The 60,948-nt window shown below is 43.8% G+C and overlaps 1 protein-coding gene across 1 annotated transcript; it reads left to right on the plus strand.

Annotated features, from left to right (window-relative positions):
• The first annotated feature begins 30,897 nt into the window (after positions 1-30,897).
• Positions 30,898-58,902, plus strand: DPY19L4 (dpy-19 like 4). The gene is made up of 20 exons (XM_072151441.1): positions 30,898-31,067; positions 32,158-32,267; positions 34,524-34,637; positions 37,203-37,327; positions 38,448-38,538; positions 39,977-40,098; positions 42,414-42,559; positions 42,962-43,085; positions 43,260-43,394; positions 46,513-46,644; positions 48,565-48,663; positions 49,733-49,806; positions 49,892-50,050; positions 50,133-50,252; positions 50,413-50,533; positions 52,407-52,463; positions 53,089-53,171; positions 54,643-54,775; positions 56,469-56,627; positions 58,371-58,902. Exons 1-20 carry the CDS (start codon positions 30,913-30,915, stop codon positions 58,533-58,535), a joined length of 2,424 nt encoding a protein of 807 aa, XP_072007542.1. The 5' UTR covers positions 30,898-30,912; the 3' UTR covers positions 58,536-58,902.
• Positions 58,903-60,948: the final 2,046 nt, after the last annotated feature.

The following is a 60,948-nucleotide window of genomic DNA, read 5'->3' on the forward strand; positions in this document are numbered from 1 at the left end:
CAGTCGTGTACATAGGGAGGTTACATGAATAATGAATCACAACTAATAAAAATGAGAGAAGATCCTTATACATAATAGATGAAAAAAACGTCAAAATGATTTCAAAACATGGGTTAGAGAAGGAAAGTAAGTACAGAACAATGTCCAAGCGAAGAAGGAATGTTGTCACATTACATAATCCCCTTAGGAATAATTCGCACAAATGGATTCTTGGTCTTTGTTCTGCCTCTTTTAGCAGCACATGGACCCACAATAGTAAATGCCTTTAATTAAATATAATACCCCTTTAACATTTTTTTAAAAATAGATTTAAAAAACCCATATTTTTTAAATTGTTCCTGGAACAGTGTTTTTCTACAAAGTACTTGTTAGTTTTCTCTGTGGGACTGACAGTATTTATTAAAGGTCATCCTAGAATGGTAATCAATAGCCTATACTTAAAGGGATTGGCTACTTGTACCAAACTCTAGCAGGATAAGTGTAAGACTCTCATATTATAATTATCCTGTTAAAGTTTTCCCTGAGCAATGGGTCACATCTGCATGATCCTCCTGCTCGACCAGCAGGACATGGGACCTCCGAGGAAGTCCAGAGTCCTGCTACCTGGGGGTCAACTGACCCATGGCTCACAACACTCTTTAACAGGGTAAGTGATCCAATTAGAGTCTTATATTAACACTGTTAAAGTTTGCTTTAAGAGGCCAGCCCCTTTTAGAGAGGTCACTAATCATAGATGGGTTGGGGTCAAACACTTGACGGTCATCATTCCAAATAAACATCTACCAATAAATTCCTTGGGGCCATAGATAGTCTTTTACCCTTTTGTTGCAAACAATCTTTTGTATTTACTATTTACTTTGTAACCTAATGGCCCATGTACCCCTAGAATAGGCCAATCTCTTAAAGGGAACCTGTCATCAGCAATTGACCTTGTAAACCACTACCAGAATATGGTCAAGCAGTGTAACACCTAGTTTTCTAGTTTCTTTCATGGTCCAGTGTGGTGGCATCATCTAGAAAATCAACTTTGAAGTGAGCTGTAAATTGGTTGTATAAAGTCAAGGAAGAGGAGCGTATAACACTGAAGTCAAGGTGGGGAGCTCTGAACGCCTCCTGCTCTGTGATTGACATCATGCATCGGACTTCAGGTGATCTGGATGATGATATCTCTGGATGCAGGATCATCAATTATAGTGAAGGGGGATCTGTGAGGAAGAGAGAGCTTGACTTCCGTGTTAAGATCTCCGCCTCCTTGACTTTACACAACCAAAATACATCTCATTTCAAAGTAGATTTTGTGGATGATTCGACCACACAGGGTCATGAAAGAAACACGGAAGGGCTGCTTGACAACATTTTAGAAAGAAGGAAGCCATGGATAACAAATATAAGAAGATGATCACAGTCATGGCGCCTGGATCATTAGTGATTTATTAGATCAATTTCTGCTGACAGGTTCCCTTTAAACATTCTGAAGATTTCCTCTCCTTCGTCAGTTTTTTTAAATACATACATTTCACCCACTTTCAAATGGAGCCCTAAGCAGCTGCCTACTTTGCTTATCCCACACCTTAGCCTTGCTATGATCCTACATTAATGGATCCAGTATCCAGAATATACATTTTCTTACCTTCATTGAATTATAATCTCACTATATTCAAATGATGACTATGTACCAGAGGCCAGCTACAGTCATTAAAGGGCGCCCTCGTCCGAGAATCCTGTCGTCTGTGCATGCGCTGTGGCTCCGGTTTCGGGCCTGCTGTTCTGCGCATGCGCAGATGGCAGGACTCTCGGACGAGGGCGCCCAGCTACAAGGAGCTGCGCGCCAAAGATTTTTGGTAGGAGGAACAAAGAGGCTACTGGGGCGTGGAGTAGCCGCGCCGTTTAGCCTCGGCTCCGGCTATTCCACGCCCAGTAGCCGCTTAAGAAAATGTACATATTTGAGTAATAAAAGTTAGCAAAAGATACAGGGGACGTCAGGATTAGCCCTTAAAAGGGCTATCCTCACGGCCTATAAATATACTTACCGCCCTATCTACCTTTATAGGTATAAAAGAAAAAAAGTCCAATGATAAGCACAATTAAAGAAAAAAAACCCTGATAAGGGGGGGGGGTTGCAAAGACTCAAAAGTCTGGGTACATGACTTACATGCATATATCAACCGAAAAAAATGAGGCAGCACTCCAAATTCAAAAGTGAAAATAGGAAGGGTTTAATCCAAAACCCGCGACGTTCGGTATGTCTACATAATGACATCATAATAAGAAATATCCAAAAAATGTGCAAGTACATCATCAAGTATAATCATCAAGATTAAAGGGCCAATCTACTGAATGTCGCCTTCTCAACTGTCTTTACCCAGGAAAATCCCCTGGTGGAAGACACAATGAGGAATAATGTAAATTCTTTTTATAATGTCAACAGTTTAACCCAGGAAGAGGTACGGCGCCGCCTCGCAAACACTAAGATAGATAAATCACCTGGGCCAGATGGCATACACCCCCGGGTTCTGCATGAATGATGTACCATGATAGACAGACCATTATTTTTAATATTTGAAGATTAACTGAGGACTTGTTATGTTCCACAGGACTGGCGCATAGCAAATGTGGTACCAATATACAAAAAAGGATCAAATAGCGATCCTGGAAACTACAGACCCGTGAGTCTAACTGCTGTGGTGGGGAAAATATTTGAGGGGACTTTTCAAAGGCATTTGACACCGTGCCACACAAAAGGTTGGTATATAAAATGAGACTGCTGGGAATAGGAGAAAATCTGTGTATTTGGGTAAGTAATTGGCTTAGTGATAGAAAACAGAGGGTGGTCATTAATGGCACATTCTCAGATTGGGTTGACGTTACCAGTGGAGTGCCACAGGGGTCAGTATTGGGGCCACTTCTTTTTAATATTTTTATTAATGACCTTGTAGTGGGTTTACACAGTCAAGTTTCAATATTTGCAGATGATACTAAGCTGTGTAAAGTAATAAATACTGAGGTCGATAGTTTAGCATTACAGAGGGATTTGTGGAAGCTTGAGGAATGGGCAGAGAAATGGTTGATGAGGTTTAATGTAGATAAATGTAAAGTTATGCACTTGGGCCATGGAAACAAAAAGTATAATTATGTTCTAAACGGTCAATTACTTAGTAAAACTGGAGCTGAAAAGGACTTGGGGGTATTGGTGGATGGTAAACTTAATTTTAGTGACCAGAGCCAGGTGGCTGCTGCCAAAGCAAATAAAATTATGGGATGTATCAAGAGAGGAATAGATTCTCATGATAAAGACATAGTTTTGCCCTTATACAAATCCCTGGTCAGACCACACATGGAATATTGTGTACAGTTTTGGGCACCAGTGTATAAAAAGGTTTTAGTAGAGCTGGAACGGGTGCAGAGGAGAGCAACCAGGATTATTAGGGGAATGGGGGGATTAGAATACACTGACAGATTACAAAATTTGGGATTATTCAGTTTAGAAAAAAGACGACTGAGGGGAGACCTCATTAAAATGTACAAATACCTGAACGGACAGTACAAGGATCTCTCCAAAGATCTTTTTATACCTCGGCCTGTGACCAGAACAAGGGGGTATCCTCTACGCCTAGAGGAGAGGCGATTCTACCATCAACATAGACAAAGGTTCTTTACTGTAAGAGCAGTGAGACTGTGGAACGCTCTGCCGCAGGAGGTTGTTATGGCGGACTCTATGTACATGTTCAAGAGAGGCCTGGATGACTTTCTGGAGAGAAAAAAAATATCACGGGTTATGGGGATAAAACATTTATTTAATTCTTAAAGGTTGGACTTGATGGACTTGCGTCTTTTTCCAGCCTTAAATAATATGATACTATGAAGATTACAATAGTGATATAGTAAAGTGCAAGTGTGTATATTATAATATGTATATATAATACATAAATATAATGGATCTGATCACATGGTTGAACTGTGTACTATTGTAATCTTAAAGATTATACTTGTACTTTTTTTGTATATTTCTTATTATGATGTCATTATGTAGACACTCCCACTAAAGGGTATATAAGATTGTTCACTTGTATGCACACACATTGCTTGAGAAAGGTGGTAAAACACCGAAACGTCGCTGGTTTTGGATTAAACCCTTCCTATTTTCACTTTTGAATTCGGAGTGTTGCCTCATTTTTTTTCGGTTGATACCTTTATAGGTAGATATTTGGTGGTAGGTTCCATTTAACTAGCCGCTGACAAACACTGCATAATATAATAGTGACTATGAGAACCTTTGTAACACATCATAGGAAAGTGCTTCCTTATCCTGTTACTTTCCCCCTCTCATGATATTACAATGTTCACTCTCAAATCTCTATGGGTGTTTTCACATTGGCTTGTAGTTTCACTGATCCGTTGTCCGAGGATAAAACATGTCCTATTTTTTTCAAAATAGGATCAAAGAAGGCAAAAGTCGTGCTAGTCTCCATGCGACACAAATTAGGGGGTGTTCCGGCACTCAGTCGGACCATGCACCAGATTTAACATACATAGGGGGTCATTTACTAAGGGCCCGATTCGCGTTTTCCCGACGTGTTACCCGAATATTTCCGATTTGCGCCGATTGTACCTGAATTGCCCCGGGATTTTGGCGCACGCGATCGGATTGTGGCGCATCGGCGCTGGCATGCATGCAATGGAAATCGGGGGGCGTGGCCGAACGAAAACCCAACGGATTCGGAAAAACCGCCGCATTTAAGACAAAAAATGTGTCGCGAAAATTACACTTACCTTCACCAGGTATAGGCCGGTGAATTTCAGGGCATTCCAGCGCGGCTCCGGGGAACTTCAGCGCAGCAGCGCCACCTGGTGGACGGCGGAGGAACTACCTTAGTGAATCCCGGCCGGACCCGAATCCACCGCAGAGAACGCGCCGCTGGATCGCGAACGGACCAGGTAAGTAAATCTGCCCCACAGTCTGTCAAAAGCCCTATGTTAAAGGTGCACCACAAAAAAAAAGTTGGTGAACTCTGTCGGGCCAGTGCGGGGAAGTGACAGATTCGTCATTTCTGGCGCACATTCTTAATTAATCTATCACACCAGGCATTATACATGAGCAAAGCACTTTTAGTGCAGTTTCCTTCATTTTTAGTAAATGTGCCCCAGAGAGGTGTCAGATTACATAGAAACACAGGGGGATATTTATCAGGACCTCTGCGCACTGCCAGTGGCGCAGAGGCACTGAAATAATCGCAAATTCTAGCTTATTACTAGCTTTTGCGATTATTTTCCCCAATCCGCCACCTTCACGCCAGTGGGGCGTGAACGGGGGCGCGGCCGGACGGGAGTGGGCCGGTGCAGGGCGTGACTGTCCCCGCGCCTGCGCAGTCGCTGCTGACGGCGACTTTTCATACGTGAAAAGTCGCCGTCTGCGCTTTTTTCTACGCCAGGCAGTGCCAGGATACATGCTGCGCTGCTGGCAGCCCGATACATCAAGAGGCAGAAGCGAGGCGATCATACGCTGGCGCACGAGCGCCAGCATATGATAATTATCCCCCATTGTGAGGAGTCAGCAAGGGCAAATTAATACTGCCATGTGCCCTGTGCTGTATGAATATTATTGCCCCTACAAATCCAGAATTCACATCCTACATCTGGTACTAGAATCAAGCTTCTTGGGGAATAAAGGATGCGTCCCTTCTGCCTGCTTTCAGGACCTTAGGAAAACCATAAAAGGTCCAGAAATGTGTATATGTGTATTGAGAGCAAGAACAGATGTATGAGGAATTTATGGGTGAAGGTCCTTCGGAGTATAACATTTGGAGGGTGTCTTGGGTGGTCCAGGTCAGTTTAGTGTCAGATTCTATAGAAGCGCAGTTTGGTGTCAAATTACATAGAACCAGATTATTTAGAAGCGTAGTGTGGTGTCAGATTATTTAGAAGCGTAGTGTGGTTTACAAACCCGCCAGTGTTATGTAAGATTACATAGCAGCTAAATCAAGTCTGCAGTTTATGGAAAACTGATATTATCTAAAGAACTTGCAGAGAGGAAAACTGCTAGGAAATGATAAATATAGTATAGTCCTATTATACTCAAGATTTATGCTTTTTTAGAAAGGGTAGATAAGCATTAAAGCACTTTGATCTTGACCCTAACAAGAGCCTCGACATCATGTTATAAAATCCAGCGAATCATGTCCTGCTGTGGTGACTCAGTTCTCTTTGTAGCTCAGTGTATCAGTATAAATAAAGGGTAATATAACAATGCCATGTCATGTGCCGGAGTGTGCAATGCCCTGTGACTCACTGGGATAGAACAATATCTGGAAGAGGACGACCTGGTGCAAATGTCATTGTGATTGATATCAGTTTTGCCATCCATATAAAGACCACATATACCAGCAATGGTGAAGAGCGCCCATGACCTAGTTACCAACTTTAACTAGGAACAATGTAGCATGAGTCAGGTAATATGTGATCCCCGAAAGCTACATGCCGGGAACGCTGGCTGCCTGGCAGCGCACTGAACCTGTTTGCAAACAGTAGGAACAAAGACAGGCGCAAGCATGTTAATCCGGGATTATGGGTTTAACTCATACAAGCTCAGAATATATCTTTAATGTACAGTATACAAAGTAACTTCTTGGACTCTTAACTGCTTATAGGAAATTTACCATCAAAATCCATCATGATAAACCAGGGACACTTACCCATAGGTCCAGGCGCCATGACTGTGGTTATCTTCTTATATTTGTTATCCATGGCCTCCTTCCTTCTAAAATCTCATCTTATCATTATGCTGATGATCCAGAAGGGCTGGACTAGAAAAGGTGACGTCTGCATCAAATCACTGGCCTCATGGGCAAGAATAATTACATCACTGCTGCTACATCACTATTGTACACGTGACTGATGAGGCCAGTGACTGGCCCTTCGGATATGTGGGCATCACTTCTGAAACAGAGCACAGTGGGGCACATTTACTTACCCGGTCCTGTCGCGATCCCCGATCCGGACTGTCCGACGAGTATGTAGTCCAGCGCGATTCACCAAGATCATGCGCCCGATATCCTGCTTTTGTGTCGCTTCCCCGCTGAGGCCCGCTGGAGTTCACCTTCTTCTTCCCGGTGTATGTAAGTGCATTGTCTTGCGACACACCTTGAATTTTAAATGCCATGCTCAGTCCAAATCAGCCAGGTTGCCTGACGGCCACGCCCCGCGATTTGTGTTGCATGAAAGTCGATGAAAATCTGATTGCGTGTGCCAAAAACCCCTGTTAAATGCGCCGCAAATTGGAAATAGTCGGGAAACCTGAAGCAAATGAGGTCCGTGGACCCTTAGTAAATGTGCCCCAGTGGGTACATAGGTCTCCCCTGGTTTTGTGGTTAGTCCATAAATCCCTTTTAATACATAACGGTATTTGCATTATTATCAGGACAGGGGTTTATTTGCTAGGAAATGTAGAAATTTGTGGTCTGGACAGGTCAACAGGAAATCTGACTTCCTCGTCTTTTATTTGATAGTCGTGAATTCACTGCATTGTCATTGCCAAATAAAGTGCATGTAAGCAAAAGCACACGAGATATGAGATAATTATTTCCCGTAGGTTTACACAATCTCCGGGTGTGGTAGGGCAGTTCAGGAGAATTTCGGAACATTTTTTGACATCGCTTAAGATGAGATTGAGGTGAGGCAATATTTGTTGATATTGTTAAGCTCGGCAATTATGGAGTCATGGGAAACGCACACAAACCTAAAGACACATGTCCACATACACTTCATGGCACACAGCGGATCCGGCAATGACTCAAAAGCTTAACTCGCCCCGTTCCACATCCGTGCTAATAGCTGAACACCTGGAATAAGGATACACAGACTGGGGGAGATTTATCATAAGTCTCTTAGAGCAGAACTGTTTTAGTTGCTCATGTCAACCAATCAGAGCTCAGCTTTCATTTTCCAACAGCTGTTTAGAAAATTAAAGCTGAACTGTGATTGGTTGCCATGGGCAACTAGAACAGTTTTACCTCAGAAACCTGTGTTCCCACTGTGTTCATGGGAATCTATTCTCCCACTGTAGAGCAAAAATGTAGAAAAAAACAGCTTTATGCCTCATTCACACAGCCGTTGGGGGACGTAAATATGCCCTATGGATATACGTCCCCCAGAGGCCGGCAATGGGCTCACTGAGCCGTAATGGAGAGGTATGGTACTGTTCCATAGCCGGAGTAAGATAGGACATGTCCTATCTTTCCCCGGAATACGGTGCTGTGCCCCATGTTTCTCTATGGAGAGGGGCGGGGTTGAGCGGTGCTCATCCCCTCCTCCTCCTCCGTGCGCCGATATATATGCCCACCGTGTTACAGTATGGTGGGCACACGTTAGTGTGAAATTAGCCTTAGAGTATATTTACACAATGGGACACATTTACTAAGGACCGTGCGCCAGTTTTCTGTCGGACTTTGCACGTTCCTTTATGTGCAAACTGCTTGGACAGGTATTTACAGAGTGTCCGTGCCACATTTGTGTTGAAAAATTAAGTATCAGGCCCTATATTCCGAGCGGAACAAAGAAATATTGGAAAGCCACACTTTCAAGGACTTTGATACAGAATTCATGCCAGAAAAATAGAGTCAAATTAAAATTAAACTGATGGTAGATGTGCCCCAATAAGAAGTTCCAGAGGAATAATGTTCCTCGGGACTTCTTTTATTATAATATTAATTATCTGGATAACGTTGGGGCGCTCCGGCTATGTCACCAGAGCACCTCGTATTTTAAATGATTCACTCTCTCCGTTCAGCTAGCAGGGCAGGACTTCTAGTTGAACTTCTTATTAGGACACATCTTCCATCAATAAAACTGATGGTACATGTCCTTTAAAGGGGTTTTACAATAATTTTCAGAGGTTGGGGCAGGGGTGGCAAAGAAACAAAATACAAAAATGCAGTTATTCTGCTCCATCTCCAATTCTCCTGCCGCTTCAGTACTTACAGTTTTCAGCCCTGCGTCTGGCTGGAAATTTTTTGGATGGGTCACAAAACCCAATTGGGAAATTAACTTGCCCCACTTCCTTTGTTGTCCCCTTGTTCGAGCAGGCCTAACGATTCCCCTGACTCCTTGGAACTTCTGGCCTTATTAGAACCACATTGAAAGGGGAATTGGGTGCTGGAGCAAGGTTAGTGGGCTTTCATTTTTGTTGTTCCACCTGTACCAGCCCCCACTGGGTTTTCCAGAATATCTAGACAGCCCCTTTAACCCCACCAAAATCAAGCATGAGAAACCATTGGCATCAGGCAAAGGAAGAGGGGAAGTGATAAGGAAACAGTATAAAACCCTATAAAGCTAAAGCACAGATGAGCTCTGGTATCACTGCTCAAAGCACTTCTGGCTCATAAACTTAATTTTTAAAGTGTATTTTGGAAGGAAGGAGGCCATGGATAACAAATATAAGAAGATTACTGGGGCACATTTACTCACCCGGTCCTGTAGCAATCCCCGAGGTGCGTTGTTTGACGAAGATGAAGTCTGGCGTGATTCACTAAGATCGTGCGCCCGATATCCTGCATGTGTCGCTTCCCCGCTCAGGTCCGCCGGAGTTCACCTTCTTCTTCCCGGTGTATGTCAGTGCATGCCTTGTGAGACAATTTTAATTTTAAATCCCGCGCTAAGTCCGAATCAGTCGGGTGTCGGCCACCCCCCCGATTAGTCTCGCATGAAAGTCGGTGCCAAAATCCAATTGCGTGCGCCAAAAACCCCTGTTAAACGCGGCGCAAATTGAAAATAGTCGGGAAACCCGACGGAAATGCGGTTCGCGGACCCTTAGTAAATGTGCCCCACTGTGATGGATTTTTATGGTAGATTTCCTTTAATGCAGAAATTAGTTAAAGGGATTGAGTTTCCCAAATAGTTTAAAAAATAGGATAACTAACTTTGATTATTCTTCGACAGGTGATCCAGCGCTGCTCCTGTAGTGCTTCCGGTCTTTGCCATGGGTTGGGCAACATGAGAACACAACAGCCGCTCTGATATTTAGGGTTCAGACCACTCGGCTTCCAACCATTGCAAGGACATGAAGAGGAAAGTCTCCTAAAGTCTCCTCAAACCGCACGCCATTCACATATACAGGACTCCTGAGAAAACCAAAAAATGGCTGTATTATACACTCACCAGCCACTTTATTAGGTACACCTGTCCAACTGCTCGTTAACACTTAATTTCTAATCAGCCAATCACATGGCGGCAACTCAGTGCATTTAGGCATGTAGACATGGTCAAGACAATCTCCTGCAGTTCAAACCGAGCATCAGTATGGGGAAGAAAGGTGATTTGAGTGCCTTTGAACGTGGCATGGTTGTTGGTGCCAGAAGGACTGGTCTGAGTATTTCAGAAACTGCTGATCTACTGGGATTTTCACGCACAACCATCTCTAGGGTTTACAGAGAATGGTCCGAAAAAGAAAAAACATCCAGTGAGCGGCGGTTCTGTGGGTGGAAATGCCTTGTTGATGCCAGAGGTCAGAGGAGAATGGGCAGACTGGTTCTAACTGATAGAAAGGCAACAGTAGAAGATTGGAAAAACGTTGCCTGGTCTGATGAGTCTCGATTTCTGCTGCGACATTCGGATGGTAGGGTCAGAGTTTGGCGTCAACAACATGAAAGCATGGATCCATCCTGCCTTGTATCAAAGGTTCAGGCTGGTGGTGGTGGTGTCATGGTGTGGGTAATATTTTCTTGGCACTCTTTGGGCCCCTTGGTACCAATTGAGCATCGTTACAACGCCACAGCCTACCTGAGTATTGTTGCTGACCATGTCCATCCCTTTATGAGCACAATGTACCCTGTAACATCTGATGGCTCCTTTCAGCAGAATAATGCGCCATGTCATAAAGCTGGAATCATCTCAGACTGGTTTCTTGAACATGACAATGAGGTCACTGTACTCAAATGGCCTCCACAGTCACCAGATCTCAATCCAATAGAGCATCTTTGGGATGTGGTGGAACGGGAGATTCGCATCATGGATGTGCAGCCGACAAATCTGCAGCAACTGTGTGATGCCATCATGTCAATATGGACCAAAATCTCTGAGGAATGCTTCCAGCGCCTTGTTGAATCTATGCCAAGAAGAATTGAGGCAGTTCTGAAGGCAAAAGGCGGTCCAACCCGTTACTAGCATGGTGTACCTAATAAAGTGGCCGGTGAGTGTATACAGTATGATGTATATGGCAATTGCAGTGTTTATGGCTGCATTTAACCCCTGGTGTCCTCTGAATGTCGATGCATAGCAAAACACGTAACCCCATCCCTCATCTCATGAAACTGTCTTCATATAATCACTCAGGATCGTCAATCCATATTCCCTGGCGAATGTCAGAAGTGGAATGTGCTGACAGCTGGTAAGTAAATATGAGGGATTTGATCTCGTCCCACATTTACGGAAATGTTTATACAACAATCAGGTTGCTGGATGGAGATGCGGCTGGCAAGTAAATATACACTTGGTGCATGCCATAAACATCTATTTAGGGTCATCATTTGGTACTACATTATAGGGGCATTAAAACAACAGTCACTGCTACAGCTTTCAAAAACAGCGCCCCCTACATCCACTGGCCAGGTGTCATATTGCAACTGTACCCTATTCATTTCATTTATGGGGCAGCAATACCAGACATAATCTAAGGAGGACAATTATCAGGGCTTCTGTGCCAGAACCGCCAGAAATTGGGACTATTTCATCCTTCAAGGGAGCGTGAGGTAGGGTACAGCTGGCAGCGGAGTGGGCCGATGTGGGGTATGTTAGCCTCGCACCTTCACCCCCACTACAATAAGGGTGATGGCACAAGTGGCGTTTTGAATGCGTTTTTGGTCCTTTTTTAAGCAGACCGTCAAAAAACTCATGGGTTTGAATTTAGATAATTGGTCAAACCTGTCAAAAACACATGCGTTTTTTGACGGACTGCTTAAAAAACGGGCCAAAAATGCAATCAAAACGCCACGTGTGACATCACCCTTAGAGATTGTTCAAGCTGAATGTCAATAGTTAATTGCGCAACTCTCCACCAGGTAGGCCGAAGCCTCTTGAGTGATTCCTGTCATACACTCGTACAGAAATGGCGGAGTATTATAATTGTCCCCCTAAGAGCAGATGTGGCGCTGTTATTGAAAAGAAGCAGCCATGTTTTTAGAACTCATCGACTCAGCGTTAGAATATAGGGAAGTTGAGGCTGTTGTTGACATACATGTCCTTCAGCACCGGAGAACCTTTCTTAATTGATGCACAAGTCAAAATGTAAACTTAGAGCTGCACCCAGAATACTATCAGGTCTTTGCTTGTCGTGACACACCCATATCTTTATGAATTTACCTCATGGTATAGTCTACGGGAACATTGTGTTACTAGGTCAGGGTGAGCAATAACACTGCTATTTCTTCACAGCGAGTAGTGGTGTCACTGAGGTATTAGCCTAAAATCTACTAATGTCATAATAGTTAATATAATAGAAAAGGAATGTTAAAATATCACATGGATCTGCTAAGTAGGACTTTCACTTTTAGGGCCTCTGACAATCCGGGGACACAGAAACAGAGGTCTCTTACCCTGCAACTATTGCCCAAACCTATTGGACATGTGTATTAAGGAGAAGGAAGAAATAGGAACTGGGAGAAGTCATGTGTACTGGGGTAGTGGTGGAGCTGCATTATTTTTGGTTACAGTTTTTTCCCTAATGCCGTGTTAATTGGCTGAACCTCCCCGTTTCATAGTGGTTCGGCAACAGATGGTGGAGGCATCTTATGGATAGAAAAGTTTTTCCCTTTGTCCTTCATAAAAGTTTATTCCTAGTTACAAACAGTTGTTAACTTAGTTAAACGAGCGTAAAGTTGTGACCTTTCCCCACTTGACTCACTATAAAGGATGCGCAAGTCTTTAGTTCGAGGTTTACAATGATATCTAATTGACCCCCATTTGTAAAGTTACATAGTCTGACGAGTTTTTGATGGGTCCTGAAGGCTTTTAAAGAAATGTTATGTATTAACTTGTTACAATGAGGAGGCGCAGATTGTGTTCATGTGTCTTTTTTGAACACGGTAGTGTGAACAATGCGTTTAGGCCTACTAAATTCTTTGGATTGGTTAGTACTACACCCGTCTCTTTCCTGGAGCTTGGCTCTGCTTTATCGATAGTCAAGCTGATTTAATTGACAGCTTCTCACACATTTGTTCTCAAACATATTTACATGTCTCTTTTGCTCTCTTTGTTGTCTGGATCTCAGAGTCTGGCCCAATCACTATTGTCCTGCCCATCATTGCTAGGATGCTGGCTATAGAAGTTTCTTAGTTAGCTCCAGGTAACCTGACTTCTGGCTCGTGTTCAGACTATTCTACTGTCTTGTGATTTTGTGCTTGCATTTGCCCTCGTTATTGTGACCAGGCTCTGGTGACTATTCTTATCTGTTTGTACTGTCTTGTCTTTGGCATAGGAAGGGATTTTCGACCAGTTGTAGCTTACCTCTAGAGCATGCAAGGCAATCAGATCAGGCCCACTTTCTTTGTCTACTTTCCTATAAATGGGATTTTGATAACTGGGATAACTGTAAGTGGGATTTTGATAACTTCCATACACCAACACCATATGATGCTGCAGATTTTCCACACAGAAAATGTACAAGTAATATGTACAGTGCGCAAGCAGCCTAAGGGCAGTTAGATATGTAGATGTGTCAAATCATACGTCTTTGATCATTTTTGGGTCAGATTTCAATCCAATTGGTATATAATAAACTTTTTTTGTAAACCTAGTGTCAACTTAGTTGTGTCAGATTTACACAGCTCGAAACACATGTGTGAACATTGTTACCAAACTCAGATGGAATCCTAGTGCAGTCCATGGGGTACATGTACTTACCCATCCGCGGAGTTCACGAAAGTGCATTGTCCGACTATAATGCACTTACCACATTTCACTAAGATCGTGCTCCCGATATCCTGCATGTGTCGCTTCCCCGCTCAGGTCCGCCGGAGTTCACCTTCTTCTTCCTGGTGCATGCAAGTGCATTGTCTAGCGCCACAATTTGAAAGATGAAGCCCGCACTCAGTCCAAATCCGGTGGACCGTCCGACGGCACGCCCCCGATTTCTGTCACATGAAAGCCAGCGCAGCTGCGCCACAATCCGATCATGTGCGACACATTCCCAGCGCAGACACCAGTTAAATACCTGTCCAAGCCGTGCAATCCCTGATAACAGCGAACAGTCCGACGAAAGTGCAATCCACAACCCTTAGTAAATGAGCCACCATATGTTTTAATGCACCCATTGACTAAATTGGGTAGTTTCCTGCAGTATTCGGACCAGGTGCTGGCTGCATTTTTCTCTGACGAGTACAAAGAACAATAGAGTATCAATAAGTGTGAGTTCTGTCCGAGTGCTGCCCGATGAAGAGTTGGACAGTACTTGGACAAGAAAATCGTTCACGGGTAAGAGACCTAGAGGATGTTGTGTGCCAGGAGTGTTGTGCGGCAGCCTATCCGGCTCTCCATATTAAGTCATACATGCTGCCATATCAGTCTGAGTATAATCAAGGAACATACTGTATCTATATTGTATAATCAGATAAAACTGGGACAACCCCACTACAACAAACAGACTTGTAACCTAGTTTTTCTGCCAATTTCGGCCATACTGCCGTCATAACAGCCTGGCACAATGAAATATTCCGGATTCCTTGCATACTGAACATTGCAAGGGATGTACCCATGGATCCATTCTCCGATGCATTATTCACACGAGTTCTCAATTAGCGGCTCTTCATTAATAATGCACGTGTTTATGTAACGCCAGTGTTACACCGCCTCCTGCTGATTTTCATTCATTCACCAGCTTATTGTTGACTCTTGTACACAATTGTATGTATCACTTATTCATCGTGGCCTGTTTACAGCGGGTGACCCGGTGCAGTGTTACTCACTGTGATCTATAATAAGCTCCGGTTTGTAAGGAAGACACGGCATGTTTTATGACTGTATACAAAGCTGTATAAACAGTATAGTCGTCATGTGAAAGCAAAGACTAGAGGTTTGCTTTCATGGGTAGGAGCTTCGTCATTCCAGGTCACTGAGTAATGATCTTTTGATAGCTTACACCTATGGCTCAAGAATGTTTGGATCATGAGATACAAGAGTCCAAGAAACAAGACACTTCCTTATAACTTAGTGCATCCCTTAGGAGTGTCTAATGGCTTGGACACCCACAGCGAGGTCTCCAGATCCCACATTTGGTGTTGGAGACACAATTACAGTACACTCCCTAGTTTAGGAATAAACCGCAAATATAAACACATTTAAGATCTGCTTTGCTGAAGCTTCTGCGAATTCTTCAAAACATTCTGTTCCAAATATTTGCCATCCAAACTGATGTTGCTCCAATTGTCCTGGAAATTGGTATATGATAATAATAATAATTCCTTTAATTATATAGCGCACACAGATTACGCAGCGCTGCACAGAGCTTGTCACATCAATCCCTGTCCCCATGGGGCTCACAATCTAATCAACCTACTTGTATGTTTTGGAGTGTGGGAGGAAACCGGAGGACATGGAGGAAACCCACACAAACACAGGGAGAACATACAAACTCTTTGCAGATGTTGACCCTGGAACTTGAACCCAGGTCCCCAGCGCTGCAAGGCTGTAATGCTGACCACTAAGCCACCGTGCACCCCTCTCGTCTTCTAAAACACAGATCTAGTCTTATAAAACACAGAAAGGTTCTATTCTATTTTGTTCATTTTTATGACTTTTTTTCATTGATTAATTTTTTTTCATCTTCCTTCACCTATAGCCCCTCCCCTCCCTAAATTTTGGGATGAATGAGAGCAGTATTCAGCTGCTATCCTGACAGCCCTGACGCCCGGAGGTGCGAGTCCTGAAGTATACAGTGACGTCTTTTGGTGTCTACAGTTTCTCCTGCTCCTGTAATAATTGTGGCAGCTGGACCTGGTCCACGGCAGAGGGAGGCAAGGGAGAAGGCCGAAGCAGTTTACTACAGCTTCTGCCTTCTCCTTTCTTCACTGCATAGCGGTTTATTGCAGGCTTTGTATTTGCATATTTCCTTCCTAGTATCCACGCCGGAGCATGCTTGGCCTTGTGTCATTGATTGTGTCATTAAAGATATCAATCCCGTATCTACGGTAGATACATCACATAGGACATTGATAGTGAATCTTTTAGAGATGGAGAACCCAAAAAAATAACCAAAATCCTCTTACTTATTGCAAAGAGACAACATGGTAATTTTAGCAGTTTATTTGTAACTGAACAGCCACAGCTTTCAGTCGTATTAGCGTCCCTAGGTTACCAACACAATTAAAAGTGTAGGGGAAATTTGGATGATCATTATACCATCCCTCACGGTTCCTCTTATCTGCTCCATAGCACAGGGACTTCTGGGATGAAAGTCCTATAGAAGTCAGTGGAGCAATGGATAGTGTTTTATGGGATTTCCAATCAGTGAATAGAATGGCCAGAACTCGGAATATGCACATCAGATAAGGGAATCTTATGATCCCCTGTTCTGTTGGCTGCGGGAGGTCCAACTTAAGAGACCTCTGCAATCTGCTGTTAAAATAATAAAACAGTACCCCATTAATGCCTACAAAAGTAAAAAATCCATATGGAGTTTAGTTTCTTCCCTCCCCTATATATGTGCATGGAGGGTTTTGCCAACTTGAACATATGTCGTTTCTGCAGAGTCGGATGTTATTTTATCTGTTGCTCAATAGTTAAAGGAAATCTACCGTTTATTTTTATGCGTTGTGAACCAAACATACATTGAGGATGCTGTAGTGACAATGATGCAGAAACATATTCTGTGTAATCCCATAACCGAGTTTTTTTGCTCAAAAAACAATTATAAAATTCAGGACCTCATGAAAGCGGGTTACAGCCTGGCTGCTGTACATAAAAGAGCTGCTTGAACTCTCCAGACAGGACTAATCAACCTGAGCTGGATGACACATACACAGCAGCTGGGGGATGGTGGAGCGATTGATTACTTTTGCCTGTCAGGGACAACACAGTAATGACATAGGGGCTCATTTAATAAGGGTCAGAACGCCGCACTTTCGTCGGGTTTCCTGAATATTTCCGATTTGCGCCGAATTGCCCCAGGATTTTGGCACACACAAATGGATTCATGCGACAGAAATCAGGGAGCGTGGCCGTCGGACAACCTGACAGATTCGGAAAAACTGGGAAATGTAAAAAGCGATGTGTGTCACAAGATCAGCACTTACATGCACCGGGAAGAAGCAGGTGAACACTGGCAGACCTCGGTGCAGAAGCGACACATGCTGGATATCGGGCGCACGATCTTAGTGAATGCCGGCAGACCCGAATCCTCGTCGTACAACGCGCCGCGGGATCGCGACTGGACCGGGTAAGTAAATGTGCCCCATATTCTCAGCTTATACTGGACAGGACAAGGCTAAAGCAGTGCATAATTAGGGTAAGAGGAGAAGCTCCGGGGCACCCACAGGAGCAACAGAGCCTCATTATCATAATTTTATAATTATTTTTTCAGCAAAACCACTGGGTTCAGGGATTAAACAAGATATGTTTCTGCATGAGTGTAGCTACAGCATTCTCAAGGTATTTTTGGTTCACAATGCATAAAAGCAAGGTAGATTTCCTTAAAGGTCAATCAGGTCCACTACAAAAACACTGGCTTTTGGGTTCAACTGTGATAGACGGACAGATCAGTCAATGTTTATGTGGAAAAATCGGTAAAATCCTACCCTGTTAATATGGTTGGTGTAGTGATCTACTGTGGATTCTGAATTAATACTGCAAACATTCCGCATGCAACTCTGCAACAATACTCTTATGTGCAATATTTCCCTCATATGTGGACATACCCTTAAAGATAAGTCTTAATGTGTTAACCCATTGATTTCCAGGTGTGGAGAATACACGGAAATAACATTAAAGGTGCACTATCACGTGTGCTGTACGAGCCGGCTACATGGGAGCGGCCGGATGAGATAACACCTGCAGATATGTACTGTAGATAGACTAAGCTGGAGGTATTGATCGCGAAGCTTTCTTGGAAATGCTGTAACAAGGAGGCAGTAAAAAACAGACTCAGTTGGCAAAACAATCGTGGAATGTTTTCCCTTATACAACAACGTACCTGGTGTTGTAGGTGATGGTTGGTTACTAGTACTATGTGTGTAGTAAACACGGCCATCTCTGCAGCGTACGTGCTGACCACGCTGACCTATCCCCATACTACAGGCAATTACTCACATACTTGGAATATTTTACTGTCAAAACAGATAATGCATTTGTTTCCTTTTACGGGAAATAATGTTTGTAGAAAATAACTTTTAAAACTCCCTAAAATAAAGAGAGAAAGCACCGATGATTATTCTGGAGCTTTTCTATGGCCTTGTTCATACAGTGCAGTTTGATTCTAAGGTTACCATCAGATCTCATTTTCCCCGCACTAAGACATATCCCACTGTATACTGATACAGTAGGATACATTGGGGCTCATTTACTAAGGGTCCGTGGTCCGGCAATACCCGCCGCAGTTAGAAAGGGTTTTTGGTGCGCGCAATTGGATTTTGGCGCATCGGCGGTGGCTTTCATGCAACACATAACGGGGGCGGGCCGTCGGACAATCTGACGGATTTGGACAATGCACGGGATTTAACAAAGCAATTTGTGTCGCAAGACATGCACTTACAAGCACCGGGAAGGAGAAGGTGAACTCCAACGAACCTCAGCGGGGAAGCGACAGATGCAGGAAATCGGGAGCACAAGCTTCGTGAATCGTGCCAAACTTCATCTTCGTCAGACCGTCCGGATCCGGGAATCGCGACAGGACCGGGTAAGTAAATTTGCCCCATTGTTGTGTATCTCCCCACTGAAAGCGAGAGGAGGAGCGAATGTCGGTGATTGGCTACTGTTGATATTCAGGGTGTTTCCCCTAGTGATGTCACAAAGGGAAACATCCACAGCCACAGTGTACACTCAGCAAAGGCTGGGGATGGATGCAATACTTTGTACCCGTCTTCCATAGGCCACTATGGCCTCCGCTGAGCATATATGTCTTTTGGCAGGAGGGGGTATATTGCTGTGTCTTTCCATTATGTGTTTTCCACAGAATATTAAATAAACTGGGCAGTCGAAAGCAAAAAGGATAACAGTAAATGTTTATGGGGGGGGGTCATTCCTTATTGACTTTCTGGATGATTTTTTCCCCCTTGCTGCACCTGTTGCACCTTATTTATGAAGTGTCGGCATCAGGGTCAGCTCCAGGTTTCCATAGGCCCCTGGGCGACAGACCCTCAGTAGGCCCCTTTGCAGGGAACTTGCGTGGCAGCAGTAACAATTCCGAAACTAAAACAGTTTCTGTTCCTTAAATTATTCCCTAGTTTATCATAACAAACAGTCCCCTCCTGGTTATTTTATATAAAACCCCATTCATCCCCTATGCATTCCTTATGTACAGCCTTATGTGCCCCCCCCCCTCCCTCCAGCGACTCTGGGCCCCGGCACTTGCCCAGGCACGCCCAGTGCTGGCGCCAGCCCTGGTCGGCACCACAGTATTTGTCCTTTTCCAACACTCAATCTTTTTCTTTTTTGGGGGTGCAAATTTACACTTTTCCTGCGCTTCTGGTTTTCTGAAACAGTTTTTGGCACAATTTTTGAAGCTTCAAAGCTGGTCTGTGGAGTTCTATTTCACCCGCCTAAATCTATACATATTATACTCATATATACAGGCACATTTCTATACCTAGATACCTAAATCTACAGTTCTTCACTCATACACAAACATTTATACACTCGCACATACATACACACATATATAGAGCATTTACACATCACATATATACACACAACATATATACACACATACAGTATATACACACATATCGAGCACACACATATATCACATATACACACACAGCATATATACATACATACAGTATATACACACCATTCACTATACACACACATTTATACACTCTTACACACATACGCACACATATAGAGCAAATATACATCACATATACACACACATACAGTGTATATACTCTAGACACCATATACACACACATAGCATATACACATACATGTACAGCATATATACATCACATATATGTTATATACATATTATGCTGTACAATGTATATAATAGTGCACATCCTCCATTCTTTCGGGTCAAATCAGATGACGGGGCCCCCTGACATCGTGGGCCCCATAGCGACTGCTGAGGCTACTACTACTGTAGTTACGCCCCTGTTTATGTTTAAGTATATGAGGTATATACTGTATACTATATGTGTATGTGTATACTTTATGAGTGTGCATACCATGTGTATATACTGTATGGGACAGTGTATAAATGTGTATATGAGTAGATAAATGTGTAAGTATGACTGTATACATGTATGTATATGTGTGAAAGTGTATACATGTGTGTAATTGTATAAGCTTGTGTGTGGGTACAGATATGTCTGTCTTCCGATCAGTTATCAGATGTACGGAACATCTACAATGTGTTCTTCAGTCTTCTTCTTTCATGTGTTCTTTCAGTGAAAAATGCTCGAGTCTCCCATTGACTTCAATCGGGTTCGTTATTCGAGACGAGCACTCGAGCATCGGGAAAAGTTCGTCTCGAATAATGAGCACCCGAGCATTTTAGTGCTCGCTCATCTCTAATCTTTATGTCTCTTTAACTTTGACAGTAAACAATGGCTTCATGATGACATTGGGGTCTATTATCTTCTGAGCCCCTCTGCGACTGCATCAGTTACACCAATGGATTGTCCGCTCATGGCTTCATCTCCCTTGTGGTGGTGGTGGTGCTGCCAGGACCCTTCTGCAGATGACAGCAGATCATGGTGTCCTCAGACTGATGGGACCTCTCACAGATCACGAGAATGTGGGTCCTATTCTCGCTAATTGATTGAAACGGTATCCTGTCTCTTCTTTCCCTGTCTATAGGAGTGTCGGAACTTGCTGAGCACAGCGCTCTGTTACCTCACTGTGAATCCAAGCGCTGTACTCAGCAAATTCTGACACTCCCATATAAGTTATTGAAGAGAAAGGATGCATACTTGAGCTGCCGCTTCATCAGGTACCCCTATTCTTGTGATCGGTGGGGGTCTGATTATGTGGATAGAGGATAACAGTATAGCTAGGTACAACCTCTTCCAGGCATCATGTGCGCAGTGCAGCCATGCAAACAGTTGTTGAGACTGTCTCAAATTTCTATCTGGAAAATGGAACATATCAAGTTGAGTTATGAAGCCTTTTGGGCAGGACTTAAAGGGGTTGGCCACTTTCAAATAATTGAAATAGTTTGTGTAATGAAAAGTTCGACATTTTTCCATTATACTTTATGTATCAATTCCTTATGGTTTTCTAGATCTCTGCTTGTTGTCATTCAACAGGAAACTTTATTGTTACTTCCTGTGGATAATAACCTCGTGACCACCTGGTCATGTGATGTCACACAGGTGCACAGCTAGTTATATCCCTGGTCATTTGATGTCACACAGGTGCACAGCTCATTATATCCCTGGTTATGTGATGTCACACAGGTGCACAGCTCATTATATCCCTGGTCATGTGATGTCACACAGGTGCACAGCTCGTTATATCCCTGGTCATGTGATGTCACACAGGTGCACAGCTCGTTATATATCCCTGGTCATGTGATGTCACACAGGTGCACAGCTCGTTATATCCTTGGTTATGTGATATCACACAGGTGCACAGCTCGTTATATCCCTGGTCATGTGATGTCACACAGGTGCATGGCTCGTTATATCCCTGGTCATGTGATGTCACACAGGTGCATGGCTCGTTATATCCCTGGTCATGTGATGTCACACAGGTGCACGGCTTGTTATATCCCTGGTTATGTGATGTCACACAGGTGCCCGGCTCGTTATATCCCTGGTCATGTGATGTCACACAGGTGCATGGCTCGTTATATCCCTGGTCATGTGATGTCACACAGGTGCACGGCTTGTTATATCCCTGGTCATGTGATGTCACACAGGTGCCCGGCTCGTTATATCCCTGGTCAGGTGATGTCACACAGGTGCACGGCTCGTTATATCCCTGGTCAGGTGATGTCACACAGGTGCACGGCTCGTTATATCCCTGGTCAGGTGATGTCACACAGGTGCACGGCTCGTTATATCCCTGGTCAGGTGATGTCACACAGGTGCACGGCTCGTTATATCACACTGCACTGATTACTACTGCTACATTACCTGTACAATCCTGATTGTTTTTGAAAAACAGTACTTTGCTGCCACCTGGTGGATAAGGCTTGAAAAGGATGGTACTGTATTTACATTCTAAAAAATTCTAACAAATTTAGTAAAGGACTGAGAAGGGATTTAGAAATCCTTATCTTTTATTTTTTCCATTTATAGAGCTGTATGGGGGCTTGATATATTCAGGTCAAACTGTACTTCTTAGTGGCACCATATTATATTCTGTGCAGTGTACGGGAAGCTATAAAAAATTTCCACATACAAGAACATTGCCAAAAAAAAGTTGTACCTCTTTGTGGCAGGCCTTTTTATAACTTTCACTGTAAAGTTAAAATATTACTTCCCTTTTATTCTTTGGATCAGTATCACTGAGATATCACATTTTTATTGTTTTGCTATGTCTTAATAATCTAAAAATCTAAAAACAGCATACTCTGACATCCACAATATGAGGAGGATGGAGGACAGGGGCCACAATATGAGGAGGATGGAGGACAGGGGCCACAATATGAGGAGGATGGAGGATCGAGGCCACAGTATAAGGAGGACAGGGGCCACAATATGAGGAGGATGGAGGACAGGGGCCACAATATGAGGAGGATGGAGGACAGGGGCCACAATATGAGGAGGATGGAGGATCGAGGCCACAATATGAAAAGGACAGGGGCCACAATATGAGGAGGATGGAGGACAAGCGCCACAGTATGAGGAGGATGGAGGACAGGGGCCACAGTATGAGGAGGATGGAGGACAGAAGGCCACAGTATGAAGAGGATGGAGGACAGGTACCGCAAAATGAAGAGGATGGAGGATAGGGGCCACATTATGAGGAGGATGGAGGACAGGGGCCACATTATGAGGAGGATGGAGAATAGGAGCCACAATATGAGGAGGATGGAGGACAGGGGCCACAATAGAAGGATGGAGGACAGGGGCCACAATTTGATAAGGATGGAGGACAGGGGCCACAATATGAGAAGGATGAAGGACAGGGGCTAGAATATGAGGAAGATGGAGGATAGGGGCCACAATATGAGGAGGATGGAGGACAGGGGCCACAATATGAGGAGGATGGAGGACAGGGGCCACAATAGAAGGATGGAGGACAGGGGCTACAATTTGATAAGGATGGAGGACAGGGGCCACAATATGAGAAGGATGAAGGACAGGGGCTAGAATATGAGGAAGATGGAGGATAGGGGCCACAATATGAGGAGGATGGAGGACAGGGGCCACAATATGAGGAGGATGGAGGACAGGGGTCACAATATGAGGAGGATGGAGGACAGGGGCCACAATATGAGGAGGATGGAGGACAGGGGCTAGAATATGAGGAAGATGGAGGATAGGGGCCACAATATGAGGAGGATGGAGGACAGGGGCCACAATATGAGGAGGATGGAGGACAGGGGTCACAATATGAGGAGGATGGAGGACAGGGGCCACAATATGAGGAGGATGGAGGACAGGGGCTAGAATATGAGGAAGATGGAGGATAGGGGCCACAATATGAGGAGGATGGAGGACAGGGGCTACAATTTGAGAAGGATGTAGGACAGGGGTCGCAAAATGAGGAAGATGGAGGGCAGGGGTCACAATATGAAGAGGAAGGAGGATCGGAGCCACAATATGAGCAGGATGGAGGACAGGGGCCACAATGTGAGGATGGAGGACAGGGGCCGCAATGTGAGGATGGAGGACAGGGGCCGCAATGTGAGGAGGAAAGGGGATGGGGGTAGAAATACACAAAGCTTGGGCATTAAGTTTGGGGATATATATGTTGCTGGGTTGCATTAGATGGTATTATATGGGTCCATAGGGGGGTTGGCCACAGAAAGAGGGCATTATACTATGTGGGGGCCATTATATTAGGGCATATTCACTTAGAGCAGTACAGTTTGCCTGTGTATAGTGCAGAGGGCGACAGATTCAGGATTTCTGGTGCACGTTCTTCATCAATCTGGCACCTCTCTGACAGAGTGCACCATTTTTTTGGCTCACATGACACACTTCTGTTGGACTTTGCATGTTAAATCTGACGCACGGAACACCCTTTGCAGTGCAGAATTTCGTGTTGCTTGAAGAATAGTGCAGCTGCCATACAATTGTGTCTCGGACACTTCTTAAATATCTGTGCACACAGTTTGCACTAGAAAGAACGGGCAAAATCCGTCAGAAAACTGCCCTTAGTAAATTTTCCCCACAGAGTCACAAGGGGCATGTTTTCACTTCTCCCAGCTCCCAGCTCCCTCATTCCCCCCTCCCTCAGGAAAGATGGAAGTGGGAAGGAGAGAGCTGAGAGACCTTGGAGAGGAAACATGCCCCTTGTAACCTGGTGAGTCTGCTGCCAAGGATCCCTCTAATTTTTAAAATTGATTTAATAAAGATATGAATGGGAAACTTCTGTTGGAAACTCTCATCAGGTTTAATGTTGGAAACCTGATGACAGGTTCTCTTTAAGATCAGGTGTCTGCTACATAATACAGCAGACATGTATTGTGAGCCCTCTTTAAATACCCTCAACAGCATTATGCCCTTCAAGTACGTCAGGGTATGTTTAGGGGTAAAGTCATGCTTCTAACCTAACTTCATAGTCCAACCACCCCCCCCCCCCCCACACACACACACACACAATATAATTACATCTACAATAATACAAATGAATAGTAAATATTGTTAATTAATATTAATTTTCAGTATCTATAGTCATCCAATATAAAGCACCCTCTCTGAATTATTTAAATTAAGTGTCCCCAAAAAAATGTAGAAAAGCTGTACCCACCTTAATCTGGGCACACCCTCATTAGATAACATGCAACACCCCATCATAAAATAATATATGATATAAAGCACCTCCCATTAAATTATCACACAGCAACCCGCCTCATTATGTTATATTGCAGCATAACTCCACCTCTTAATTAACATATAATACAGCAGATGACCAATCATTAATTAATATTTAATACATCAGCATTACCAGTTAATTCATTTATAGTGCAACTCATATATGGGGAGTATAGGGGTACAGAGAGGACAGACAGAGAGCCCTAAATTGAGCCTCCCAAAGCTGTAACCTACTTACCTACTTGCCTCATGTATCCTAGGACGATAGGGAACAACCATGAGGACAGTCCCTCCCTAAGCCACAGTGCAGACACAAAACAACTTAAAAAGAATAAACACAAAAAGCGAAGTCTGGGTTCCAGGTCACATGGAAGATAGCGTATACAGTACAGAACCAGAGTTCAAGAGGGATAGTTGAAGGTACAATAGCCAAGATCAGCTGTCCATAATACCAGTAACCCTTTGCTGGACAGGGCTGAACTAGAGGGGGTTGGTTGTGGCTGAATATACAAAAACCTAAACCACACGGAAAACACAGACAGAAATTATCACCTTCTAAGCCGCATTCCATGGACAGATGACGATGCCAGCGCGGATATTACACCTCCTTAATTCATATATAATAAAAATTGTACAAATAAATTGTAGCCCCCACACTGTATATAGTGACCATAACACTTTATAATGACCCCCATTGTTGGCTACCCTGTATAGTACCCCCATATAACAGCTTTTGTTATACAGTACCCAGTGAATGGTGTAGTCGAAGGAGTGTAATCCGTGTGGAGCAGGTGTGGGCACCTCTGCTTGCTCCAATTTGTATGAGAATTAATATAATAGGGAGAGTTCAGCACATGATTTCTTCTCTGGGCTCCTGTACGGTGATCTCATAGTGACAGAGCAGTGTGATGATGTCATCATTGCGCTGCCTGCGCCAACCACTAAAATGGAGAATCAGCAAGCAGGAAGAGGACGCCGCAAATGCAGTTTCGTACAAGGCCCGCTAATGAATTGCAATTTATACATTGCCCACAATAGAGTTGGCATATATACATTGGGGCAGATTTACTTACCCGGTCCCGTTGCGATCCCGCGGTGCGTTGTCCGACGTGGATTTGGGTCCAGCGCGATTCACTAAGATCGTGCGTCCGAGTTCCTTCCTGTGTCGCTGCTGCGCCGAGGTCCGTTGGAGTTCACCTGCTTCTTCCTGGTGCATGTGAGTGCTTGATCTTGCGACACAAAACCTTTTTTAAAATCCGTGGTTTGTCCCAATCCGTCGGGTTGTCCGACGGCCACGTCCCCCGATTTCTGTCGCGTGCAAGCCTGTGCCGATGCACCAAAATCCGAAACGGAAATATTCGGGAAACCCGACGAAAGTGCGGCGTTCGGACCCTTAGTAAATGAGCCCCATTGCCTCCAATCGAAATATATCCATAAAACATGTCAGAATGTACTAACGCAACGTGCATACACACGTACCACAGCTTGCCGCAGCATCACAATGGCGCTGTATTTAGCTTCTGACTTGGACAAGACTAAACTGACACCCAGTGTCCATAAGTAAGAACTACAATACACAAATATAAGGCTACCTATATAAAATATACAGCAGGAAGTGCTCACTGCACGAGCACTGACAAAGCAGGAAGTGGGGGAGGGGGGGGATGAGGCAGTGTAACAGTCTGTAAAGCAAGGTCGCAGAGGGGCTAGGGTATCCCCTCAGGATCTCATTACCATCATTTTAAGAGTTGATTTTAGGAGGAAGGAGGTTATGGATAACAAATACAGTGAGTACGGAAAGTATTCAGATCCCTTTAAAGTTTTCACTTTTTATTTCATTGTAGTCAAAGTTCTTTTTTTGCTCATTAATGTAAACTCTGCCCCCATCTTGACAGAGAAAACTGAAATTTTGATATTTTTTCTAATATATTAAACAAGAAAAACTGAAATATCACATGTTCATAAGTATTCACTCCTTTGCTCTGTGTAGAAGCAGCTTTGGAGCTGGTGGAGCCTGGAGTCTTCTGGGAAGATGCAATAAGCTTCTTACACCTGGATTTGGGGATCCTCTGCCTCTTCCTTGCTGATCCTCTCCAGTTCCCTCAGGTTGGATGGTGAACGTTGGTGGAAGCCATTTGTAAGTCTCTTCAGAGATGCTCAATTGGGTTTAGGTCAGGGAAGAAGCGTAGCTAGTGGTTTAGCATGAAGGTGTGTGTGTGTGGGGGGGGGGGGGGGAAGCAAAACTCAAGTGGGTCCCAAGCCCAGCTGTACCAGTATTCCACTATAAAGTGACCATGTAGTGGTAGATACTGATCCTCCTCAGGCCTCCTTATTAATAACCATTTATACTTTACTAGATGTGAGCTTATGAGGCACATGAGACTCACATCTGGAGCCTCCTCTTTCAATGCATTAAAGGGGTATTCCCACGAAGACATGATTCTTAAATATACTCAGGATAACAGAATAACACATTCTCTAATTCACTGTTATTAACAAAAATACAGCATTTCACAGATATAATTCCAACCTGTCTCTGTCAGTCCTGGTGTACACAATTTTGGTTGCCTGGGATATGACCCTTAATCTACTAACTTTAGGGTCAGGAGGACATATTGTTCTCCTGTCTGACGCTGCACTGAGCTGCACTCTGCCTCTAAACCCACCCCTGCATTCCAAGACGAGTTCTGACACTGACTTCCTGCCGGCAAACAACAGCCGGAGGAGAGTAAAGACACAAGCTACAGGCAGATAAGGTTTTCATCCAGGGGATGTGGAAGGTATATAGCAGAGCTGACAATGTACCGTATGTACTCGAGTATAAGGCGGGTTTTTCAGCACAAAAAATGTGCTGAAAAAACCTCACCTCAGCTTATACTCGAGTCAAGAAAACAAACAAACTGTACTCACCTTTCGACACCAGCAAACATCCCCCCCTCACCCCCCCGGCAGGTCCTCTTTTATACAGTGATGCTCCGGGATCGGCTCTGTGTCCCCGCGCCCTTCGATGTTCTACTATGTGCGCCAGCATCGGCACACACTATGATGTTAGCGAGCGACCGACATCATGGTGCCTGCGACGTACAGCGCGGGGACATGGAGCCAATGCCGCACCATTGCTGTAAAGAAGACGACCTGCCAGAGGGGGGCGTCGGAAGATGAGTAAACTGTTTTTTTTCCTACAGGCGTTTTATATTGGGGGCAAGGGCTGCAGGCTATATATTGGGGGGGGGCAGAGGCTGCAGGCTATGTACTACAGGGGGCGGGCAGCTATATACTAGAGGGGGCTGGCATGCTATATACTAGGGGACTGGCAGGCTATATACTACAGAGGGCTGGCAGGCAGTATACTACAGGGGGCTGGCAGGCTATATACTAGGGGACTGGCAGGCTATATACTACAGGGGGCTGGCAGGCTATATACTACAGAGGGCTGGCAGGCAGTATACTACAGGGGCTGGCCAGGCTGAATACTACAGGGGCTGGCAGGCTGTATACTACAGGGGCTGGCAGGCTGTATACTACAGGGGCTGGCAGGCTATACACTACAGGGGCTGTCAGGATATATACTACAGCGGGCTGGCAGGATATATACTACAGGAGGCTGGCAAGCTGTACACTACAGGGGGCTGGCTATATACTACAGGGGCTGGCAGGCTATATACTACAGGGGACTGGCTAGCTATATACTACAGGGGACTGGCAGGCTATACACTACAGGTGCTGGCTGGCTTTACACTACAGGGGGCTGGCAGGCTATATCCTACAGGGGGCTGGCAGGCTATATCCTACAGGGGTGGCAGGCTATATACTACAGGGGGCCGGCAGGCTATATACTACAGGGGCTGGCAGGCTATATACTACAGGGGCTGGCAGGCTATATACTACATGGGCTGGCAGGCTGTATACTATAGGGTCAATAGGTTTTTTCATTTTTTTGTGTTAAAATTAGGGGTCTCGGGTTATACTCGGGTAGGCTTATACTCGAGAATATACGAGTTATGTTTTTTCTCTTTCTATGTGTCAGATACTAGTAGAATGGTCGCCACTTTTTCTAAAAAAATTTAAAAAAAGGTTTTACAGTCCCCAAAATGGTAACAATGTGCAACACCCTCGCCGATGCAAGGCGGAGGAGTGGTTGCGAATACGTCCCACCATGTAGCTTGCAGCCTGTGTAGGGTCTAGTCAGCCCCACAGCATGTCACTACATCACACTACATAGTCCTTATAGGACACAGGGGAACATTGCAGTGGGAGATCCTGCCTGGCAAGGCAGGAGTTAACTGTTTTATGTGATGTAAGATGTGTCAGCTGGAGTAACTCCAGTCTAAACTCTATACAGCTAGCATACCAGACCAGAGCAGGAAGAGCCTAGCCCCTGCCTCTGAAGAGTGGAGCTAATAGCTAAGAGTTAGTGAGGAAAGAGATATCATCCTACCTTTAAGGGTGATACCTGAAGCAACCCAGGAGAAAGCTGAAGCATCCTACTAGGACACAGCTACCGCCCAGCCTGCCATCTGCATCCAGGCTGGCGATCTACCTCCTGTGGCTCCCTCCAACTGAATCTCAGCAATCCACTACTCTGTTAAAGGCACGTTGCTGCGGTTCCTATAAAGAACTGTAAGTTGTTTTTGTTCAACCTCTGCCTCCGTCTGGTCCCTGCCACTACAGCTGCCATCATCACGGGCACCCTGTCCACTACACAGAGACTTATACTCTAGACACCAAAGGGTTGCCCCAGGGAGATCCGCTATAGCAGCCTCTCCCTCATCATTTCTTGCCAACACCACCCTGCTGGAGACCTGCCAGGCTGTAGGACAGCCCTCCGGTTCCCCATACCAAGCACCGTGACACAAGCGTGCTTAGGCCGCAACCGCCAGCCACTCAGGTACTGCGGGCCCCGGCGGACTCCAGGCCCCGAGAAAAGGCTAGGCCCCGGTGGGGGATGTTGCAAATGTAAACCTCAACATGTCCCGCAAAAGAATTACACCTTACAAAGGTCTGTATGCCGAAGTATGAAAAAGTTATTCACGGCAGAATAGGGAATAATGAATACAAAATTTTTTGCACAAAAGATTTTAATTCTTTTAAATCTATTAAAACTTGATAAAACCTATATAAATGTGGTATCCCTGTGATTGTACCGACCCAAGGAATAAAGTAGAGGTGTCATTATGAGTGCACAGTGCAAGCCGCACAAACTGTGTCCACAAGAAAATGGCGCAAATGTGTTTTTTCTACAATTTTATTGCATTTGGATTTTTTTTTCCAGCTTCCCAGTGCACGGCAGGGAATGTGACATGCTTTCACTAGGAAGTACACATAAAACAAGCCCTCATACAGCTCTGAAAACAGAAAAATAAAAAAGCTATGGATTTTTAAAGACGGGGAGGCCGTAAAAACATAGCCCATAAGAAAATGGCGCAAATGCAATTTATTTTTTTTTTGCCGATTCCACCACTTGTGAATTTTCGCTAGCAGCACACAATATTATACAATGCCACAGAAGAACAATTCAACCTGCACGTAACAAATCTGTATATGGAAAAATAAAAAAAGAGATTTCGCACGGATGGAAGAGACTGAAAAAACGGAAAGACGAAAAAAAACTGGTCTTGAAGGGGTTAATGACTACAATTATTAGTAATTGACCCATTTCCCTGTTGCTGTAAAGGCAATTGGTTGTATCATGTTGTCAGTCCCTGCAGTCCTGTGTACAGTCCCAAAAGTTTCCTGGTATAGGAGACAATACGGGCAGCCCTCCTAGCTGATCGTCGCTCTCCGGATGCGTCGTGCTCGGTGTTTTTCAGAATGGACGCTCCGATCCTTGAATAGGTGTTCGATTGCGGGGATCTACTTCCTGCTTTCCTGTGCTGTGAATGGAGGAAGCCGAGCAGTGTTCAGACTGAGCGGCATCAGGAGGATCAGGACCTGCAGCTGGTAATTGGGGGGTCTCATGTACAACGCTTTGGGGGGAAGGATGTTAACCCCTTATCGCCCGGTGCTGTGTCTGGGTGACATTGCAGCACAAGTGTCAGCATCCTGTAACATCAGGGTCATGCAGATGTTATTGCTTTTGGATGATTTTACTTTGCACTTTCACTTTTTGCATAAAAAAAAAATCAATATTTCCTTCTGTATCCTTGAGTTTTCCTTCTCTAGAACTCAATTTCTAGTGTTATGGGGGTTATACAGGGGTAAGGCTCATGCAGGACATTGGAAAAGCTGGGTGACATTGCATAAAACGTTGCAATGCAGAGATATTCAGCGTTTTATGGATATGCAAATGAGTCTGCAAGTGCACAGGGGGAGGAGCCAATCGTTCTAAACAGAGGCCATAGCAATGAGTTCTTTGTCACAAGTTAGGACTTATCCAGAACTGTAATAAGGGGGCTACAGTGACCTAGTGGGGGCTTTAGCGACAGAGGAAGTTGTCATTTTCTTTTAAAGAGAACTTTCCACCTTTGCCAACCCAAACTCTGGCTGAACCCCATACTAGGGATTGTTCCACAGATTGTAGTGTATTTGGAAAGTTCCTTTAAGGGTCACAAAGAGTTGGGGAAAGTTATTAAAGGTCATGTTTAAAGGAGTTGTACAAAGTTATAATGTTATTTCCTGACCTCTGGGACTCTGATCACAAGAACGAGGCACCAGCAATCCAGAGAGCAGGGGTCCGGTTAGAGTGACTGGTGGTCCAGCATATCTAGTGCTAATCCATCCAATACTAGTGGAGCGTCCGAAATTGTGCTCAGGTATCTGTCATTTGCTGAGAGTTACGGCGATAACTTGACTACATCTGGACCTGTTCCCATGATCAGTGGGGGGCCCAGCAGTCACCCCCGAACAGGTCAGATCTTTATCTTGTAGATTTGTAACCCAATGTCAATGGGTACAAACCCCTTTAAAGAGGTTTTCACTAATATATGGAAAACCCCCAGGGGTCAGGGGTTAGAAAAAAAAGATACTTCCAGCATCACTTTGGAGCTTTACCTTTTATGCATGTGATATGTATGATTTCTCCTTGTTTTAGGTCTGCAAGGGCTGATTTACTACTGTATCCTCCATCCGGGGTCCTGCATGTTGTGAGCACAAGGACAGCTCATCGACATCACTTCTATAGTATTACAATGGAGGATGAAGGTGAGTACAGGCAGATGTATTAATGTTAGTGCCCCATGATTGGGTGATTCTCATATACCGTATTTTTCAGACTATAAGGCGCACAAAAAATCCTTTGATTTTCTCAGAAATCAAAGGTGCGCCTTATATATGAACCGTACTTATAGACAACAATTGCCTTAAAGGAAACCTACCACTTGTAGTGGCAGGTTTCCGATGGCAATACCGGGCACCAGCTCAGGGTGAGCTGGTGCCGGAGCTTATTTTATTTAGTGTTTTAAACCGCGGTATCGCGGTTTAAAACACTTTTTAAACTGTATAGCCGGCGCAGGCAGGTACGCGCTCGGCGCTTACCATGCGCGCGGCTCTCATTCACTTCCTATGTAGCCGCACGCATGGTAAGTGCCGAGCGCGTACCTGCCTGCGCCGGCTATAAAGTTTAAAAAGTGTTTTAAACCACGATACCGCAGGCCCTATGTTTAAAATGCACCACAAATAAGATGGTGAACTCTGTCGGACCTGAGCGCGGAAGCGTCACATTCATAATTTCAGGCGCATGATCTTAGCGAATCGCCGCACGCACCATTATAGACAGACAGTTCACTTTCAGTGAACTCCAGTGACCCTTTAAGTAAATGCTTCCCATTGTGCTTGAATTGTGTTCTGAAATGCAGTTTAACCGCATCTGGATGGAATAAAAACGTAGGTGCGTTTAGATCTAATCAGGAAAGAAAACACGGTCCAGCCTGGTTCCAAACTCCAATAACTTCTTTATTCAATGCATAAGTAGCAAATAGATCTAAACAGGAATTGGCTATGTGTTCTGCAGAATATCGCTGCATTAACATATTCCTTCAGAAATGCATCTTGAAAGGAACTTCACCCGGAACAGAGAGCGGCTTGGCCTGGTCACATGCGTTTCAAGCGCAAACGGTAAAAAGCACCACGTGTTTTGCATTGTTTACATGTAAAACACTCGGGGGAAATGTATCAGAAGTGGCAACTTATTGCTTGTGGCAACCAATCAAAGCTCAGCTTTCATTTTTCTGCAGTTTTTTATAAAATTAAAGCTGATTTCTGATTGATTTTCATGGGCAACTAGAACAGTGTGAGGCAAAATACATGCTTGTATGTGACGGCCATCTGCATTTGGGAGTAGCTCCGCCCTGATGCTCCTGTATTGCGTTTCAAAATGCTAATGAAAGCACAGGGTAAAGGCAGCCTTATGGTAGCGGTGACGCATATAAATAAAAATCCCATCCAGCGGTCACAGTAAATATCAGAATTGATTGATTCTGTGGAAAAACATATGCTGCCTATTTATGGCCTTTTTGTGGAATATGTGGCATTTCTGACTCTTGTGATGAACCATCGCACACGCTTGATTCTTTTCTTAAAATTGCTTAAAATTGCAATTTTTTTTTTTTATTTTTGGAACATGTAAAACCAGCCCTTTTCTTCTGTAGGAAGTGAGATGTCCTGTGGTTGTGCTGCTGCTTTCTAAAAAGGGAAGATTATGGCCCATGTTTATCTGCCTGTGTAGTGTGCAGGGGGCGCCTGATTCAGGAATTATGGTGCCCGTTTTTCATGCATCTGGCACCCCCTGCACTTTTTTTTTTTTTTGGTGCACTTTGTCCGTGCTGCAGAATTGTGGCGCACGGTCCAACTAAGCAGTAACTCGCCCCTTCAGGTGCACTTTGTTTCGTCTTGTCAGACAAACCGCAGCCGCGAGACAAAACTAACGCAGACACTTTATAAATACTTGTACAAGCAGTTTGCAAGTTCAGACAGAAAACTGGCGCAAATGCTTTAATAAATGTGGGCCTTTGTCCACTCAAAAGCTGCTCATTTTTAGATATATTCTGACAAAATCTTACAAAGAACTACATTAAAAGTAAAATCCAACCCAAGCTGTGTACAATTTGGATCTTCACGCAAAGAAATACTTGAAGATCTGCATCACACATTGCACTTATTTAGGCAGTATTCAGTTTGGATGAAATTTGCAGTAGGAGACATAGACTTGGGGTACTGATAAGCACCCATAAGTATTCATAGATTTACAGAAAGAATTCCAGAGGATCGGCTCCATGTAGATCTCTTATAACCAGCGTGAGAGGTGACGGGTGGTCACTGCCCTTGTGGGTTTTGTGAAGGTCTTGGGAGAGGCTTGTCAGTCACCCCGGTACTACTAGAATTACCTATACTATTATTCCCTAATACCGATCACTAGGCCCTTTGTTTCAATGATGAAAGTCGCATTTCTTTTGCTTAAAGGTTCACAAGGAGAAGAGCTGAGGCAGAGAAGAAAAGCTTCTTCATCAGAATCCCCGGACGCCGCACAAAGCGAGAAAAACAAAGACCCCAGAAAATTAGGAAAATCAGCAAGATGTAAGTTGACCCAATTTTGGTTGAACATCTAATGAATAGTCCCTTGAATTTCGGCCTAAGGTTAAGTACACGCTACTGTCTGCGTTTCCGTTTATTCATCTCTGTTACGGAAGAAAAAACGGATGATAAATAAACTGAACATAACTGAAGAAATGTGAAATAATGTTCGTTTTTTAACATTTATTTAGACAAATCATTTGGGGAGATTTAATCGGATGTGAAACTGTTCTAGTTGCCCATGGAAACCAATCAGAACTCAGCTTCAATTTTTATAAACAGCTGTGGGAGAATGAAAACTGAGCTCTGATTTTCATGGGCAACTCGAATAGTTCTGCTCTCAGACACATACATATATATATATATATATATATATATATATATATATATATATATACAGGTGGTCACCGGGTTACATACAGGATAGGTTCCACAGGTTTGTTCTTTAAGGTACCTACCACGAATCTACCTATAAAGGTTGTAGGTGGATCTATAACACGTGAGGATAGCTCTTTTAAGGGCTAATCCTCACATCTCCGCAATTTTTTAATAACTTTTATTCTACTAATATGTAAATTTTGTAAAGAGGCTACTGGGGCGTGGAGTAGCTGGAGCCGAGGCTACTCCACGCCCCAGTAGCCTCTTCGATCTTCCTATCCGAAATCTATCCGTCTGCGCATGCGCATAACAGCTGGCCCGAGTCTGCGCGGGCCTGCTGCTTAAGTTGAATTTGTATCTTAGTTGGAACTGTATACTTTATAATTTATAACATCCAGAGGTCTGTTTGTAACTAGGGGTCGTCTGTAAGTCGGTTGTTCTTAAGTAGGGGACAGCCTGTGTATGTATATGTGTGTGTATATATATATATATATATATATATATATATATATATATATATATATATATATATATATATATATATATATATATATGATAGTCGCAGCACTATCATATATATATATAATAGCACTCCAAAGGCTAGTGAAAAAAAGTACTAGTTTATTCCAACATGTGCCAAGCTACATTTGGCTCCTATGGCCTGGAGCCTTTCTCAAGCCTATATATAGGCTTGAGGAAGGCTCCAGGCCATAGGAGCCGAAATGTAGCTTGGCACATGTTGGAATAAACTAGTACTTTTTTTCACTAGCCTTTGGAGTGCTATTATATTAGAGAGGGTTATATAAATATTTAGATTAGATAGAACAGTGTTCGGGAACCAGTAGACACTCAAAATTGTATGGTCATCATCATCATGCCCCCTCCCCCCTCCCCATGTAATAGCGTACAGTCATATCAGTGTATGTCCCCTCCCCACCCCCATGTACTATGTCTTAAATTTAGTGATAAGGTAGGTGTATATGCGGTTACCTGGGGCCTGCACACAGACCACCTATTGTACCCGCTGTCAATATCCGGCTCTTTATGCTCCACCAGTTTCTAGAGAACAGATCTAGAGATTCTGTCATGGGGAGAGACCTCTTTGTAGTGGGATATTTATTGCTTTTCGAAGCTGAATTGGTGGATACCATTCGACCCATTGAGCAGCGCCCCAGAAAATTAAGGGTTAGGTTTAATGCAATAGTGCACTGTTATCAGTAAATCATAACATAGGTGATTGAGGGAACCTGTCACCAGATTTTACCCCATTCAACTACCAGACTCCTCAAGTATGAAATGTCCTTTCTAGAATTCCATCTTTTATGTGAAAATCTCCCCCCGTTACCTATATTTAAAAAATCTCCTACAAAATCATGTGAAAATGGGCAGAGAAGAGTCATATTTTACCTGAAATGAGTGAAGTTTAGAGACTACAACAGGAGAGTCACTATCCAGACTCATGTCTTTGGTTCTTTCAGATCATATCGGACATATCTGTGATATACAGAACTGGAGAGTTAGGCAGGAATTTAGATTTTCATGTGATTTTGCATTTCCAACCAAAACTTTAGCTGTCTGTATCTTCGGTTCTGTGGATCACAGAAAATGAAATCTTTTATATGACAACAAAAGCATGTTTCTAGGTACTGTAGAACAGAAGATAGAGGCGCTTTAACTGACTTTCCCCCTGCAGCCTCTAAACTTGACTCATCTCAGGCATAATATGACTCTTCTTATGAAAATCTTCTTATCAAAATGTGACTCTTCTCTGCTTATTTTCACATGACTTTGGTAGAGATTTTTTTACAGGTAATGGAGATGAGATTTCACTGGAAATTAAAGAAAGGACATTTCATACCCTCCCGGAGAGGGCTGGTAGTTTAATGTGGTAGACATGGTGAGAGGTTCACTTTAAATTCTCACATCCCTATTTACCATCCTCTTTCTGTAAATAGTCAGGTATGTGACTGGCACCTGAAATCAATGCAGATAGTGGAAACTTAGGTCCTATTCCCTTCAGCGGCAATGACTGGATTAGCAGTGTAAGGGCTCATGGGACCTGCTTCGGCCAATCGGTGGTCATCTTTGACCACGGGACGGCACTTTACTCCCTTCAAACTTGTGTGACATCTGATCATGTACATCGTATATACGGAAAGCGTGCGTCTGATGTTGCCATCTTTTTCCTAGGTGTTGCAGTACAACGGTTTGCGAAGCTCTTTGTCGGTTGCCTTGTAACGGTTACGAGCGGCATGATGTATGCGGTCTACCTGTCCACCTATCACGAGCGCAAGTTCTGGTTTTCAAGCCGCAGGGTAAGAGTCCTCCTTCAAACCTCCGGATCTGGTCACACTGACATCATGGGTCTGCTCTGCCATGATCTTGTTTGCCCTGATGGGCAGAATAGTATTTTCTGTGATTTTATTTTAACCACCGAATTCCTGATGATAAACTAACAGACCCATAAAAAGCCAGAGGTATCTGATACACAGTTCATCTGTTACACTTCTCATGAATCCTGTACTGCTAAGACCACATGCAATCAGATTTACTCTGCAAAGAAGTAACCCTACAACAGCACTCCCGCAGGACAGTATAGGTATTACACAGCTGTCATTGAAATCAATGAGCTTTCCACATAATGAATATACTGTTACAACAAGTAGCTATTCCACAATTATGCTAATGAGTCAGATGTGCTTGGAGGATGGGGCATTACCAGAGCCCCTCAGTGCTGTAGTTCACAGGCCCCCCCTGCTTCCTCAGCATTTCGACCCTCCCTCTGCTTGCTGTAATCTCACACAGTGGGAGGGGAAAGTGCTCCTGCACAGTGTAACAGCCTGTGAAGTTACAGCACAGAGTGTGGTCTGGTACCGCCCCCCCAAGAGCACTCCTGGATCATTATCATAATTAATATGTTGATTTTAGAAGGAAGGAGGCCATGGATAACAAATATAAGAAGATTACCACAGTCACGGTGCCTGTCAGTGTCCCTGGTTTATCATGATGGATTTTGATTTCCTATGAAAATGTTGTCTGGAGGTTAAACAGCTCCTCTCCTGGCCATAGTCTGTGCTGGTATTGCAGCTGTATAGAGATGAATGGAGCTTAGTTGAATTACCACGTAGTGCCCATGGTCAGGAGAGGCGCTGTTTTTGGAAGGAAGCAGCCATGTTTTTCAACCTCCGGTAAACCCCTTTACCTCCTCCATAATGCAGGACACCCGGTGTGGCTTCTAGCAGTAGTTCTCCAATCCCTCTTGGGCTACCTGCACGTGACCGTGAATTATGGATAATGCATAGGCCAGATTTCACAGACCAAATATTGTACTGCTGACTGATATCCATGCATCATCGAGAAAAATGATGCATGGAGTCCCTTTAAGATAACCTATATCATTGTGTTTCAAATGTTTCTTGTTATCGTCTCTTGTAGGATCTGGAGCGGGAAATCACATTTTCGGGGGACGGTGCGGTTTACTATTCCTTCTATAAGGACTTGCTGCGGGCACCGTCATTTGAAAGAGGTACAGGAAATGTCAGAGGCAACAAAGAAATCTAAGGGCAGTTGTACACAGCGGACACAATCCACATCATGAAAGCAGAATAGGGATTTTTCTGTTAATGTGATTTTAACACCTCACAATTAGGTGGATACTTCCTATTATAATCGTTGGGACCCAGACAGTTCTCATACTGATGGTCTATTCTCTGCATGTGATTAGGGGGGCATACATGGTAACCTACATGGCGGTACCCTTCCCACTGTACAGGTTCCTGTGCCCAGAGGCTGCCAGGAAAGCGGTCTAGATGTCTGCACCTATGGTGGGAATCCTTACATTGAAGCTTCCTACGTACAGCAACTTCTAAAGACAATGGGGGGGATTTATCATACGCTGGTGTACGATAAAGCCTCACCCACGCCTCCCTGGCGGATACATCACAAGACTTCAGACCTCACCATGTATCATAGACCTCCCACATGGCGTGAAGGTGGAGTAGTCGCCAGAATATTCCCAATTTCTTGCTGTGGGCAAAAATCACTGATAAATCTCATACGGTATTAGGGAATTTCACTTAAAGCGGTTGTCCTAAGTTTAGAAGTTATAAGATAACAGGGTGATCAGTTAATGTCTGACTGCTGGACCTTTGAGATCTGAAAAAGGGGTATCCCATTACCGCAAATTAATGGAGATGCAGGTCCTGCCGCTCCATTCACTGACTGTAAGTGCTGTGCTCAGCTCTGGCACTCCCATAGTATTGAATTGTCAGGTAGGACACATGCTGGACCAGCCACTCCATCCCCTGTTATCCGAATTGCTGGATGTCCCTTCACATGATCACATGAATTCCCTGCAATCTGACCCATTGCCTGTTATCCCCTATCCTGTAGATAAGGAATAACTTCTAAACTTGGGAAATAGTTTTAAAGGGGTTGTCCAACAAAAGACCGTTTCACCTATTTACTAAAGAGCTGATAAATATTGGATCACTGGGGGGGAACCTATGACACTTTATTCAGAGTCAGTATTAAAGGACATCTACCACCAGGATGAAGGATTGTAAACCAAGCACACTTACATACTGGTGTGTGCCCCCTCTGGCAGGATCTGCTCTTCTTTTAGCTTCTTATGCCCTGGTTTATACAAACAAATGCTTTAAAAATTATGCAAATGAACCAGAGGGGCTCCAGGTTCAGATAAGAGCTCCTCATTTGCATATTTTTAAAAGACTTTTTTTTATAAAAACAAGGGCATTAGAAGCTAATAGAGGAGCAGATCCTGCCAGAGGGGGCACACACCAGTATGTCAGTGTGCTTGGTTTACAATCCTTCATCCTGGTGGTAGATGTCCTTTAAGGACTGAGATGTGTAGAGTCTTTCATTTTCATATACAATGATGGCTCCTAGGGAAATATTGCCTATTATTTTGTGTATTAAGTTCTGTGTCATCTCCTACATTACAGGTGTATTTGAGCTGGCGTACAACAACAGGTCGGTGCCTATGAAAACCATCAATGCCGTACAGCAGATGACTCTGTACCCAGAACTTATCGCCAGTGCCCTGTACCAGATGTCTGGGAGTCAGGTAAACCCCATCTATAATGCCCTGGTAATGGCCACACTGATTTTTTAAAATAAAAATCCTTTGTGTCAGGTAAAATGGATTTACTTTCTGACAAAATAATTGAAGGTTTTTCTGATTTAAATAACTTTCTATGCTGGACTGTAATGATGATATATGTAAGTGCGAGGGATTCTACACTTCAATGGGGGCTCTAGGACCCCGCTGGCATCTGTAATCTCCTACTGTTCTATATGGTATCCTGTGGACTGATGTTTCATCTGGGATCTTGCTGTGAAGTTGCTGTCCCAGCAGATCCCATAAATGTGGCAGAGACATTACTGGGAATCCCTTGCTGTATGTGGTCGATCCTGCTGAATAATTCCCATCACAGGTCCTGATTTATTTCACCCTTTATGCCACTTCCAGGTCAAGTGGGCACTGTGGGGTGTGAAGGCGGGCGACGCTGGCGGTGATGTGGGCTTGCGCCTATGTACTCACTATACCCCACACTTGTTTACGCATAAACGGGTGCAAGATAAGGCGCAACTCTACTCCCATAGCGCAATAAGACGTACCTGTACGTTTTATTGCGCATGGGGGAGTATGAAGAGGGCTCACGGGCTTACACCCACAATCGGTGCTTGCATCGATCGCGGGCGTTAACCCCTTGATCACCGGCGACAAAGCTCCGATCGTCGCACCCTATGACGCCATCGGGGGATCGGCGATCCGTTGCCATGACAGCCTCGGGTTACACAAAGATCTGAGGCTATCATGTTTTAGGCTATCTATTACAATGTGCGATTTGCACATTGTAATAGATGGTGTACGAAATCCCTATATACTGCCATACTGTAGTATGGTAGGATCAAACAGACAACCTAGGGCAGTGGTGGCGAACCTATGGCACGGGTGCCAGAGGTGGCACTCAGAGCCCACTATATGGGCACCCAGGCCATCACCCCAGGGCAGGGTTTGCCAGACAGGACTCAACTTCTCTTGCAGTACCAGGCAGCCCAGGACACTAAAAGGAAACTACAATGATAATCCCAAACTACTTCTCCTTCTTTCTATCGTACTGGTGTCCTCGGGTGCCTTTACAATTTAAACCTGTGACACAGCAGGAAGTGGTAGGTTACTGCATAAATTGTCGCATTGGCACTTTGCGAAAAAAATTTGGGTTTTGGTTGTAGTTTGGGCACTCGGTGTAAAAAAGGTTTGCCATCACTGACCTAGGGTTAAAGTACCCTAGGGAGTCTGAAAAATAGTAAAAAATAAAAAATTATATTAAAAAAACCTAAAAATTCAAATCACCCCCCTTTCCCTAGAAGTCATATAAATATAAATAAACAGTAAAAATCATATACACATTAGGTATCGCCACGTCTGAAAATGCTCGATCTATCAAAATATGATAACGGTTTTTCACTGCGTTTAACCCTGTAAAGGAGCATAGCGCCCAAAGTCGCAAATGCCATTTTTTTTGCCATTTTGAACAATATAAAAAAATTTAATAAAAAGTCATCAAAAGGTCATACAGTCCTAAAAATAAAAGCATTGAAAACGTCATAAAAATTCGCAAAAAATTACACCACCCACAGCTCCGTACACCAAAGTATGAAAAAGTTATTAGCGCCAGAAGATGTCAAAATGAAAAAAAAAAATGTTTATGTACAGGAGGTTTTAATTTTTGTAAATGTATGAAAACATTATAAAACCTATACAAATTTGGTATCCCCGTGATTGTATTGACCCAATGAATGAAGTAGACCTGTCATTTAGGGCGCACAGTGAAAGACCTAAAATCCAAGCTCACAAGAAATGGCGCAAATGTGTTTTTTTTCATCATTTTCTCTGCATTCAGAATTTTTTTCCCGCTTCCCAGTATACAGCATAGAATATTAAATTGTTACGCAGAAAACACACAGCTCTCTACATGTAAAAAATAAAAAAAGTTATAGCTTTTTGAAGGTGGGGAGTGAAAAATAAAGACGCAAAAACGAAAAAGGGCCTGGTCCTTAAGGGGTTAATATATGCGGTGGGGGTAGCGTATGATAAATAAATCAAAGGTACACTGCTCAAAAGTAGCCCCTGAGACCCTCTGTATAGGGCACTGGGAGAGGCACCGCCTCATTGCCCGATCCCACCAGAACACATTTCCATCTATCTGAATGTAAATGTAGTATTTCCGGAGTTTAATAAGTTACTAAATAACATCCTAAGGGATGTCCCTGTTAGTGTTATCCAGTTTCTACAATAGTTTCTGAGCTTTATCTACATTTCGTGGTGTCCCCCTAGGCACCTGCTTACCATACCTGTTCTCCTTCCATTTGTAGGGTGCGGTGGACCCTGTATACTTCTACATTGGGATCATATTTGGGCTGCAGGGGATATACATCAGTGCCTTGTTTGTGACCAGCTGGATAATGAGCGGGACCTGGCTGGCGGGGATGCTGACTGCTGCCTGGTTTATTATTAACAGGTAATGATTATAACTATAAACCTCTGCATTTAACCACTTCCTATCATGTTGTTTTATCTACTCATAGATGTCCCATTGTGCACTGGGACATGAAAGTCAGTGCAGTGATCCCAGGATTTTACGGCAGGAGCTACCTGATATATGTACCGCTCCAGTAGTGGGTAGTGGGTGAGGTTGTGGTCATCGATTTCCTTCTATCGACCCCTTAGATGCCACGGTAACCAGCGACTGTGGCATCTAATGGATTGATACAATTTTACAATAATGATGTAACAATACAGAAGCATTACACTTGTCATTTACTTTGCTTATACTCTAATAGACTTTCTCCAATACAAATTATGACTTGTTTTTATGTAACGTGTGAACACCCTCTAAGGGCGACTTCTGTTTTGTTCACAGGACAGACACCACACGGATGGAAGACTCTATACCTCTAAGGGAGAACTGGGCTCTTCCATACTTTGCGTGTCAGGTCGCTGCACTCACAGGGTTCTTAAGGAATAACAATAGTTTGTCTGCAGAGGTAAGTGTCCCGGATTTGTAGACATTTGGGTTTTCATCAGTTTTTAATGATATCTGATCAAATTGATGATAAAAGGAGACGTCACCTCTCTAAGATCATTGGATATTTAGGTGGATTTGCACTTCTAGTGTCCAGAGGGTGACTAATTGATGTATGTTATGTCCTATTTTGCAGAGGGTCTGCTACCTGCTCATGTGTGCGTCCACCTACACCTTCATAATGATGTGGGAGTACAGCCATTACCTGCTCTTCATACAGGCCTTATCCTTGTGTCTTCTCGATGGTCTCTCTCTGGTCAAGAAGGAGAAGGTGAAGTATTCACTGTCACAAAGGGATAAAACATTGGAGATACAGGGGGCGCTATGATCCCTGTTTCTCTTGTGTGGCTAATACTGATATGTGCCCCATTGGAGCGATACTCTGCAGAGGCCGTATTGTTGCTCGTGTGTCCAACATAACAGATTTCATAGGATAGTGGACGCCTACAGGTATGTCCTCTAAGAAACACTGGTAGCCTACATAAGATTTCACTATAGATATTCTGTGACTGACCCCATATTACATGTAACTGTGGCATAAGAGGTATCTTATATATCACTCATAGGGGGTATATATAGTACAGTATTTTTCGGACTATAAGGCGCACCGGAGTATAAGGCGCACCATCAATAAACGCCTGCTAAAATGTCTAGGTTCATATATAAGGTGCATCGGATTATAAGGCGCACCTGATTATAAGGATGAATGACCAGCAGGTGGCAGACCTGTGCACAGTTCAAGGCAGCTGTTGTCTGTAAGTACGGTTCATATATAAGGCGCACTGGATTTTTTGTCAAAGGATTTTTTGTGCGCCTGATAGTCCGAAAAATATGGTAGCTTTATGCCTGTGGTTTTACACTGTGGCTTTGAGGGATCATGCGATTACTTCTAGTTTGTCAGGGCAGAACCAATAGTATGTGGAGCGTCTAGCACTGAGGTGAAATATGATGTTAAAGGGACAATGTCACCAGTTTTTATCCCTGTAAACTACAAGCCCTGCAGGTAGAGTCTGAAATGTCCTTTCTAACATTTTCTGTTATGTAAAATATTGCCCATTTACCTATTAAAAATCCCACCAAGTGCTTATGCAAATGCGAAGAGGAGAGTCATATTTTGCTTGAGCAGGGTCACTTTTTTGGTGGAGAGGATTCACTTCTAGAGGCTGCAGAAGAATTGTCCATTCAGACGCATCTATCCTCAGGTCTGTAGTAGCTAGAAAGTGTCCTACTAAAGATAAGATCATCACAATTCACATCTTGTGGTTCTGTGATATACAGAACCAGATGTATGGGAGGTTAAAGGGCATCTACCACCAGGATCAAGGACTATATGCAAATGAGCCTGAGGGGCTCCGGGTTCCATGGGTGCTACATACAGTTCTTCATTCCGGTGTTAGATGTCCTTGGAATACATAGTTGGAAATGTGAGCTGTAGATTGAGATCCCGTTCCCTGCCTGTATCTCCAGTTCTGTAAATCACAGAAACGTAAGGCTGCAGTCACTCGTATCGTTTTGAACCCGATTTTGGTCTGATTTTAAGCAGTCTGTTAAAAAACGCATCCGTTTTTGACCATTTTTAACTAAGATAATTGGTAAAACCTGTCAAAAATGGATGCGTTTTTTTACGGACTGCTTAACCCCTTCACGCTCTGTGGCGGATATATCCGCCAAGGAGCTATGAAGGGTGTATGAAGAGGGCTCACGGGCTGAGCCCTCTTCATACAGAGATGGGCTTTGCTGCATATCACAGCAAAGACCCATCGCTAACACACGCGGTCGGTGCTTGCACTGATCGTGGGTGTTAACCTGTTGTTTGCCGCCATCTTACCCTCGATCGTCGCTCCCCCGAACGTCATCGGGGGGCGGCGATCGGCTGCCATGGCACATGAATCATGTGCAAAAATGCCATATATTGCAATACAGAAGTATTGCAGTATATGGTAGGATCGATCGGACCATCTAGGGTTAATGTACCCTAGAGGGTCTAAGAAATAGTGAAAAAAAAAAAAGTTTAAAAATGTAAAAAATGTATAAAATTTCAAATCACCCCCCTTTCCCTAGAACTGATATAAAATATAATAAACAGTAAAAATCACAGACACATCAGGTATCGCTGCGTCCCAAATGCCCGATCTATCAAAATATAAGTGACCTCCGAGACGGGAAATGGCGCCCAAATGTCCGAAACGCGACTTTTACACCTTTTTACATGACATAAAAAATGTAATAAAAAAATTATCAAAATGTCGCACAGTCCTCAAAATGTCAGCAATGAAAACGTTGGCTCATTTCGCAAAAAATGACCCCTCCCCCTGCTCCGTACACCAAAGTATGAAAAAGTTATTAGCGTCAGAAGATGGCAAAAAAAAAATTTCTCTTTTGTACACATTCGTTTCATTTTTGAAAATGTATTAAAACACAATAAAACCTGTATAAATCTGGTATCACCGCGATCGCACCGAACCAAAGAATAAAGTAGAGGTGTTATTTGGAGCTATGCACAAAATAAGCCCTCACACAGCTCTGTACACGGAAAAATTAAAAAGTTATGGATTTTTGAAGATGGAGAGCGAGAAATGAGCGAAAATACCCTGCGTCCTTAAGGGGTTAAAAACAGGCCAAAAACGGGTTCAAAAAGTGTGACCGCAGCCTAAGCCTGCTAAAAGCATGACTCTCTCCTCCTGCTCCTTTCATATGACTTTGGAGGGTATTTTTTTTTATAGGTAAACTGTGACATTTCACATAAAATAGTAAATAATAATAAATGATAATAATGTAGATGTTATTGTTATTATTTTGTCTTGTATTGTTTTTGTTCAATAAACTTAATTGAACCATAAAATAGAGAATTCTGGAAAGGACATTTCATGCCCTTTAAGTGAAATCTACCACCAAGGTAGACCAGTCACATTTGGATGTTTTTGTATTCCCCTGTGGCCTGGTTTATCTTAAAAAAAAAAAGGGGGGGGGGGTAAAATATGTAAATGAGCCTGAGATGCTCAGTGTGACATCATCCAAGCCCCTCCCTCTTTTACTTATGCACTTCTTATCTCCGGCCTCCCTAGCCAGAGAGTCGGTGATATCAGCCGGCTCCCGGCAATGCGTGTGCATGCGCGGTAGTATCCTCATTGTCCCCACCTTGCAAAAAAGTAAATGCACTTTGTAAATTTATCATCTAGTATCTGAGGTAAAACTGTTCTAGTTGCCCATGGAAACCAATCAGAGCTCAGCTTTCATTTTATAAACAGCTGTGGTAAAATGAAAGCTGAGCTCTGATTGGTTGCCTTGAGCAACTAGAATAATTCTCCTCTAAGAGACTTATGATAAAGAAACCCTAGAAACCATGGCGTGGATTTTTTTTTTCCTATAACACTTTTTCTCTCTTGCAGGTGCACGAAGTACGTAAAATGTACTTGTTCTCTGTATTTTTGGGATATTTACTCCAGTTTGAAAATTCTGCGCTGCTGACATCCCCTCTATTGAGCCTCGTCATAGGTTCTATGATTGCCAAAAGCCTCCAGGTAATTTTTTTTTGTGGAATTCTTTCATTGGGGTCATATTTTAAAATGTTTTTTTAAATCCTATTGTGTTCTGATATAAAAAAAAAAACAAGGGTTAGTGATCCGTGGCAAAAAATTCCTCCTCCTGTTAAAATCAGTGGGAGGCTGCAAGACTTTTGTCCACTTGCAGTGACCTGTATCTGGAGTGAAATCCAGACAGCCGCTGCTCGCTGTATGTCAGTTCCTACTTATACAATATTCCAGGTATAGGAAAGTTATTCCAATATACTTAATTAATTCCCTGCAGTTTTCTAGATCTCTGCTTGCTGTCATTCTATAGCAGTGGTGGCGAACCTATGGCACGGGTGCCAGAGGTGGCACTCAGAGCTCTTTCTGTGGGCACCCAGGCCTTCACCTCAACACAGAGTTTCCCAGACGGGACTGAATTCTTCCTCGTGCAGTCCAATACAGCCCAGGACTTGCCATTTTAAAGTGACATCCTTGGCTGCCACGGTTACAGCAGAAACGAGAAGGTGTGGATAGAGACAGATTATTGTTGGTGCTCCTGCTCTAGGAACCCAGATTCTTCCTCTTCAGGGGACCCTGGAGGGAAGTTACAATCCAAATTTCTCCATCATTGTCTATTGTATTGGTGTACTCATGACACCAATACGATTGAAACTAGGGATCAATAAGTTACTGCTTAAATTGTCATGTTGGCACTTTGCGACATGTAAGTGGGTTTTGTTTGTAGTTGTGGCACTCTGTCTCCAAAAGGTTGGCCATCACTGTTCTATAGGAAGCTTTGTTTACTTCCTGTGGATAAAAACCAGTCCCTGGTCATGTGATGTCACACAGGTGCACGGCTCGTTATATCCCTGGTCATGTGATGTCACACAGGTGCACGGCTCGTTATATCCCTGGTCATGTGATGTCACACAGGTGCATGTCTTGTTATATCCCTGGTCATGTGATGTCACTTAGGTGCACGGCTCATTATACCCTTGGTTATGTGATATCACACAGGTGTACGGCTCGTTATATCCCTGGTCATGTGATATCACACAGGTACACGGCTTGTTATATCCCTGGTCATGTGATATCACACAGGTGCACGGCTTGTTATATCCCTGGTCATGTGATATCACACAGGTGCACGGCTTGTTATATCCCTGGTCATGTGATATCACACAGGTGCACGGCTTATTATATCCCTGGTCATGTGATATCACACAGGTGCACAGCTTGTTATATCCCTGGTCATGTGATATCACACAGGTGCACGGCTTATTATATCCCTGGTCATGTGATGTCACACAGGTGCACGGCTCGTTATATCCCTGGTCATGTGATGTCACACAGGTGCACGGCTCGTTATATCCCTGGTCATGTGATGTCACACAGGTGCATGTCTTGTTATATCCCTGGTCATGTGATGTCACTTAGGTGCACGGCTCATTATACCCTTGGTTATGTGATATCACACAGGTGTACGGCTCGTTATATCCCTGGTCATGTGATATCACACAGGTACACGGCTTGTTATATCCCTGGTCATGTGATATCACACAGGTGCACGGCTTGTTATATCCCTGGTCATGTGATATCACACAGGTGCACGGCTTATTATATCCCTGGTCATGTGATATCACACAGGTGCACGGCTTGTTATATCCCTGGTCATGTGATATCACACAGGTGCACGGCTTATTATATCCCTGGTCATGTGATATCACACAGGTGCACGGCTTATTAAATCACACAACTCTGATTACTCTCTATGATATAACGAGCTGTGCACCTGTGTGACATCACATGACCAGGGTTTGTTTCATTCCACAAACAATATCAATTATTTGTTGGAAGTGGACAGCCCTTTTAATGCAATAAACTTCTTTGTATGAATATTCAGTGATTGTTCTCCTATTCCTCACCCATCAGATCAGTGTGAAGAAAGGGACCTTTAGAGCCAAAGTGATGAAGATAATGTACTTCTATTTAGCTTTTACAATTGCAGTATCCTTGCATTATTTAATAAGGGTAAGTACTAGAGGGGATTTCTGAAATTGGGAAAAGGGGTCTTCTTTCTAGTTGCCCGGATTCTGGCATTATTATTGCTTACCGGTAATCTATCATCATAATCCATCATGATAAACCAGGGACATTACCCATAGATCCAGGCACCGTGACTGTGGTAATCTGCTTATATTTCTTATCCATGGCCTTAAAAATCAACTGTTAAACTTGTGCTAATGAGCCAAAGGGGCTCTGGGGGGCGTTACCAGAGCTCCTCTGTGCTGTAGCTTCACACCCTGTTACACTATGCCGGAACATTCCCACCTCCCACTGAGGCAGAGAGATGGAGTACGTTTTGAGGGAGCAGCTGGGAGGGGTAGACCGTGTAGCAGTCTGTGAAGCTACTTACGGACAAATATAAGTAGATTACTACAGTCACAGTGCTTGGATCATGCTTGATTCTGATGGTAATGCTGCAGTTTTTATTATACTTTGGTCAAAGTTGCGAGGTATTGTCTCTGGGGATTTGTGTAACCTTTGTGTGTGCTAGTAGCAGCAGAACTGTGAAATATGCATTTATCTTCCAAGATTGTAGCTGGCCTCTTGTAAGTGATCTCTTCAATGAACATACTCTGCTCTGAGTAATAGCCATACAAGGCTCCTGGTTAGATATTACTGTCGATGGTAGAGCTGGGGTGCAGTTTGAGTGCAGAGATCACAGAACACAGCAGTGTGAGGATACTCAGCTACAATTCTGGAATATTAATTTCTTTTTGTCCTGCTACTACTAACAACACACACAAAGGTATGGTAACACAGATCTCAGGCTGTCTGAAGCTTTGTATGGTCAAACCTGCGGGTAGATCCCCTTTAATTCTCAGATTTTCATTGGACTCTATACGTTACATTGATTGGTTTTAAATTTGGCTTATAGAAAATTATTGTGAAATAAATATTACAAATATGTTCTTAGCAGAACTTCAAGGACACAAAACACTTGGCAGGGTTAATTTATTTACAGAATATTGCCTCTGGCAATGTGTTAACATATGTTTACAAATATGTTAACACGTGTGTGACCTTTATTCTTCAGACTGTGATTCCCCACAAAGAAAACCATCAAATCCTCAAGTCTCTTGAAGTAAAATTTGGACTGAACATGACGAAGTAAGTTCCTACATTGGGCATTTCTTGCATTGGATTATCGAGTTTGCTCTCGGTTCTTTATCGTATTGTGTGTTTTGTGGTGCAGGAACTTTACGGTGAACTGGCTGCTGTGTCAGGAGTCGTTCCAGCCGCCATCCCAGGACTACCTCTTACGCCTCACGCAGTCTTCGCTTTTACCTTTTTACAGCCTGGTCTTAATAATTTGCCTCTTTTCCATATCCCAAGGAATATTCCGAAGGTTTCGGTAAGTAGTACCGCCTTCTAAACACTTCTAACATTACGATTGGATGCCTTGACTCTACCGCGGATGTCGTTCTTACATCTAGCGGTGAGCCAGTCAGTTATCATATCACTCCCGAGGAAGGTCGTGTCGGGGAAAGGCCAGAGGTCATCTATCACGTCATCCAAAGTCTTATCCTTGGGTTTCTGGCCATGACCTTTGAGGGGTAAGAATTTTTCTTTTTTGTTTGCTTCATAAAACCAATTTTAAAATATAAAATACAATTTAAAATAATAAAATATATCATGCTGACCTTATTGGTCCTCGGTTACTCACGTTTCTGCCCAGATATCGGCTGAATATTACCTACACTATGTTTGTTTTAGAATGAAGTATCTGTGGACACCTTATGTCTGTGTTCTCGCTGCCTTTGGTGTTTGTTCTCCAGAACTTTGGATCACACTTTTCAAGTGGATTCGACTGAAAACTGTACATCCAGTTGTGCTGGTGAGCATGCAGTGTTTTCTATACTATATAAAAGTATAGTCAGATGTATCATGATCTTATTTCTTTGGGATCCCAGACCACTCCCCTGACTAGTTCTCTGGGGTCACTGGCCACTCCCCTGACTAGTTCTCTGGGGTCCCTGGCCACTCCCCTGACTAGTTCTCTGGGGTCGCTGGCCACTCCCCTGACTAGTTCTCTGGGGTCCCTGACTAGTTCTCTGGGGTCCCAGGCCACTCCCCTGACTAGTTCTCTGGGGTCCCAGGCCACTCCCCTGACTAGTTCTCTGGGGTCCCAGGCCACTCCCCTGACTAGTTCTCTGGGGTCCCAGGCCACTCCCCTGACTAGTTCTCTGGGGTCCCAGGCCACTCCCCTGACTAGTTCTCTGGGGTCTCAGGCCACACCCCTGACTAGATCTCTGGGGTCCCAGGCTACACCCCTGACTAGTTCTCTGGGGTCCCAGGCTACACCCCTGACTAGTTCTCTGGGGTCCCAGGCCGCTCCCCTGACTAGTTCTCTGGGGTCCCAGGCCACTCCCCTGACTAGTTCTCTGGGGTCCCAGGCCACTCCCCTGAATAGTTCTCTGGGTCCCAGGCCACACCCCTGACTAGTTCTCTGGGGTCCCAGGCCACACCCCTGACTAGTTCTCTGGGGTCCCAGGCTACACCCCTGACTAGTTCTCTGGGGGCCCAGGCCACTCCCCTGACTAGTTCTCTGGGGTCCCCGACCACTCCCATGACTAGTTCTCTGGGGTCCCGACCACTCCCATGACTAGTTCTCTGGGGTCCCGACCACTCCCATGACTAGTTCTCTGGGGTCCCAGGCCACTCCCCTGACTAGTTCTCTGGGGTCCCAGGCCACTCCCCTGACTAGTTCTCTGGGGTCCCCGGCCACTCCCTTGACTAGTTCTCTGGGGTCCCCGGCCACTCCCCTGACTAGTTCTCTGGGGTCCCTGACTAGTTCTCTGGGGTCCCAGGCCACTCCCCTGACTAGTTCTCTGGGGTCCCAGGCCACTCCCCTGACTAGTTCTCTGGGGTCCCAGGCCACTCCCCTGACTAGTTCTCTGGGGTCCCCGGCCACTCCCTTGACTAGTTCTCTGGGGTCCCTGGCCACTCCCCTGACTAGTTCTCTTGGGTCCATGGCCACTCCCCTGACTAGTTCTCTGGGGTCCCAGACCACTCCCTTGACTAGTTCTCTGGGGTCCCCGGCCACTCCCTTGACTAGTTCTCTGGGGTCCCAGGCCACTCCCCTGACTAGTTCTCTGGGGGCCCAGGCCACTCCCCTGACTAGTTCTCTGGGGTCCCCGACCACTCCCATGACTAGTTCTCTGGGGTCCCAGGCCACTCCCCTGACTAGTTCTCTGGGGTCCCCGGCCACTCCCTTGACTAGTTCTCTGGGGTTCCTGGCCACTCCCCTGACTAGTTCTCTTGGGTCCCTGGCCACTCCCCTGACTAGTTCTCTGGGGTCCCAGACCACTCCCCTGACTGATTCTCTGGCAGGGGCGTAATTTGATGGGGATGCAAAGGTTGCGGTCGCACCAGGGCCCAAGAGATTTGGGGGGCCCTTATGGTGTCACTTTCCCATATGAGAAGACTATTACTATAAACCATACATTATAGTCGGGGCCTGGCACAAACTTTGCACTGGGGCCCATCAGCTTCAAGTTGCACTACTGTTCTCTGGGGTCCCAGACCACTCCCCTGACTCTTTTTCATGTTTTTGGTTTGGTCCTGAAACCGATGGCTAAAACTATTAATATTTAAGCACAAAAAAAAAACTCAACGTATGTCTTTGTATCTAAATTACAAAATACATTGTACAATAAAGTCTTGAGATTAACTTCAGAAGGAATCCTTCTCCTTACATTCTGTTACAGGCTTTTGTGTTGAGCGCTGCGGTCCCCACCGTGATCGGCTTCAGCTTATGGAGAGAGGTAGGGAAGTCCTGTAAGGGTTAATGATTCTCTTTGTTAATAAAAGGGTTCTCCTAATAAGGACCTGCAGTGCATCTAATCACCAAGACCCGGTATTGGGACACAATGGGGCAGATTTATCAAGCTGTCTGAAAGTCAGAATATTTCCAGTTGCCCATGGCAACCAATCACAGCTCAGCTTTCATTTCACCAGTGCTCATGAATATTTTAAAGGGGAGCTGTGATTGGTTGCCATGGGCAATTGGAAATATTCTGACTTTCAGACTGCTTGATAAATCTGCCCCAATGTTATCAACCACAAAGTTTGGCTCTGCTGTGAATCTGCTGGATGTTGGTGCACATGGTCCGCCATGCTGCCTCGCACACTGGATTCCGAGCACAGCAGGGTTAGGCGTCTCTTACCGATGCTATAGACTTTGATTTTGTGTCTGTGCTGGTAAATATGCTCTATGCAGTCCATTAGGAAATAAGCAGTAACATGGGCAGATCATACAACTAGCGCCATGGGGTGCAGCTGGCAAGTTCTTACACCTACCCCCGGTGATTCTGTGTAGCAGCTTCCTTCTCCTGGTGTTTGGGATCGCAGTAGGATCATAGGCTTCTTACTATTTTCTATGCTCTGCAGTTTTTACCCAGGATAGTCGATGAATTGTCAGAACTGGAGGAGCACTATGAGTCCGACACGGTGGAGCTCATGAACTGGATAAAGTAAGTACCGGCTGATGATGTGTTTTATATATACGCATATCCCCGCTATCTCACGGGTGGCCTCTGCACTGTGGGACTCCGACTGATCATAAAAATGGGGATCAAGTAAATGGAATTTCTTTTATTTCTATGAGACTCTTCAGTAGGTCTATAGAAATGAATGAAGTGGATACAGACATCTGCTGATCAGATATACATGATTCTCAGTATTGTGATCAGGGGGGACCCAGCAGTTGGATGCCCACCAATCAGACAGCTGTTCCCTATTCCGCGATGGAGGATAACCTGGAATACCCCTTAACTCCAAAAAGTGAAGGTGCACAGGAATCTGACCCTGCTGTAACCGTATTAAAGGAAATCTACCATCGGAAATCTACTTTCTGAAGTAGTTCCCAATGTAGATTCCCCCTCCCTGCACCATCCCCAACCCGTTTTTACGTAAATCTTGGATACAGCCTTTGCAAAAATAAACTTTATTCCTTCTTTATGCAAATGTTTATATGTAAAGTGCTATGGAATATGATGGCACTATATAAATAAATATGATTATTATTATTTACAGGGGCTACTAGGGGCTTGGAGTAGTCTTTAAGAACTCCAGGTGGCAAAAGCTATACCACACCTCCAGTAGTCCCTTCAGATCCACCTACTCCCTCAGCTTTTTCATTCAGGCTCGTCTCTGGCAGCATGCAAGCTCTGCTTATGAGCGTTCCCCTGCTGCCGGCACATCACGACAGACAAATAGGAGCTACTGTGCATGCGCAGAGCTCGCATGCGGCCAAAGAGGAGCTTGAATTATAAAAGCTGAGCGGGTAGGCGGATCTGAAGAGGCTACTGGGTGCATAGAGTAGCCTTCATCCCCGGAGCTTTCAGAGACTACTCCACACCCCCAGTAGCCCCTGTAATTAATTTGCATAAAGAAGGAATAAAGTTTGTTTGAGCAAAGGCTGTATACAAGATTTACATAAAAATGGTTTGGGGATGGTGCAGGGAGGGGGAATCTACATTGGGATCTACTTCAGAAAGTAGATTCCTGATGGTAGATGGAAGGGTCTATAATCGCCTGTCATCATATCTTCCCTAATCATTGCCCAGTGTTATCTTAACTCACTCGTTTGACATGGATCACATCCTTAAAGGAAATCTACCATCAAAATCCAGAATAAAATGATTTTAGAAGGCAGGAGGCCATGGATAACAAATATAAGAAGATTTCCACAGTCCCGGTGCCTGGATCTATGAGTAAGTGTCCCTGGTTTATCATGATGGATTTTGATGGTAGTGTTTCTTCAACATAAGAAGATAAATTCTGCAAATATACATAAATTGATATAGGGACAATATTGAGTTCCCACAATGCACTGCTCTAGGAGACATTCATCAATGTAAGGAGGCTTGTGCTGATATATTACATAATTAATAACCCAGCCATTCTGTATATAACATACATGACTCTTGTATCTCTCCCCAGGAGTCAGGCTCCTCTCACTGCAGTGTTTGCTGGCAGCCCGCAGCTGATGGGAGCGATAAAACTATGCACTGGATGGATGGTGACCAGCCTACCCGTGTACAACGATGAAGACCTGATGCGGAGGAATGAAAATGTAATTTATTTGGGGTTGTCTTATCTGTACAAACTATAGAACCTGATAGGAAACCTCCCACACACCATGAATGACAGACCATAGACCCTCACATGGGACCCTCCCCATAACTAAGAGCTGCTCAATCATGGTGGCTGCCATATACTAATACATTTCTTCTGCAGGGTTAGTGTTAGGCTGTTGGCCAAAGTTCACATTACAATATGAATATACGTCTTTAGTTGAATTCATTAGAGGGATTGTCCAATTTCAGCAAATGGTTTATATTGTTTGTGTAATAGTGATAGGAATTACGGCTTTTCTCAGTGAGCTGGATCATTAGGCTCCACTCACTAAGAAGTGCCGGCTCTTCTGGCTCCTGAACGACTCCCTATTAAATATAAATAGGGAACCTCAAGCCAGTAACTCGCCCCACACCACTTTTAACCTGATATTATCGCGTTTAAAGGCGACGTTTTGATCCGATTAGGGACAGGGTTAGGGGAGCTATCGGCAGACTGCGGGGAGCCAACTCCCATCATTCATGCGACAGAGCCGTCTCTGTGTGAACGACCCATCACTATTGTGTAATGAAATTTTTCTAATATTTTTCCTCTCTGGATGTTACTTTAGGCTGCAATGATCAGCTGTACGGTGTCTGTAATGAACCTGTATTGATAATCCTTGGTCCCATTACAGCAAAATATTTTTGAAAATCCAATTGTCACAGGGACAAAAAAAAATTGTCTGGGGTTACAATTATAAAATATACGGTCCTGACTTACCGTGTATACAAATTCAACTTACGGTAAGTACAAACCTAAAGAAGCTATTTTGTATGTAACCCGGGGACTGCCTGTATATAACTTTTCATTACACAAATCACACCAAGGATCTGGTCCAGGCGACACAGTCTTGTGCATGAGGGCTTAATGAAAACAACAATTGAAATCTTGCTACAATAGAGCAGCAACAGAAATCTCTGTACAGAATATAATATGGATTTCAGAATGTCTAAACATGTTTAAAAGTTGTATTATTATTAGTTTTAAGTTAAATGATGTAAGGATTAGTTGTGTCTCTGTACGACGTATTAAGCCACGAGGTCATCAAATAACCGCTCACACTCGGGATTGCCAAATTCGCATTTTCCCGACGTGTTACCAGAATATTTCCGATTTGCGGCGATTTTCCCTGAATTGCTCTGGGATTTTGGCGCACGCGATCGGTTTGTGCCGCATCAGCGCTAGCATGCACGCAACGGAAATCTGGGGCATGGCCGAACGATAACCCGAAGGATTCGGAAAAACCGCCGCATTTTTAAAAAAAAATTGGTCGCACGGGCCATACTCACATGCACCTCGGCGGACATCGGCGCAGCAGCAACACCTGGTGGACATCGGGCGCAGGACCTTCATGAATCGCTGGAAGACCCGAACGCTTGTCTGAGAAGCCGCCGCTGGAACGTGAATGGACCGGGTAAGTAAATGTGCCCCAATGTATTTCCTCATTTGTCCACTGGAGGGAGTAACATTAATGCTTGGAGTCCTGATCCCACGGGAAATGAATACATGTGCCTCAGTCTAATGATCCCTAATACAGCGAATGTCTGTGTGTGACCCGTGTTATATCTACATTACGAGAATAGAAAGTCGTGTCTGTACTTATAATAAAGAATCTATATGTGGTTAAATATCCATTTCCTACCTTCCAGATGTATCAGATCTATAGCATGCGGTCAGCAGAGGACATCTACAAGATACTTACCTCGTATAAAGCCAGCTACGTGGTGATCGAAGACTCCATCTGCAACGAGGTGGCGGGAATGAATGGCTGCAGAGTGAAAGATTTGCTGGATATAGCAAATGACCATGTAAGTTCCTGATAGTAAGGGCTATAAGCTACTGCGTCTCTACTGTCACGTACGCACGTGACGCTATACGTCAGATGATGATTGAGCATAACAAGTCACTATGATTCAACACTGAGAGCCCAGCAGAGCCACATTGGGGCAGATTTACTTACCCAGTCCTGTCGAGATCCCCGCTGTGCGTTGTACGACGAGGATTCGGAGCTGCCGTGATTCACTAAGATCGTGCGTCCAATTTCCTTCATGTGTTGCTTCTCCGCTCAGGTCCGCCGGGGTTCACCTTCTTCTTCCTGGTGTAAGTGAGTGCTTGATCTTGCGACACAATTTCTTTTTTAAATTCTGTGGTTTGTCCCAATCAGTCAGGTTGTCCAATGGCCACGGCCCCCGATTTCTGTCGCATGCAGGCCGGCGCCTGCACCACAATCCGATCGCGTGCCCCCAAAAACCCGGTGAAATTCGGCGCAAAAAAAGGAAATATTCGGGAATCCCGACAGAATTGCAGTCTGCGGACCCTTAGTAAATGTGCCCCATTATGTCCAGGAAATACGTCCATTATGTGAAGTTTGCCCCTACCCAATCATGACCATCTGAAAGTGTCCTATAATAATGTATATTTATATAGCGCCATCATATTCCATAGCGCTTTACAAATCATAGGGGAGATATACAGGTAAAATAAGACATTACACAGTACAGTACAGCCAATAGCTTAGTAAAGGGGATGAGCAGGATCCCCCGGTGTTATACAATAATATAAGTGTTGTACTCCCGTTGCTGTTACACTGTGCGGTTATGCCCATCACTGCTGGTCTCTCTTTGTATACAGTGACATCACATAGACAGTGCACACCCGATACAACGTAATACAGGCTTTTACGGATTTGTGCGTTGTCAATGTCGCTTCAGCCCTGTACCTCTGTATACAAAAACAGACCAGAGCACTGCAGAGCATCCATGTTATTTTTATACCCCCTGGGGCCCATAGTAAAAAAATGAATCCCAGGCAACTACCTTTAAGGAAATCGAACATCAAAATTCATTGTGATTAACCAGAAACACTTCCTCATAGATCCGGGCACCGTAATGGTGGTAATCTTATATTTGTAATTTGTGGCTTCTAAAATAATCTTTTTTTAATAATGATAATAAGCCAGAAGGAGGATGTTGCACGAGCCACTCTGTGCTGTAGCTTCACAGGCTGTTACACTGTGCATGGGCACTTTTCCTCTCCCACGGTGTGAGATTACATTACACAGAGGAAGGGGGGATTTCTGGAGGGGGAGACAATGTAACAGCCTGTGAAGCACTGGCAACACTCCCCAGAAGTCATCTGATCAGAAAAGAAGGAGGCCATGGATAACAAATGATAAGTAGATGACCACAGTCACGCGCCTGGATCGATGAGTAAGTTTATCATGATGGATTTTGATGGTAGATTTCCTTTAATACTTTATACTATCCATACAGAAAACAGCTCTAGTCTCTGTGTAGTGGCTAACCCTAAGAACTGCAGCTCACCTCCCATACAAGGTAATGGATCTAGGCTGCAGTAACATGGCTGAGCTACTACCCAGAAAACATCATCTACAGAGCAATGATAGCCCTGAGGTTTGGACTGATCTGATATTGATGACCCATTCTGTGGCACCAGTACCAGTCACTCCTCTCCATACAGGTTGGAACCTTTCAGCAGCCTATTTTATTTGTTTATTTGTCCCCTCACACATCTGTCCCGTATTCCGGCAGGTGGTGACCGAAAAGGGGGACGTCTTCGCCTACTCCAAATACGGACGATTCTGCCATGAAATCAAGATGAACTACTCTCCGTACGTGAACTATTTCACCCGGGTGTTTTGGAACAGGTCGTACTTTGTATACAAGATCAACTCCATCATATCTTTCCAGTACTGAGCCCCGGACATGGGTGATACCGGCACTGCGCCAATCTTCTCTTCCTGATGATGGGATATACGAGCAGCCTTGCCTGTACTACGGGCCACCGAGGAGCACAGGGTTTAGAGCAGGGTCATCCTGAAAGGTCATAACCCAGAAGAATCCAAAGACGGCGCTGGTCTAGTTCATTATCTCTGCACATCAGCTTTAACTTATGCAAAGAACTTTTTAATTTTCCTTTTAATTTTACATTTTTTTTTTTTTGTTCTTTTAATGTGTTAGAATGTGTTTTACATTGTGTGGATGGCGCTATGAACGTGTACACAACAGTGTTGTCTGCTCCTTGTCTGTGCCACTGAAAACCGATAAAACTTAGTGAATCTTTTGTCGTCATCTATCCTGATGTCCACACCAATATTCATGTGACCGTTCATGTCCAAAGTTTGCATGGGTCCTAACGGTGTTGTTACACCACTGTCCACCATACATTATTAAACACAATAAGTAAATCTCAGAGGGATATAATCTGCTACCAGAAAGTAGTCAACTCCCAGGGGAGCAACAAGGAGTCCAACATGATTGCTATTCTTTACACAAACAACGGTTCTGGTCAGAACCACAGGCTGAAGGGTGAATAGGTAAGTGATGCTTAAAGGGGTTGTCTAGGGTTTGAAAAATGTGGCTGCTTTTTTCCACAAACAATATACGTGCTTGGTGTTGAATGTAATCTCCATTCATCTCTATACAGCTGAGCTGCTGTACCGGCACAGACCATGGCCAGGTGTGGCACTGCACAGACACCCCTTAAATTTAAGATTTTTTTTCTCACTCTCTTGAAACCCTGTCAAGAGATAATAGACTTTCAGAATCCCCCACTAGATAAAGTATGGCCCCTATAAAAAAAAAAAAAAAAAAAAACATCTGCCAAAATTCCGTTATTAAAAACTTTTTCTATAGTGGGGAATTTTTTTTAACTTATATTAGAAAATAACTTTGTTTAAATGAAAGTTCTCTTTTCTGATGCAGAGCTCTAAATCCCCTACGAAATCAAAATTTTAAAACATAACATTGCAGCTTCCACTAGAGGGAGCTCAGGAGCTTAATGCATACAGCTGTAACCTTGCTCCCTCTTGTGCTGACTGTGAGAATTGCATCTCTATTTTACAAAAGCAGACCTTGGCCTGGCCAGTGTAGTGTTTATACATTGCACCCAAGATGTCATTGTGTGGAATGGGGGACATTTTCTTAGTAATTTCCTGGTCATCCCTTTTAAAGGGGAACTTGAGGCATATTATAAAATAGGATTTTTGCTAGACATCAAACATTTTAAGATGAAAACATTAGTTTGCCGCTGTATAGCATCTGATCATTCCTTACAATGTGCCAGTAGCACTTTATAATGCATGATCAACAAAATAGTAGGATCAATCAGACATCCTAGGGTTAAAGTACCCTAAAGGGTCTGAAAATTGTAAAGAAAATAAAAGTTAATTAAACTTAAAAAAAATAAAACTTCAAATTACTCCCTTTCCCTAGAACTGATATATAGATAAACAGTAAAAAATCATAAACACTTTAGGGATAATTTAAGAATTTTTTGGTACAAAAGGTTTTAATTTTTCTAAATGTATGAAAACATTATAAAACCTATATACGTTTGGTATCCCCGTGATCACACCGACCCAAAGAATAAAGTAGACATGTCATTTGTGGCGCAAAATCCTTAACCCCTTATCACCGACACTAGTTTTCAGCTCAATGACCAGACTCGATTTTTCAAATCTGACATGTCTCACGATAATCGGTTATAACTTCGGAACGCTTTAACATATCCTGGTGATTTTCAGAATGTTTTCTCGTGACACATTGTACTTCATGTTAGTTATAAAATTTAAGTGATAAGTTTTGCGTTTCGTTCTGAAAAAAAGTGAAAATTTGGCAAAAGTTTGTAAAAATTCTTCATTTTCCAAGTTTGAAATGTTCTGGTTTCCAGACAGGAAGTAAAACTACCCAAAAAGTTTGATAATTAACATTTACAGAATATCTGCTTTATGTTGGGATATTTTATGCTTCCGGTCATTTTTCTAGGATGTTATGAGGTGCAGAACTTTAGGTGCGATTTTTCTTATTTTCATGAAAATTGCCATAACTCACATTTTGAGGGACAACTCAGCTTCCAAGTGACTTTGAGAGGCCTAAATAATAGTAAAACCTCATAAATTACCCCACTATAGAAACTTCACCCCTCAACATATGTAAAACAACTTCTATTAAGTCTATTAACCCTTTAAGTGTTTCACATGGGTTAAAAAATATGGACCTGCGATTTAGAAACTATGGAATTTTTTTGGAAATACATTCATTTAGGCCAAAACTGACATTTTCAGAATAAATTAAATGATGAAACGCACTGCAACGCTTGATGCCCAAT

The sequence above is a fragment of the Engystomops pustulosus genome, chromosome 5 (assembly GCF_040894005.1).
Source record: "Engystomops pustulosus chromosome 5, aEngPut4.maternal, whole genome shotgun sequence".
In the NCBI taxonomy this organism is placed as follows: Eukaryota; Metazoa; Chordata; class Amphibia; order Anura; family Leptodactylidae; genus Engystomops; species Engystomops pustulosus.

Bases quoted from the DNA above. Each gene is read 5' to 3' on its own strand.
- DPY19L4 (XM_072151441.1), top strand. From the start codon at position 30,913: ATGCGTCGTGCTCGGTGTTTTTCAGAATGGACGCTCCGATCCTTGAAT. The intron at 42,560-42,961 runs GTAATGATTATA...TTTTGTTCACAG, and splicing joins GCCTGGTTTATTATTAACAG to GACAGACACCACACGGATGG. The intron at 56,628-58,370 runs GTAAGTTCCTGA...GTATTCCGGCAG, and splicing joins TGGATATAGCAAATGACCAT to GTGGTGACCGAAAAGGGGGA.